Genomic DNA, 72,089 nt, shown 5'->3' on the forward strand with positions numbered 1-72,089 from the left:
GCATAGCACAGGGAGATCAGCTCGGTGCTTTGTGACCACCTAGAGGGGTGGGATAGGGAGGGTGCGAGGGAGGGAGACGCAAGAGGGAAGAGATATGGGAACATATGTATATGTATAACTGATTCACTTTGTTACAAAGCAGAAACTAGCACACCATTGTAAAGCAATTATACTCCAATAAAGATGTAAAAAAATAATTAATTAATTAATAAAGTTCATCCAAAATGTTAAGGTAAAAAATCTAAAACATTTTGAAAGGAAAAAGAAGCTATTATTAAAACACATTAAAAAAAACAAATTTAATTATAACAGCTCATAATTAAGTTCTGGAATAGACAGAAAGTTTTAACCAAGTGGGAAGTCCAGAAATAAATTCAAGTGTATATTGGAATTTAGTGAATGACAAAGTTGACAATTTAAATCAGTAGAGAATAGTGTATTAATTAAGAAATAGTATTTGGACAACTAGCTAGCCATTTAGGGATAAAAAAGGAACAATAAATGCTTCTGGGTTTATTTTACTCCAAAATAACCCCCCTAGATCAAAGATTTAACTGTAAAATTTGAAACCATAAGAGATCTAGAAGAGATCATTAGTTACTTAAAAAAATAATAATTTGTGGTGCTTTGAGTAGAGAAGGCCATCCTAAATATAGACAAAGCCCTAAAACCATGAAGAAAGAAGATTGATAAATTTGGCCACATAAAAACAAAAACCTTTGTGTGGCTAAAGATAGGATAAGCCAAACCAAAGGGCAAACTAAAGGAAATATTTGCCATAGACAAAAATCTTAGTAAATTTGTAAGAATCCTTAAGAAATCAATAAAATAATCAATCCAATAAAAAAAAATGATCAAAGACAGCAGTAAATATCACACAAAAAATGGCAAAAATGGTTAAAAGAAAAAAAACAACAAGCACAGAACTATGCTCAAAGTCAGCCATAACAAAAGAAATGCATCATGGTAATAATGTGATTTTTTGTTTGTTTGCACTTAAAGTTTGATAGTTCCCACTGCTGTTAAGGGTGTGAGGGAATATGCATTCTATACTGTTGATGATATAAGTGCAATTTTTTAAGGCAACTTGCAAAATCTACTGATATTACCCAATAAACATTAAAATGTGCTTATATTCATTGGTAACCATGGAAATACAAATTAAAACAACAATGCGATACTGTTACATGCACCAAAGAATGACTAAAATTAATGACTTTAACAACACAAATCTCTACTAAGATATAAAACAGCAGGAACTCTCTTATACTGTTGGTGAAGAAATACACTGGTACAACCTGTTTGAAAAACTGGCATCATTTTGTCATTTTGAAGATATGCCTGATTTATGACCCTAATTCAACTCCTAATTATCCACACAACCAAAAAACCTGCACACACTGTGTTTAAAACAGCATGATTTGCAATATTCCCAAACTAGAAACCCAAATGTTCATCTGCTGTAGAACAGATAAATTAGTCAAGTGGTATTCATAAAATAGATAACAACAATGACAATGACTCAATTACTGAAGTATACAACTACAATGAAGAATCTATCCAATATAATGTTAAGTGAAAGAAGCCAGATACAAAAGTGATTCCATGTATATAAAGACCGAACAAAATTTAACTTTAAAGTTAGAAGTCAGAAAAGTGGTTACCTTTGGAAAAGAGGAAGGAAAAAAGATGGAAGTAGCAATTGTCAAAGGTCCAAAGGATGTTGTTGGTTTGCTGCCAATTTTGTATTTGTTGACCTGCCTGGTGACTACTCAGATGCTCACTTGTGATCACTCTTTGAACTATATATTTATGTTTTGTGCAAATGATCTGAATGGGTGTTATACTTTACAGTAAAAGGTTTAAAAAACAAGAAAGGGCAGGTTAAAGGGAAAGAATAAAGAGATATTCATAATTTTTAAGGCTCAAAAAAAGCTCTGTAGGTTGCCATAATGGCTCTTAATAATAATAGTAGCTTCTAAGCCAGTAGCTTTAGAAATGTAAATATAGATATAACTGGTTAGTAGACTAATCATCCATTGATTTTAACCTGCTGGTACAATTCTGCCATTAAATATGGAATTATAAAAGTCCCAGAAAATAATACTTTTTTCATACACACAAGTATTCTGCCTTCTTATCCTCATGCTTTAATTAAAAGTATGGGAAAAACTCTGATAAATATAAATAGGCTAAACATTTTGATGGCTAATAAGTTTATGGCTTCTTACAACTTTGTAAATTGGTGGGATTATCTTCATTCTCTGGGAGTTGTTCTAGATCTGAAGAAAATTCCAGGCCTGAGAAGAATAAAGACATTCCGTGCACCCATTTCACCAATTCAATGTTTATTAAACTCCCAGTATATTCTGATTACCATAAGAAATAAGACATAGTTTTTGACCTCATGGACTCAGAGATCAATTTAATAAGAGATGAGCCCACATAAAGATCACTTTGCATACGCTGCATGGCATGGTTACCTTCAGAGTTTTACCTTTCCTTAAAATGAAAAACAGAATTTCAATTTGGAAAAGAGTAAGGTGGCTTTCCTCAAATGGGGGCAATTAGGCCATCATGGCTCCTGTTATGGAAAAGATGCAGTCTTGCTGGGAGAGAGAGGCCCCTGAGCCAGAAAGAACTTGTTTCAAATATAATCACTGACTTTGCAACACGGTGACTTTCCCGAGCCTCAGTAAGGACAGCTTAACGAATGAAAGTATCTCACAATCCTGTGTCCATTCATTGGAGTTATATAGACTGACTGGCCACCTATAGGTGCTTAATAATTTTAGTTACCTTCTCCTGTTTCAACTGTTTGCTATAGTCACTTGACTAGTGTCTTACTTCCCATATTGGTCTGTAAGCTTTTTGAAATTAGGGATCATATCTTATTCTTCTTTATACCCCTTATAGAGCTTGGCATAATGCCATGTGCAGAGCTGAAATTTCACATTTGCTGAAGGAATGAAATTTTTTCAACCACATACTGACTATGAGAAATGAAGATATGTGCCCTTAATTCTGCTGAAGCTAAAGGAGAACCTACTCAATGAACCCAAACCGAATGATGCTTTACTCACATTCACTCTAGAGAAAACTAAATGTGTATTTAACAACTGTCATTGGGAACATGAGGTTGTTATACAAAAAATAAATAAAAAGGGACTATTGCTTTGTGTAAGGAGATGGTAGGAAGAAATAAGTTTCAACTCATTGAAGAAGCTTGCAATACAATGGTTAGCTATAAAGACTGACTTTTTGTTGTCCTTGTAGAATCAAGTTATTACTTTAGAGTCATATTGCTTTTTGCAGATACACGTGATGCTGAATTTTAGAATTTTATATAAAATATAGCCTCTGGGGCTTCCCTGGTGGTGCAGTGGTTGAGAGTCCGATGCAGGGGACACGGGTTTGTGCCCCAGTCCGGGAGGGTCCCACATGCCGCGGGGCGGCTGGGCCCGTGGGCCATGGCCGCTGAGCCTGCGCGTCCGGAGCCTGTGCTCCGCAACGGGAGAGGCCGCAACAGTGAGAGGCCCGCGTACCGCAAAAAAAAAAAAAAAAAAAAAAAAATAGCCTCCCCTGAAATAGCTTAGCTACTTGATGCCAGGATGTAGAAGGAGTAGATAAATTAATGCCAAGGTCCTTTAAAGCCCTACGATTCTTTGACCTATTTGGTTTTCCCTTCTATCTCTCCTCTTAGGAAAGCTCTGAAAACTTTAAACATAAAATTAGACAACTAGCAAAAGAACTCTAAAGCTGTCCAACTATTCCTCTTATACTAGAATGGTACATCATGATGAAGAGTATCAATGTTCTAGGTGACAAAGGTCATATATATATATGATAGGTAATAATCACACCATTGTGTGTTAATAGCACACCTATCCCATCCTACTGTATTTGAACTTTCCATGAAAACAATAGCCTGTGGTGAAACAGCTTGTCGTGGATACTAATGAAAAATTACCCGATGGGATTCCTCCTGCATTCATTCTGCCCCTGAGGTCTGGAAAGTCACTGAACACAAAAGTGAGATTTTCCTCTATCTCTTATATTCTGCCAAAAATTGTACACAAATTCAGAATATCTCAAGTGGCAAAAGTGGGTAATGTGCAGAATGGTTTTTAGAATACAACCACTCATTGATTAATTACAGTGCTGAATGGAAAGAGGACAGGTTGATGGAGGGGGAAAGTCAGTTGTTTTTGACACCAAAGTTATTTCAAGCTTACAAGCAAATAGATGTTCACTTTTGTTTCTAATTTTGTATAGCACCTTGTCAGTGGTGAACTGGGCAGATTCCTACAGAATAAAAACAGGCAAAATGCCTCCCCTATGTAACCTTAATGTTCTCTAAAAATAATAGTGTATTCTCATCACTGAAGCTTTCTGTTTCCAAAGATTCTATACAGTAGGTTTGGAAAAGTAAATGAGGGAATGACTAAGAAATACAAAGACTTTTTGTAAGATAATAAAATAGGATTTGAATATTACCCCATTTTGATTTTTCAACTTTAGAGTCTCTCTCTATATGGGTCAATTTCTAGTGCCTTAATTAGCAAAATAAAAATAACAAAAAATGGCAATTTCCTACACTTTCTCTTAGGTTCTTTTTTTTTTCCCCGATTGCAGCCTGTAGCAATAATTATATTTTACAAATGCAAAATACCTCATTTAAAATGCAAGCTTCCCAGAAGTTGGCCAACTCTTACGTGCTCAAAGTGGCAGAAACAAGTAAATCATTTTCTCTGACATCTTCCCCTGTTAAAACTCCTTTTGGCACATGCACTGAATATGAATCAGCCACCATGTAAATACATTTCTGTGTCAATATTTTTTATTGTAAAATATTTTGCCCATTGGAGTAAAAGAACAGGGTTCACAAATCAGATTACTAGCTGACTAGCACATTTCTAATTTATACCTTGCACAGATAGCCTTTAAGCCACAGGTGACCTCTTATTTTGTGCGTGTGTGTGTACATATATATATATATATATATATATATATATGTATGTATGTATGTATTAGCTGGAAACAATTCATCAAGTAAGTTACCCCCTTTCCTTTCAAATCCACTTGTATTACTAAAAGATTGAGTAAAGACCTCTAGGGACCACGGGCAATTTTTGACATGGGTCTCAACAGATTAAACTATGCGGGGACAATATAGAATACACTGGAGCAATAACATTATCACATCACAGGCTGATTGAGAGGCATTTCCTTGCATTTCTGTCCTTTTACCATAAGCCAATAGTAGCCACAGGCACTTGACTGGAGAGCCTGGAGGATTGACAGGCCTGGCAGTCATTACACGCTGGATTGAATACTAGATTACTCCAAAGTGGCTGAGGGTCAGGGATCAGTGTGTTCCCTTTTGGCACTAAATGACTTTAATATCCTTACTGTATTAGTCAATTACTTTAAAGCTGCTGCTCTCTGAGCTCTCTCTGCCCCCCTGCAGTTTACTGTGGACATCTGAATTGCTCCCATACTTAACCCGCACATCTGCTTTTAGCTGTCAAAAGAACAGTGCTATCAGTGGAGCTATTGACAATATGAAAAGAACTGAGATACTTGCTGGAGGTGTCAAGTGCCTCTTTCTTTTGGCTGCTTAGTTTAAAAAAATAAAAAAACTTAATAACTCAGTTACAAAGGTGGTCTTCAAAGAAAAGGAACTCAGAGTCTTTTAATCTATTGGCATGTAAAGTGACCAATAGGAAAGAAAATGGTGGAGTTGATTTTCTTTTTTACTACTCACTTCCATAAATTATGCATCTTCTATGTAGGTTTTTATGAAGTTTTGTGAACAAACACTTTGAATGTAACTGTGAAAGAGTGTGCACCTGAGTGAGGACCTGTATCAAAGTCTTTATTTCATTTCACGATGGTTCCAGTGATAGTGGAGAATTATACTGCACTTCTCAATTTATTGGTGCAACACAGCGAAGAATTTTATATCATAGCCACTGAATTTTTAAAAGGTCTGGTGTGGCTTGGTGTTAAACCAACATGTTGAAATTAAATATGCGCTAACCTGATTTGAAATTTAAAACTACTTGAAAGTCGTGCCTTCAGTGTTTCAGAAAAAAGTGGTATGATTCCCACACAAGAGTACATCTGTTGAGCGGGCCCTGACTTTCATGTGTTTGCATGTGGGTATAGAGTCTGTTTGCTTGTGAGTGTCAGTGAGAGCATGTGTAAGTCACAGCACTACAATGATAGTAAGGACATCACAAATTTCTAAAAGATTCTTAAGAGCTATTTCACATAGAAGATTTTTTAAATGGACAGATACTTAAAGAAGGGTTAACACATTGCCATTAGCTTACTTATACCATAACCTGGGAAAACCACTGATTTCCTACTTTAAGGCCTCCTTTCAATGAGACTGTCTGATTATTTGAATGAAAAGTCCTCAGCTGTTTTGCTAAGTTTCCATTACTGATTTTGACTTTTGTGTATACTAAAATATATATAGATATAAGCAATTCTTCACAGCATAAAATTTAAGTAAAAGCCTAATTTTTCTAAAATAATGACTAAATAAACACAACAGAAAATTTTTCACTTGTTTCTAAAAATTTGAACTCATAAGCTGTGATTTCAGGAACCATCCATCTCTCTTGCTTAGAAAAGATTCTTCTCAGTTATGAAAACATACCACAAAACACAATGTCAGCAGAAACATAATATAACCAACCCAAGTCAAAAATGGTAAAGAAATTACAAGTTTAGATTGTTATCAAGTCAGTAGAGAAGACAGCTTTTGTCATCAGAGTGGCACTTTTTTTTTTTTTTTTTGCTGTGTGGGGGCCTCTCACTGTTGTGGCCTCTCCCGTTGCGGAGCACAGGCTCCGGACGCTCAGGCTCAGGGGCCATAGCTCATGAGCCCAGCCGCTCCACGGCATGTGGGATCTTCCCGGATCGGGGCACGAACCCGTGTCCCCTGCATTGGCAGGCGGACTCTCAACCACTGCACCACCAGGGAAGCCCCCAGAGTGGCACTTTTAAGGTGATTTAAAGGGAAAATGGCATGAAATTACAAGATTTGAGAACCATTCTGTATTATTTGCTAAATATAAAGATTTTGACTCAATTGTTGAAAATGACATCAGCCTGATCCTAAAGATTTAAAATATACCTTTAATACAGGACAGTTTCCAAATCTTATCATTTCAAGCCATTTTCCTTTAATTAAAATGTTGGGTTTTTTTCATTAGTCTAGTTTTTATGAGTGTAGATCATATAATTAAACATGGAATAAACTATATATACTAGGGACTTTAAAAGCTGATATGATTCCTACCACAGGAAAGACAGACATACCAGAAGACAATATTATATATTTCCTTTCAGTGGACATCTATTAAAAATACAAATATTATTGCCTTGGGAAATTAATTTCAGGATTTTGCTCATTTAAAATTTAGTCAGCAAAGTACCTTTAAAAACTTAATACCTCTTGGCAATCATGCATCATTAGCACTTTCCATTCATTTATATTTTGTTGTGTTTTGGGAATTGAGTATTCTAGGGAAGAAAGGTAGCCTGACAAGAAAGTGATTGAGTCAGCCCCCTTGATAGCTGGGATGACAGAAGGTGAAGAACTGTAGCTGCAGCTGACAACTTCTTTAAAATGAGTCACTTATAAATATTTACAATTCATAATTCAACAATAAGTCTATGGGTAGCACATAAACAGAAGTATCTGATGGTTTGTTTGGAATCCTGATCATTACTATTTTGATAGGAGTGTGTTTCTATTAGGAAGTGGTTTTTTTTTTTTACCAGTTCATATGGAAAAGTCTAGTCTTTCCTCTATGTCTCATCATTATTCCTAATAGATAACTTCCCCTTGCAGTTTACTTACCACATTTTATTTCTGTAAGAAACATACTTTGCATTTAAAAAAGGTTAACTTCCTCTTCCATTCTGTCATGATGTTTAGGTGGATACATTTAAATTATATTTCCTCTAGAATATATATTATAAAGTAAATGGAGTAATTTTTTGCAACACCATACACTAGTTATCTTTTAAACATAAGAATGACTATCATTGCAAAGTCTGCGAAGTAAAATACTGAGTTATCTTATGAAATACAAAAATCTACAACAATCTGTTAGTATAGCATCTACTTTTCATGTTCACAGATTTCATTAATGTTTCCCTAATGTAACAAGGAGGATTTAAGTGACCAATAGGGTTGTCGGGTGTATACTCCTTTCTTTCTGACCTAGTGAGTAACGAGGCAGACAATCCCCCGACCCATTATGCCTTCAAGTGTAGAGTGGGAGTGCAGTTAACTTTCAAAAGATAGAAAAAGGTACTATTGTTTATGACAGTGAAAAAGAAAAGATACAGAATTATAATCTATGTGTTTTAACATCTTTCTCAGTAATTACACAGGAAATTAACGGCCACGGTCTTTGAGTTTCCCCTCAGTTGCAGTACAAAATGTGAATATTTCATATTCACATGTGCAGTAAATCATTCAATATTTTCTGATTTTAGAAAGAACGTTAACAATTTCTGAAACAGAATATAGTCACTAGAGAGTAACTGGTTTTAAGCAGTGACAAGTTTACTTTATAAGTAGCATAAATAAGGGTGAGAGAGGTTTTTGATAATGTGATCTTTTCTTTAACCATGTCTGAATGCTTCCTGATTTTCTTATGAAAATGTGCACACGTGTGTATATGTGTGCATGTTTAGTAATTCTGGTATAAAGAACTGACAGTTGTTTAGGGAAGTATCATTAGAATCATTTAAAATGTCTATTTCCCTTTGAATTGTTTCATACATCAACAATTAACAGAAAACTCTACAGAATCTGCTTGTCATGGTTCATACTTCAGTATGTAAACAACTCCCTGACTGCCTTTGCAGAGAGTAGGGCTCATAATTTTCAGTCTGAAAATGACATATACAAATAAAGGAACTAAAGCATGGAAAGTAACATGTTTTGGTCTTGTGACTAATGGTAACCTCGCGCTATTGAATTACTGAACTGTGTCTGAGAACTAATGAGAAAATTTTCCCAGGGGAATCTTTATCCAGTGCACTTGGAGAGCACCTCAGGGACCTATTCCGAGTCTGTCACCTTCCCCGTCTCATTGACACTCCACTTCTTTACCACCATTACACTGTGCAACCATTTCACTTCACACCTCACGATTAGAATATTAAAAGGAGAGAATACTACACGACTTGTTCCAGATAGCAGAGTTGTTTTTGACACTTAGAATAGAAATTGTCACAAGAATATCAGAAAGACATGAGAGTCTCCAACTGAGTAGAACATTCTAAAGCTTAAAGCTATTTTATTTCGTAGCTAATGAAAACTTTCAAGAAACCTCTTAATGGCACATAATCCATTTACTCAGAGTTATTTAAGGGCTGCATAATTTTAACCAAAAAGGATAACTGAACTTTCAAAGTTACAAAAAATGATTCTGCCATAGAAATATAGCTTGGGTCGTTATTATACTGATCTTTTGTTGGTTACTGCTGTTTGATCGTATATATACTTGGATAGAAGGTATGGCCCTAGATAGAGGGTGGCATTCTTATACTGGTCAGTGGTTAAGATTAGCACTGTTACCACAGAGGTCTTACTGTAGTGAATAAGGACAATGTTATTACTTCTAGAACTAATAGTGACATACCTAACAGGATACTCCTAGTTTCTGACACAAAGGAACAAAGAAGATGGAAAGATAAGACTGTTTAAGAAGGTATTCCACTATTACAATGCTTTATATATGTACATATATTTTTTACATATATAATATAAACATTTATAAGTATCTGTTTTAGCAAGAAATTATTAATTAAGGAATTCTCTTATGAAAACTGGGAACTATTTTTTTTCAGAAGCAAAATCCCTGCCACTAAAAAGACAAAACTGGTGTTGATCTCTTATTTTATCCTTTCTAAAACTGTGAATACTGCCTCTGTGGTTAGGCTTTACTACATCCCTATAGCAGAATAAACATTGTTATTTCCATTGCTGATGTCAGGCTATTAAATTAAGAGCATTACACATTCATGTAAAAGACCATCCCATGCACATTTAGGGTTGGAATTTATTAATTCTCCAATGACCTTAGCAGTTATCTGTATATTTTTCAAAATATACTTTGCACAATAAACTCCCCTTACTAATAATATTATTGCTACGTTTGCATTTGCCTCAAATTAGACAACCTCCACTCTTCTTAACAAATGGTTAAATTCATATGCTCCATGGCCAAATGTAGACAAATATTACTGAAGATAAAATTCTACAGAATAATAAACTTCCACAGCCATTCTCTTTCCATAACGAAGTATCATTTTTATTATATAGCTTTAGATGTTTCATTACTGGAGCTTGTTTGAGCTAGAAAAAAAACATAGTCCTGGTTTGGTCATTTAGGTTTTCACTATGAACATGCATGCTGGGATTTGGTACTTTAAAAATTTTCATTCCTGTATTGACCTGGTATATTGGTATTTCCCTTTCAGAACCTTATTGCAGACCACAGGGGATTAAAGCAAATTTTAAATTTTAAAGCAAATTTCCTTCCAGATACATCCAGAAAGATTTATCACTCTGACAAAAGTAGGATTGAAAAATTTCAAGTTCAGGGGACAGTGGAAAGTTTAAAGGCTTGAAATCCATTTGTAATGGTGGGATTTGGGATGAAATTATCTATGAACTATCCATCTTGAGGTAAGTTTATCAGTCCAATATACTAAGTCCAGGGAAAAGAAAGAGATAAATTAGACGTGAGTCCTGGTGTCACTCATGCTTTCAGTGTTCATTAAGCATCTATGTTTTTACTTCTTCAGATCCATTTTATATCATATGCTAGGATGAGAGCTCATCTTATCCTTCTGTCTCAGGGACCTTTCTACCCATTGTAAAAAGACATAAAAACTAAATTTTGTCTCTTTCCCTCGGATATGAATTCTAAGAAGTTATTCTTTTGATATGTAATGTAGATCTGTTACTGTGTCTGTTAATTTAATGTGATACAAGTCAAGAAAACCAGAAAGCTCTAATTTCTGTTATAATATTTGTATTTAAGTACTCAAGTATTAAAGTGGTATTTGCCCAGCAAGTTGAGTTTGGAATGCTTTTCCACACGGGTATCTTGAGCTTAAGTAGATGAAACCTTGTGACTCTTGAGTGGTAATGATTCAAAATGCAATTCACATGAGGGAGTTAAACACACACTCATAATAAGCCTACATGAGCCATCCCGTTACAAGGGTTTTCTTCATTTTCTAGGCCAGAGTCACAGAATAACTTCAAACTTTGTCCCAGAGATGAAATCAAAAGTCCACCTCACATACATGAAAAGAGCATCTCTATGGATTTAAACCAAGACCCGATTATTATTATTTGGCTTGTGGCTAAGTCAAAGTTTGCTACTTCTGGGCATGTTTGACTATAGGGAACTCACCCTCATTTTCATCCCTTAGCCTGTTCTGAAGGATGTGAAAAACCCACAACTTCGTTTTTACTCATGTGGTTTTGAGTGGGCACTTTAGAAGTGTGAAAAAAAAAATAAGAAAGCTTTGCATGTGCAGGGATTTGGGGATTTATTCTCTTTCTTCTCTTTTCCATTTCTTTTTCCCCTTGATAGAATTTCTGGTCTTTAAGCATCTGTAAGGTCTCTGTTTCATTCTTTCAAACCAATCCCTGATATATGGGTGGGGAGACGGGGGATATGGGAAACAGGAAATGTATTTCTATCCATAGGACAGCTTAGAACCTAGGGGACCACAGGTCACCACCCTGGGCAGAACACTTCAGCAGAAAGTGTTTCAACACAGCTTGGGTCGACATACAATGGCAGCATTCAATGGATGCGTGCTTTTTGATGGCAGTCATCCATCGAGGTACACAACTCCATCCTGGCACATTGCTCTTTCATGCATACGCTCTTAAAGCCTACTGCTTTTCTTTTTAACTTGTTGCACCTGAATCTCCCCCAGTCCATTTACTACTTAAGTTTTTAATTTTGGTATTAAACTAGTCACACAAATGAGACTTTCTGACAACCAACAAAAGAAGAGATGCACTCATCTCACCCAAGACCCAGATCATGTCAGAAAAACCGCTCTCTTCAAAGGGAACAGACTGATAGAAAGCCATTGCTATGGAGCTCAGTAGAATCAATTCGGTATAACTGCAGAATGGTTTCTACAAAGGATAAAAATATGGGCCAGTAGAAAAGGTGCGAGAAAACTTTAAAAACTCTTTTGACCCAGGAGTGAATTCATGCAAAATGAGCCAAATTGAACTTAATTTATCAATCAGTTCAATTCACAGTAAGATAATATCATAAAAAGGGAGGGTCAGGCTTTTCATTGCTAAGTTTCTACTTTAGTATGTTTGGTATTTTATTTTCAGTGTCAAAGAACCTAGCTGACAGTTTGAATCAATTTATTTCAGCAAATATTATAAATTGATACCTGTTTTATATTTCTGTTGTTTTGATAATCCATGGCTGAACTGATTTCCCCACATTATACTCATAACTTTAAAGTGTCATTTGAGAACAGAGGGATTTTATTTTCTCATGATCTTATGCAGTTGAAGAAAAAATTCTTTGAGGTATTTTGGGAGAGATTTCCTTTGGGCTATGTCTATACAGTGTCTAAATAAATAGTGAAAAGTTGAAAAGTTCAGTCAATTCCCTTTGTTATTGGCTCTCTAGACACCAAATAAGAGTGTAGCTCAAAATGATATCTAACTTGTTCAATTAAAGTAACCTGTCATTTCAGTCCAATTAGTCAAAACCTTTGTGCACATTGTGGAAGTCTTTGCTACTCAGAGACTGTAGCAAATTTCCACACAGTTAGAGCCTACGTATGAAATTGAAGCACTACGGCATAGGCCTCAGTGTAGTGTTTTTCCCTGTCTGATTTTTCTAGGAGTTTTCTCCATAAACTCCTAATACAAAATACAAAAAATGCAGAGTAACTGGATATTTTTCTCCACTAGTTCTCCATGGAAGTCTGAATTTTGGGCTCCTTTTTCTATTCAGATCACCAAATATTTCAAAGCTAGCTGCAGAGAAAAGTAGATAAATGAGAGAGAATCTGCTTACAAGGAGCTTTGCATCTGCCTCCAACAGACAACAAATACCTTGTTGAAGGAAATTAAGCCAAACAGAGGTGCAAGCAGTATTCTGAGAAAAGTACAAGGAGAATGAGGAAAAGAGTGTATGGAAGAATGAGCAGTACAGCCCAGATTTAAGGGATGAGACTTGAAATTTAGGGGAAGGGCATTTAGACTAAAGAAACAAGAGTGAAATATTAACTTAGATGAGCAATGAGTGAGTGTGCTTGTGTCCTAGTGTAGACTGTGTGGAGAGATACTGCGAATATTTCAGAGCCTCAAGGGGGACAATGCATAAAATGATTATATCTGAAATTATCTACCATAGGCTCTGAAGCAAGATATTTTGTAATCTTTTATTGTCAACAAGAATTCCAAGTTTAGAGCTAGCAGTGTGTGGCTAGTCGATTTAATTTCACTCTCAGGTATAGTGAAGTATTTGTCTGCTGTACATCACTCACTGGGAAGTCAAACTGATTCAAATGATGGTGAAAAAACTGTTAAGTGCCATAGCTACAAAAAAATACCTGTGCTAAAACTTGGTTGTTTTATACCTAAATAAAAGGGAGAAAAATTTATATTCCACCAAATATAGGTATAGATGCATTACCCATTATTCTTCTTGACAGTAAGGATCAGAAAATGGATTTTAGAGAGGATTTTAAAGAGGACTTTAGAGAGGAATCATTAAAGGTTCTCGTTACTAGCCCCAAAGTGTTTTCCAGCTCTCTGTGGCTCTGCTGGTGTTCTGGGACCATTTTGCTGGACACACTGAAAGCACGCTTCAGCAGTGCAAAGGCACAGTGCTTCCTGAATTCAGCCCATCTTCTGGGATTCAACAAGGAGAACCAAGGCAACTAATTTCAATCTTGGAACATCAGCTAAATTGTGAAGTCTTTGTTTATATGATTCTGGGCATGTAGTCATAGATGGAGATGAAACTGAATCCTTCTCAAAAAGTCCATCAAAGCATTGCTTTCATCTATGTGTGTTGCTTTGTTGAGAAGTTTCCAACCACAAGGATAATACTATAAGCATTCTTTGCCAAAATTTTTCGGGAAGTAGCATCCAGGTCATGGGATTCAATGCTAAATTAATACTGAAGTTCCTCAAATTTATTGTAATTGTTTTTAGGTTTCAAGTTGGCATTCTCTGGAATCCTCAATGAATCAGAGGTCTCTACTGATGGGGTTCCAAAATACACTGTAGAAACATCTCATCCTCCCGAGAGAGTATACAAACTGTCCATGTGATCTGGTGATCCAGTTTTATGATAAGACTGGAAGACAGTGCTACAGCAGGACAGAGAGTTGAATACACCCTCCAGAGAATACCAGAAGTTTATATGTGCTCTCTCATCTTGCAAACCAGGATTTGGAGTGGATCAATTACGAGATGACAATCTAGAAACTTACTGGCAGTCAGATGGCTCCCAGCCTCATTTAGTGAACATCCAATTCAGAAGAAAAACAACAGTGAAGACATTATGTATTTAGGCGGACTACAAATCTGATGAAAGCTATACTCCAAGCAAGATCTCAGTCAGAGTAGGAAATAATTTTCATAATCTTCAAGAAATCCGGCAACTTGAATTGGTGCAACCAAGTGGCTGGATTCACGTTCCCTTAACTGATAATCATAAGAAGCCAACTCGTACATTCATGATGCAGATTGCTGTTCTAGCCAATCATCAGAATGGAAGAGATACCCACATGAGACAAATTAAAATATACACACCCGTGGAAGAGAGCTCCATTGGTAAATTTCCTACATGTACAACTACTGATTTCATGATGTATCGCTCAATAAGGTGACCTTGAAATAGAACAAGTCATTAAACGTATCTTTATCTTGTCAGTAAATATTAAATCTGGTATCTTTATTGAAAAATGCATCAATTATTTTGCAATTTTTTAATGCATTGAAAAGTATTTTATTGTAAGTTTAATAAATAACTTTTGGGTCAAAAAAAGTTTATACGTGCTGGCTCTCACTTTTCCTTTTTTTTTTTTTTAATTTTATGTTTTGTATATGTAATTTTTTTGGTAATGACTTAATTGAGAGCTTGGGTATGCATATAGAACAAACTTGATTTTTAGAAATCCCTTTTCTTAAAAGATATTTAACCATCTGCCCTAAGGAATTTCCCACTTGCCTCTTTCCACAGGCTCCAATCTCCAACCATGGCACTTCCCTCCTCATTTTCTTCTTTGTTTTCTTCACAATTTTTCCTATCTTCTCTCATATCATATATATTCCCTTCAACACTGTCATATTCTTAAATAGAGAAGTCAAAAGAACTTTGTGTTTTGCTGTCCCAATCTAAATAATACTTAAAGTCTTCTTATTCCTTTTTTTTTCCTTTTTTCAGCTTTACTGAGGTGCAATTGACAAAAAATTATATATATTTAAGGTGTACAATGTGATGTACACACACACACATTATTTCACATAGTTAGTTACCTTTTGTTTCCTTTCATTCCCCCACTCTCCTCCCCTCTGACAACCACTTATTTGTTCTCTGTATCTATGGGTCTGTTTCTGTATTGTCATGCTTGTTCATTTGTTGTTGTTGTTTTTTTTTTTTAGATTCCACATACAAGTGATATCATACAGTATTTGCCTTTCTCTCTCTGACTTATTTCACTGAGCATAATGCCCTTTAGGTCCATCTGTGTTGTCACAAATTCTCATTCTCTTCAAATAGGTCCTTCAAACTCCTTTCCTATTAAGACAGACGTCAAATATGTTTTGGTGATTTAGCTCAAAAAGAACTCTAAAAGTATGTACCATTTTGGAAATTTTTAAGTTTTCATTTGAAGCTTCTCATAATTTTAATAAGCTTAAGTAGTTGTAAATTATGCAATTTCTAGCATGTTCTAAACCACACTGTAAATAAAGCTTAAAACAATTTAAACTTAGAATAGAATAATTTATTTTAAAAGTAAATTAAGAGAAGCATGTTGGGAATGGTGGGAAAGGACTTCTGAAAAATCTGCTCTGCCACAGAAGAAATGAGACCACTGGCAAAAATCATCAAAATCAACTTTTTCAGAATCTTGGAAATTTAACCAAAGACTTGCAATAATCCAAGGAGAACTTATCAAGAAAAATGACTGAATCTCAGTATGAACAGTAAGCTTTGTGTCATTTAAATTTCCTCTATTCCTATCCCTCTCTTCCCAGGTCCATAGCATGCTTGAAAACCAATAGCCTCACAACTATGATGGCTATAAAAATTAGCAACCTAGTAGCCACTGGAAGAAACAGATGGGTTTGGAGATCCCCAAAAGTCCCATTCCCAGAGAAATATTGCCATTTGGAAGCTCCCTGAAAAACTCCATTCTTAGGGTTTGCCTTCATTTGATCAAACTCAAAGCTTGCCCTGTGTGAACAGCCATATTCCTAGAGCATTTGTTGAAAATAATCAGTGGCAATTATTCAACATCAAAGCAGCCTGAGGTGGAGTACTAGTCAGTGCTAAATAAGAGGCTGACTAAAAATCTCAAAAGGAATATCTGGGGAATGATACTTCCATAAGTAGTGCTGTAAAGCTCTGATATATTCTTGAGAATCTAGAATGCCAAGCACACATGCAGAACTGTGCACATTTCAAGGAAAAGCTGGAAACACCCCAATCGCCCACCTCTACCAGAACTTGAGGCTCTCCCCAGGCAGGAACAGAAGGCTAAGGCAGGGTTATAGACTGCCTGTTGGAGAGTGATGCATGCCTTCCAATACACAGAGAACCACTTGGCAAAGGCTGGGAGATTTATTAATTCAAGATACGTAAGGTAATCTCTGTCCCATCATTAATTGACCACTAAGCTTAATGAGTTTCCAACGCTTCCACATAACTAAAAATAGACTTTATAAACTTAGTGCAGTTAAGTCACTAAACAACAACAACAAACAAGGATATCAAGCAAATTCAATGAGGAAAGAACAGTCTTTTTAACAACTGGTGCTGAGCAACAGGAAATCTACACACAAAAGGATGAAAATGTACCCCTAATTCACACAATATATAAAAGTTAACTCAAGATATATCACAGATGTAAATGTAAGCACTAAAACTCTAAAATACTTAGAAGAAAACTTAAGAGTAAATCTTTACGAGTTTGACAATGCTTTCTTAGATATGACACCAAAAGCACAGGTGACCAAAAAAAAATTGATTCGATTTCACCAAAATTAAAAACTTCTGTGCTTCATAAGATACCATCAAGAAAATATATATACAGCCCACAGAATGGGAGAACATTTTTTGCACACTTGTACCTAATAAGGGACCTGTATCCAGGACAAATGCTTACAGGTCAACAATAAAAAGACAAATAGCCAAATTAAAAAGTGGCACAGAATTTAAATAGACACCTCTCTAAAGAAGATACACAAATGGTCAATAAGTATATGAAAAGATGCTCAGTATCATTAGTCATTAGGAAAATAAAAATCAAAACCATAATGAAAGATCACTTTATACCCCCTGGGGTAACTAAAATTAAGAACACAGACATTAACAAATTTTGGCAAGGATGTGAAGAAATTGGCACTCTCCTACATTGCTGCTGCGACTGTTAAAGGTGCAACCTCTTTGATAAACATTTCAGCAGCTCCTCAAAATATTAAACATACAACTACTACATAACTCAGGAGTTCCACTCCTGGATACATAGCAAAGAGAACTGAAAGCAAACGTCCACACAAATGTTTGTACATGAATGTGCAAAGCAGCATTATTAATAATAGTCCAAAAAGTGGAAACAACAAATGTCCATCAACTGATGAACAGATAAAGAAAACATGGAAATCCATAAAATGGAACATTTGGCCATAAATATGAATGAAGCTTTGATTCATGATGCAACATGGATGAACCCTGAAAACATGCCAGCTGAAAGAAGCCAATATCAAAGACCAAAATGGATAATTCCATTTATAGGAAATGTCCAGAATAGGCAAACCTGATAAGACAGAAAGTAAATTAGTGGTTCCAAGGGGGAGAAGGAAATGGAGAATGATGATAATAGGCATAATTTTTCTCTTTGGGGTAATGAAAATGTTCTAAAATTAGATAGTGGTTATGGTTGTATAACTCTGTGAACATACTAAAAAGTGGATTGTATACCATGAAAGGAGGAATTTTATGACGTGAATCATGTCTCAATAAAGCCATTACTTAAAAAAGTAAACTAACAGACTTCTTCATTGACAGTCAGAAATCAGCCATTCAATCAGCCTTTTTTGAGGGGGGAGAGAATGCTGTATGATCAGTTTAGTGTTCACTGATTAAAAGTGAGGCTGAATAATTTTATAAGTGTTTATTAGACATTTGCATTTATTTTAATCATCTGTCTAGTGATTTGATTTCTTTTAATATTGCTTACTTTATTATAATTAATATATAAGAATTGTCCACATAATAACATCAGTCATTGATCAAATACATTGAAAATTCTTTCCCAATTTGTGGCTTACCTTGTTTCTAGTACTGATTTATATACAAAACTCCAAATGTCTATTTATTGAAATCCATTCATTTTTCTTTTATGATTTTTTATTTCATTTTTATAAAGACCTTCTTGTTGTGGAATCACATTAATATTTGCTTAATTTTTTTTGCTTTTTTGTAGATTCATATGCTGTATTTAATTCTTTAACCGATCCGGATTATATTTTGAAGTTCTGAAGTATGGCATGTTATTGGGAATGTAATTATGGTTAAAAATAATTGTCCTAGCACTACTTAGAAAATATTTCATCAATTTGCACTGACTTAAAATACCATTTTTATCACATACTAGTGTTTTCACTGATACTTAGGTTTGATGGTTAAGTTTCCTCTTCTGTTCCTTGTACTGATATCTCCCTATTAATTACTATAATTTTACAATGTACTTTAACATTTAAAAGCCAAGTACAACATTAAATAAGCTATATTTTTTATAGAATTATCCTGGCTATTCTCATAGATTTAATCTTACACATGAAATTTAGAATCATTTGATAAAGTTTCCCAACATTTTTAATAGGGATTTTGAGTCATGTTACAAGTATTGAAGTGGGAGGATCTCAAATTGTACAGGCTGAGACAATGTTTAATTCTGTGTCATAAACACTTGACTTCTCAAAACCTGTTTCTTCATCTACAAATAATAATAATCCTAACCAGTAAACTACATAAGTCTTAAAAAAGCATGCATACTTATACATCTATTACTTGACATAATATCTACCCCAGGGTAAAACATTTAAGAAAAGTTACACAATACTACTTTAAAATTTTAATTGGATTTATCATTTATTTAGGGGGATAATTGGTACTCAGATTTAGTATGTTTCTAATTCAGGAAAACAATTATTGAAGTGTTCTTTCTCTTTTCCTTTCCTAATCTTTATAGAGGTTCTTCAACAAGTCTAGAACATATTTTCACCTTAAAATCATTTGTATTACTTATTTTCATTGCTTTGTGAATGAGAATATTTGCCATTATACTGACTAAACTTTCATAGTGATATATTATAAACAAATTGATTTTGTAACTGATTACATTACTAATCTTGCTTGTTAGGGCTAAAATTTTTAATCAATTATTCTGAGTTTTCTAAACAAGTATGTTTTCTAGCAACGATAATTTTATCTTTTTCTTTCCAATATTAACATCTAAATTTTTTCTTCCTTTATTATATTCTCTAGAACTTTCAGAATCATCTTGAATAACAGCAATAATAGACATCCTTATGTTGTTCTGGTTCTTAATTTTAATTAAAATGTATTCAATGTTTCAAAATCAAGTAAAATGCTGATTATTGTTAAAATAAACTTTATCACAGCATTGTTTTATTTTTAGTTTGTGCCAATTTTTTTTAGAAAGGGATATCGCATTTCATCAAGATATTCTTTGAAATATGACAAAATATTTCTTTTTCTGAATTATTATTGATTCAATGACTTACTGAAATTGATCTATTTTGATCCATCCTTGTATTTTGAAGTAAAAATGTTACAACATAAGCACTGAAACCAGATGCCCTGTGTTTCAAAACTGGCTCTGAAACTTATTAACTATGTAATTTAGGGCCTATTAACCTCAGTTTCTTCATCTACAAAATGAGGATAATAAGGTTGCTTTCCTCATGGGATTATCTTGAAGCTTAAAGTGTTAATACATATAATGATGGTTTACTTTTTAATATTCTTTTGGGTTTTCTCTGAATTTATTTTGTAATGTTTGTATCTAGCTTTGGAAGTACACTGTACCATTTATTTTTGTATACTTCACTGGCCAGACTTTGGAACCATTTCAGGAGATTCTTGCATTCTTTCAGATTTTGAAATTATTAGCATTAAATTGTATTTAGTGATCCAACATATTTAATCTCAGCCATACATATTATTTTATAGTTAGCCTTACTTTTAATTCTCCTTATGAGCTTTTCCCTTTCAGTTGTTAGCTATATTAGTTTCCTATTGTCACTGTTACAAATTATCACAAGCTTAGAGTCTTAAAGCAACACAATTATGTAACAACTGTATTGTACATATAAAAACATGATAGTTTTTATAGTTTATTCTATATATTATATGCATATATATGACATATAATTATTTCAGAAGTCTAAAACATGTGCACAGGCTGTGCCCTTTTGGCAAGCTCTTGGGGAGATCCATTTCCCTGCCTTTCCCACTTCAAAAGGATGCTCCTATTCCTTGGCTCATGGCCCCTTCCTCCATTTTCGAAACCAGCAGTGTAACATATTTTCTCCTTCTAACCTCTGTTGAGTCCTTGCAGCTCTCTGACTCTACCTCTACTGCCTCCCCCAGACTAGGAATCTTATGGTTACCTTGGGCACACTGGGATAATTCCGGATTATCTCCCCTTTTCAAGATCCTTAACTTAATCATATATCCGAAGTCATTTTCACCATTTATGATAACCCACTCACAAGTTCCTGGTTAGGATGTGACATCTCTGGGAGGCCTACCAGAGTATTACCAGATTAGCTATATTACAGATTTCATATTTTAGTTTTCTTCAAAGAACATTATCTTGGAGCGATTTGTTTATTTGGGGGTTTTTTAGTTATTTATAAGTTTCTGTTTTCTTCAACTCTGGTTATATTCATTTGTCCAACTGTTTAATACCTATTTATTTTTTCTTATTTTTAAATTTAAGCATTTACATCTCTGAATTCTTGTCAGATTACAGCTTTGGATGCACACCATACACTTTGTTTGGTGATGTTCCCATTGTCATTTTACAACTGGTAATCGCAGGCTTGACATTCTCCTTGATCTTAGCATTATTCAAGAAAGAATTATTTTTATTGCAAGTGACATTTTAAACTTGTCCTTTGTTATTAATTTCTGGTTATGCATTGTATTAAGATAACATCCTAAATACTTTATGCCTTTCGAGATTTTTTTAGGTTGTATTTGTGGCCTAATAAGTAACCAGTTTATATAAATTCAAGTTACTTTTTGATACGATATAGAATGTGATATTAATTAGCATTATTAACTATATTAACTTTATTTTATATCCACTATAGGGTTATTTATCTTTGCCTAATTTGTAGGCTATTACAGTCCATTATACTGCCATGGATTAGGATATATGGTCATACTACAAGAACACTGAGATGATGTTCTCAGAGAAGTTTTTAAAATTTTAGATAAAAATTGTAACAAATATGTAAGTAGAAAAAAATTTAGTATACATTTATTTGTGGACAATAAAAACTAACTGCTTGCCTGCATACTTCATTCATATTTTTGCACAAGTGCCTACCGAAGTACATTTAGGGAAAAGCAAAGCTAAATTTAAAATAGTAAACATATTCTTTTTTTTAAAATGTCAATTTAACGTCTCACTTTCTATCTTCTGATCTTTTGAGAAAGCTTTTGACTTTGCCCATCCATAGTGGAATTAGAAACAGCAAACACTGACATGGCATTATTGTAAAAAAGTATGAGGAACTTACTTTACAATAGGTAACTGCTGTCCCAGCAAAAGCCCAATGTTGGTTTTAGCTAGTTTTTCTTTAACCTTCTGGATTGCAGCAGAGAACTGATACTGAAACCATGTCTCCAAGTTCTAAACTAAATGAGTTTGATGGTGTCAGCTTAACTGGAGCCAAAATAAGCCTACAGTATATGTTTATAGTCTCTGTTTTATACATGTCTGGCACACAGGAACAATTGAAGTTGAATTACTTCTCACCCCTGGAGACTGCAGTCCTTCAGTGTCATGACAAAGGTCACTGACAGGTCATCATGGATAAGACAGCTTCTGGATATCAAAGTACAGTTTCTAAAACTTGTCTGTTTTCTTCACTTTCACAAAAACCAATTGTAAAAATGTTTTCATAAGAAATATATCTGTGCACATTTCCATGTCCAAATTTAAAATACTTATTTTCAATGTGGGTACAGAAAATTGTAAACTGTACCTGAGAACTATGGCTATATTTGGAAGCATTTTTTACTTTGAATTATACAGAATATGACTAGAAATAAGAAAACTTCACTGATGTATCAATGTCAAAAAAAAAAAAAATCATAGCTTTGCCCAGGTTAACAGTGAGCTTCACTGACAGGTGCCAGAAGCTGGTGAACCAAGTATGAAGAATATATTCCCCAGTTCAAAGGAACAGAACATTTTTCAAATCCTTCAGTACACATAAAGAACATTTATTTTTATATAAAGTGGTCACTACTGTAATTTTAAATTTCATTTCTTATTCTGCCCGCCACCCTTTTTGAGCAGAATGATTTTCCAAATGTTGATTTTCTTTAAATGTAAATGTTATAAAGACCAATTACTCAAAGGATATTCTATCCTAATTATGACAAACTTCATTTTAATATTCAAGATGGTGGTATGTATAAATAATAAGTTTGTGATCTAATGGTCCACTTTCAGCATTGATCAACTGATCCATGTGATGTCTTGTTGCTGTCGCTATACTGACCTCTGCAGGCTTCTGAAGTTGGGAACAACTGTTTACTCTGTGTAGCACTGCTGGCTATTGTACAAGAATAAAATGACGGAGTTTATAGTCATAAAGGACTTACACATTTTAAGAGTTACTGATGAGCTAAAATCCCTTTTTATTCTATCTTTCATAAAGAACTTTGTATAGATACGTTTTGAAGAACAATTTCAAAAGCAGTATTGGTCATTTTTTATTACTAAATAACTTTCTTGCCCAACAAACCTGTTTAAGATGAAAAATCTCCCTTTAAAATGAACACTTTAAAAGTCATTTTTAATGATTAATACAGGAAAAGACTCTTGGTCAGTTAGTAGGTGCAATGATTGTAGTTGAAAAAATATTCCTTTGCAAATAAACTATATGTTGACTCTGATTTTATCCCATGTGCAGTTTGGTTCTATTTTTCCATCTGTTACTATGTAATAAGCACTTTCACTTGCAAGTTAGGGAGCCACTTGCAGACTTACTGAAGCTCAAATGAGGCAGACTATGAATTCTAATATAAATATTACAACTAGAAAATAAGTCTTCTGAAATATCTATGTTGAATTCAATTTTATCAGTTAGAATTACGCATTACCTGTAAAGAACTAGTCAGTTCCTCCCAGCTTAAGTCTTCTTACCCCTCTAATAATTTGTCTCTAACATTTGTTCATGTCCAACTATAACTTCCCAATTAGTCTCTTACACTTCATATATGTATATTATATATATATATAATATACATATATATTATATGTATATAATATATATATAATATACATATATATTATATGTATATATAAAATTTGTAACTCATGGTCCAGTCTGGTTGATTTGCAGAGCAGTGCTCCAAACTTTAAGTTAGCAACAAAAGCATGTTGAACTACAGCTCTGTGTATGCCTATTTGTGGTTTAACAAATGACAAAAAATTTGGTACTGGAAATATTTTTGTATGGTTTTCCTTTGCTTCCTATGTTTTCCTTTGCTTTCTTTGCATTTACTGATTTTAGTAATCATTTCACCCATTTCTTATAGCTACCCAAACTATTTTCTTAAACAGATACAGGGGATATTCAAGTAGTTTCTGGCTCTCCGTCAAGTCAAAAAAAATCATTTATTAAATGAACTTTTACTAATGCATCTTTGAAAACTGAATTGTGCTATGTTCTGCCACCTTTCCTCTATCTGTAAAACTACAGGCGATACGGATTCTGTAGTAGTTCATCTCATCCTAGCTGCTGACAACTGAATCCTGTGTCCCAGAATTTAAATAGTCCAAAACTTTCATTATAAGCCACTATCATTTCAAACACTGTATGTTTTAGAATTGATGTTAATAGTACTTTGATTTGTTTAGCCAAGAAATATACTTTTATATGAAATATACAGACAAAGCCAGGCAAAAAAGTGTCCTTAATATATTATCCCTACGAATTTTTGGAAGAATAATTGGGAAAATTTTAACATTGACTAGGTATTGGAGAATCTTAGGGGATTACTATTAATGTTTTATGTGTGTTCCAGTTACGTTTCTAATAAGTCCTTATCATATAGAAATACATGCTGAACTGTTTGCTGATTAAATTATATAACTTCTGGAATTAGCTTCAAAATATTCCAGTGGTATTGCTGGGGTAGGGCAAGTAGTAGTTGGTGAAAATATAGATGAAAAAAACACTGCCTTCAAAAATCTAGGAGGTAAAAACTGGAGGTTCACGATACTATTCTTTGTTTGATTTCCCAACCCCAACTTGAAAATAACAGTAATTATTTCACACCTCTTCCTAATCATTCAACTGAACCAGCATCTCAAACCTGGGTCACTGAAGTTCTCCTTTATCCATATTCTTTTAATACAAAAAGTTACGCACTCTAGATCTGGCCAGTTCCACACCCACCAATAAGCCTACCTGTGCTCTCTTCTACTTTATAATGCAGCATTTGATTTCCTAAATACACTAGTACCACGTTCTATACCATTCTGTTTCATGCCTATACAACTTTGCAGGTATTGTTCCACCCTCTACTCCATGTGTCTACTCTTTCTCTAGTTTCTTCAAAAGTGAGGTCAGATACCACCTCTTCCAAAAACCTGTCTCATTTAGCTAAAACCTCAAAACATTCGCTAGTTATGCATTCAATTCTCTTTCTGTTACAGCTCTACTTTGTACTTTTTTTTTTTTTTTTTTTTTTGTGGTACGCGGGCCTCTCACTGTTGTGGCCTCTCCCGTTGAGGAGCACAGGCTCCGGACGCGCAGGCCCAGCGGCCATGGCTCACGGGCCCAGCAGCTCCGCGGCATGTGGGATCTTCCCGGACCGGGGCACGAACCCATGTCCCCTGCATCGGCAGGCGGACTCTCAATCACTGCGCCACCAGGGAAGCCCTGTACTTTTTAATTATTATACTTAATCGTACATTGCATTTTATCACTTTACACATATCTCACTGAAAGTATTTAAGATTTTATTGCATGTGTATAATGCATGGATGTTATTTCTAATTACATTTTATTTCCCTAGTCCTGTTTATTCTCCCCTTCATCATTCTTACCTGTTTTTTATTCATATTATTTATACTGTTACAATGTATTTTTTAAGGCTGCCTTAAATAATTTTTTGTACATTTGGAGCATACCTAAATGAGCCAACAAATAATCTTCCTTACTAATCGTGAAACTCTTCAGGACACCTAATGTCTCTTGTTGACTTCCGTATACCCAGCAATAAAGCTGTGTTAAACTAAATTGAAAAAACAAAAAAATTCAAAAGAACAGTTAGTAGTGGTTTACTATAGAAGGAGAAGGACAGTGAGGGAAGATTTCTGGAATTATCCAGTTTAGAAAATGCTCTAAAATAAATTTCTAAAACTTTATTTTCCATTTTATATTTTTCTAATGTATGAAGTTGTTACTTTTTATTACATGAAACTGGATGTACATGATTGATCTGGAACCTAATTTTTTTTTTTAATCATTCATTATAATTACATAGTATTCTTTTTGGTGGTGGTGTTGCCTTGCCTTAAGAAAACAACTATTTAATTGTTATAATGGCTAGACCAAAGTACATATTACTCTATAGGTTTGTTTGTTGATAAATCTTAAGTTATCATGAAGATACATTTGTACACATGTTAATTCACGAACATATTTACAAAGCTAAGTAGAGTTTTCATCTCAATTAAGTATCCTTTCATTTACCATGGTGAAATTAATAATCAACATATAAAAAGTAATGGGAAAGCTGAAGACATAATTCTGCTCTTAAGTGTTTTCATATAATTTCAATTCCCTTTAAATAATATTCCTGGATTATGAGCAATTATAACTGTGGGCTATACAATCTAAGCAACTTTATTAAAATTCATAAATTTTCAGAATAGGAGAAGGCCATATGCAAATATTTTTAATATAGTAGATGTTTATGGTAGCATTCAGTCTAAAATTCAGTAGAACTATTAGATCACATTTAGGGTGTTAAACTGTCACATACACACTTGTATAAATACCATTTGGAATAGGCAGAAACTTAGTTGTTTTAGCAAGGAATGGAGATATTACTATAATCCTCCTGCCCATGAAATTTACTTTAATACTAACAGTCTTTAACCTTGATTGTAAATAGAAGCAATAGGTGGGCTTTATCACCAGCAAGATCAAGGCGCCTTAGGACTAATACAGCTGAAGACTAATTCAAACATAGGTGTCCATGAGCTGCCCCTTCCCTCCCTCACCACTACAGTATAGGCACTGTGCTGTGGCTTTCAGATCAGCAATCAAGGGAATCAAAAATTCCAGTATAAGAAATCATTTTGCAAGTTCAAGTTTCTCTCTCAAAGCCTGCTTCCAACTCCTACAACACTGTCATGGAGGTAGTTATGGGTAAGACCAAGAAGGCTCCCCCTGAATGCCCTGCTTCTCTCCTAAACTGGTTAGGAGTGGAATGTAATAAAAGTAATAAAGACAACCATAACATTTATTCCCAGCTTACTGTTGGCAGACACTCTGCTAAGTCCAACTTTCAGTCAGACCCTTGTAATTAATTTGTGTGATTTCAGATTGCAAGGCTTTTATCTGACTCTTTGTCTTTTGACTTACTCATAACTATTGCTTGGATTAAAATCCTGAAGCTGGACAATAAACGAAAAATAATTTGCTTTAATTTTCTTGAACAAAAGACGAGGTAATATTCTTGTTCCACATTACACCTAAAACCTAAGCCAAGATATTTTGAGAGTTAAAGCATTCTTTAATAATTTCTTTAAATTTTTATACCAGAGATGGGGTATGATTTTATAACCACAACTTCAGATGTGCAAAATTTTTATTTCTCTATAACTTAACTTAGCTCATGGCCCTCCATTTTTACATAATCCTGTCATTTTAAGGTACACTCAGCCACTTTCAGTTGAAATTTGCCATTTCAAGATTATATTGCCCTTTCCCAAGTTTCATGCCATCTCTCCATGAGTGATCCACGAGGGAGGCTGGGAGGAGTTAACTTGTCCATCACTATCCTCCAACTTGCTCTAACTTCTACAGTTTGCATAGAGGCATTCATTTTCGGTACCCAATCCTACTGCATCCATGCCCTCCAGTCACCAGGGTCATGAATTCCCTTTTCATTAAATGCTAATCAGAAACCCCTTCAGGTTCACTGGCAAATGGTCAGCTACTTCTGTGGCCCTTCCCCAACTCATGAGAGGTCTAGTACCTTTAATGTGATCTCCAGTGTACTGTATAGAATCCAAGGGATTTTGAATGGCTAGCTATTCAATCTAAAAAAAGTAAAAAGGAACAGGTAAAGTTAATTGATAATACACTGTTTTTAACTCATATATTCAAATAATAATAGAAAATCTACTTTAATTTTGGAAAGAAATTCCAGATCCAATAAGCCTCAAAAAATCCCCAAGAAAGTTTGTTTTTAGTATATCTTTATTCCAGATTTAAGGATGACTTTTACATAGCTTGATAGACTTTTTTTTTTAATTTATTTACTTTATTTATTTTTGGCTGCGTTCAGTCTTCGTTTCTGTGTGCAGGCTTTCTCTAGTTGTGGCGAGTGGCGGCTATTCTTCGTTGCGGTGTGCCAGCTTCTCTTGCGGTGGCTTCTCTTGTTGCGGAGCACGGGCTCTAGGCACGCAGGCTTCAGTAGTTGTGGCACGCATGCTCAGTAGTTGTGGCGCATGGGCTTAGTTGCTCCGCGGCATGTGTGATCTTCCCGGACCAGGGCTCGAACCCGTGTCCCCTGCATTGGCAGGCAGATTCTTAACCACTGCACCACCAGGGAAGCCTGACAGACCTTTGTTTTAATGCAGGATTTGGAGATTCCTTTGAATCCCAATCACCCCTCCCTTCTACCCACGACCCACTTAAAAAAAAGAAAAAAACCCTGTAATGTTTTGATCTCGAGGTGGTATGGGCTACTAACACATGGATGCAGTCAAAATCTCAAGAGAGCATATTCTGAAGTCTTTATAAAGGCAATATGACAGCTAGGGATAAAACTCAGAAGTAATATTTATTAGGATTATAGTAACGTTACTGTGTGATGTTTGTCCAGTATATTTTACCAACTTAAACTTTTTGAAAGTAATTTTTATTTTATAATTGTATTTGTGCAGATTCATTTGATAAATTAAACTTCTTACAATTCTATTTACTCTATTTATGCTAAATCTGAATATCAGTCCACTTCTCAGGCTAGTGCTGGATAACAAGCTAATATTAAGCAAGATACTATTCTATTATAGTTAACTATGACAACAGAAGCAACTTCTCTTTTCCCTTTTATAAAGTATATTTAAATTCATCTTCAATCTGTCTCCACACAAATATGACCACCACTGCTACTATATACACTGTGAACCACCTGTGTTAAAGGATCAGGATCTCAGGTATGCTGTTTATTCTAAATATAATGCACTTCTTTGTCCAATAAGAGATCAGAGCATCATCCTGTTAATTCAACCTTAATGGAGATTTTATCCTACCAACATATGTAACCATTTAATTCTTTACCTTATTTTTACTGGGGTCAGAACAGCTTTACTAAGTGATCAAGTTTCTCTATGCTTTGGTCTACAATGTGGAAAAAAAAAAAAAAAGATGGTCAAATGGCACACATCCAAAGCATTTTTAAATGTTGATAATTATGTTTTATAAACTGGATAATTTTATAAGTGAAAGGTCCTGTATTATTAAAACTTAGAACATATTTATCTAGGGGAGAAACATTTTCTGTTAAACCCATTAGACCGTATAAGTCAGCACAATATGTCTAAGTTTTTCTTAGCTGATCTGAAACAATTCAGCTGTGTCAGATGGAAAGGTCATAAAAGAGTTTCACATTCTGAGTGACTATGTGATTGGTAAATTAAAAGAAAAAAGTGTTAAACTTACATTCACAATATGTTTTCACATTTATATTGTTGCCTTTTCATAACTCTTTTTTTTCCTGTTTCTTGTGTTTTATGATAAAATGCAGAATGGAAGGAAAAATATCCATGAATCACAAGCCATGTGTTCTACCCACACCATTAACTAGTTGTCAAATCTGAGATAAGCCTATTAACTTCCTTGAGCTTCATTTTTCTTTATGTTTCATTTAAAACATTAATAATATGCACACTCCTTTCCTTTCTTTAATATAATGTAATTGACATCTCACAGCTCCTCAATAAAAGGAAAGGACCATATTGAAGGAGTATCCTCCAGGTTTAGATAAATGTTCAGATAGTTTCTGGACCTGGTATCTACATCACAAGAGCAGATAAATAATAACAATAAACCTGATTTAAATGATGAATTCAGTTCAGTAGAATGGTTCCTAACTTATGAAGATAGAACTCGTGTATCCCCAGAAACAATGACGGGATTCAGAAGACACCTGAACATTTACCTTAGATACAGCAAGAAATGGCTGTATCTTAATAAAACACTGTTGCTTCGTATAATAGGGAGAAATTATAAAAGGCATATTTGAAGACAAATAATTTGAGTTACATGGTATTTATACACTGGGCCATTTTTTTCAGCTATAAATCTAGGGAAAAAAATGTATTACCTGTACAAATTTGTGTTTGATTAAACTCTAATCCATCTTGTCTCTCTAACTGTAAAGGGAAACCTCCTCTCCTCTCAGCCAGAATAACATCAAGAAGAAGCAATGTCAAAGGATAGGAGGAACAGCAGTGGAAATATTAGAATATTACTTTTAGCTAAAGCATTATAGTAGAAAACAGTACATCTCAGGTGAGAATTAGATTGGGTAGAGCCTGAGAGAAAAGGATCTGTAAAAGGGCTTACACAGAACTTACTATGTGTCAGGCACCGTTCTAAGCACTTTACATATATTAACTCAATCAACTCTCACACTCAATAAGATAGGTTGGATTACTACCCCCCAGGAGGCACTGAGGCACAGAAGGGTTAAGAACTATGCTTCAAATCACAAAATTTTTAAATTGGTTACTCACCCCAAAACAACTACATCTATCCTTTCACATGTTTTTCATTTTTTTCCTCTTGTATCCCCACAGTATCTGCTTAATTATTTACAATACAAAATTAATTTTTGTAAATCACTGTATTTTAATTTCGCCATATTTTACATATATGTTCTTTATAGAATTTCAGCGCAATTTTCCAGCAAGTCTCGTCATTGTTCTACTGCAATCATATGGATTGGAGTCATTTTAATGAACCTCAATCTCTAACTTCTAAAATGGACACTACTTTTATAAGAATTTATGGAAAGAATCAGACTGGTGTAGAATGCTGTAATTAGGTGTATAATAAGAGCATCACAATTTGCAATGCATCCTACAGAGGAATAGCCGCCTACTACGATTTAACTAGGATTGGGCAAATGTGCAGCCCTCAGCGCCATTTATGAATTAATCAGGTGCACAAGCACCTCTTAGGAGCCTTCATACCGAGTGAGGAAACCTCCTAAGGGACATCATATTAAAACAGCCCTACAAAACTCATTAGTAGAAACTACATCTTCCTATTTTTAATTTAAATATATAATAGAAAAAGAAACAATCTCTTTCAATCTATCACTGGACTTGAATTAGGATCATTGCAATGCAGAAATTACTAAAGTTTTGTGTTTAGTTTCTGAATAAATGCATATTTTATGTCCATGAAATTCCAAAACTAAAAGAAATATGAAAAAAAGCATTCTGATGTAGTTAATAATGTATCTAAAACACATATACCTTACAAAACTTCCAAACAGAGGCACACATAAATGCTTTTTTTTATTTCATCCTGAAGGCAACATAAAATATACGTGGTTAAAATGATCCCCTTGCTTAATTCAAGCCAATGCCAACTTCATATGACTTATCTATAAATGAGCTTTGAAATTGAACCAAAAATTAGGCAAAGTTGTAAAAAGTCACTATTTTCTTCTTTAGCTTAGCTATTACAGAAGTACTTTTTAATGCTTTCAGGCAGAGCAGGTAATATAAAATTTCCAATACTGACTTTAACTTGAGACAAGGATACACTTTAGGAGTTATTAGCACTCTGCAAAGCGTGTTAAGTCTGACATTCATGATGTCTCCGTTATTAAATAGATACTGGTACGTACTGATTTTCTTATAAAACTTAATAATGATAATGACCTTTCCTTTAGGAATTGGGTTTCCACGTTAAAAACACAGGTAGATATATAGAATTTGATACCAGATACAGACTGTAGTAGACTGCTGAGTTTTTATAAAGAGAGAAGTTGAAATGCATTTCTCACCTTGGGCTTTGAATACTGGTGTGCCATCATGGCCATCAAATGTATATATTTCAGTTCATAGTGAATATAATTAGTGTTACACTCAATTAATTACCTGATTCACTGTCCTTATGCCCCACTGCATCATTCTACTGTAGTGATTTGCACATCAGAAAATCCTATTAAAGGAAGAGCAGCTGATGGTACACATTTTTTCCATGTCATTTTGCTCTACTTAAAAAGTAGTATTCAGCCAAATTTTTATGACCACACAGAAGCTAGTAGCTTATAGAGATGATGCTACAATCCTTAACCTTACTCATAATCCAAGATTAAGGTTTATTCCAATATGATGTAATTAGGGATTCAATGATCCAATTAGTATTGTTTTGTTTTCCTCCAAAGTCTGAAATTCTCGTAAACAAAAATTAATCACATTATTAATATTTCATTCAATATTCAAATGTGTGAAATAGCCATTAATGGCTACCATTTTTTTTTTTGGCCCTGAGGCAGTAAGTTGCTTTATGACATGTTAAGTTGTATGTTCGTCAAGGGCCAAAGAAGGGAAATCAATTATAAAATAATGTTTGTACCTATCAAGGATAAAGAAAATTTAACTGTTTGCACTCAAAAACACTTTCTCAGTATTAAAAATTTTAGGTGCTTCTCTAAGCCTGTAATATTGGCTTGCACTATATAACTTGTATTTTACCTTAGCTCCAATCACTTGTACAAGCTGATTTTTATATAATTAGCAATTAGCAATCAACAATAAGACTCCCACACATCAATTGTTTAAGTCTTTTACAAGGGTATGAAAATTCAGCCCAACTAGATTTGAGTCCAACTCAAACTCTGGCTCTTGTTTTAGCTACCCATATTAATTCCCACAATCTTTTGAACCATCCGTTCAAACGTTTTTGAGTCCCATTAGTGTGTTTGTGCAGGCATTCTGCACAGCATGAAATGCTATGCAGATAATAAGCTATAATTTGAATGCCCATTCCTTTTGTAGATGCTAGGATCATTCTCTTATCACTGGTGAAATTCACACTCAAATATATTTTTAACACTGCGTTGACTCAGTCTTAATTAGTTTGCACATGGAGCGCCTTACTCAACTGACAAGAAAATATGAAAGTTAAAAATTATTTTTCTTTTCATATAGGCCATAATGATAGATTGGGATGGAAAGGCATTGAACTGTAGGAATATTGTTAGAAGACATGTCTAAAGTGAGACATTGGGATCACCTGGAAAATAAAGACTAAAATGTGTTTTTATCTTGCCCAGTAAAGGCTCAACCATGTGGGGCTTTGAGAGAGCCATGGGAGTAAGTGAGTGTGCAGTGGACAAGAATCCTTGGTTTTTAGCATTTGCTGAAGACTAATAAGCTGTGTTACCTTGAAAGTGAACCATTACCAACTCTGAGCATCAGTTACCTCATCTGTACAAGAAGGCTTTCATAAAAATCGGGAATTTTTAAACTTTCATCCTTAGAACCTCTGGAGTCTATGGCATAATTCAGAAGCCTCTGAGAGATGTAACCAAATGTAGCATGGGCAAAGATCCAGGCCTTCTGCCCCATTCAATAACATCAATTGTTTTCTATTTTGAGGTTCCCATGATTTCATTTGAAAAAAATTAAAAAGGTGTGGGAGTGGTAATGCTGTTAAAAAATCAAAAGGACTGTTTCTACATGATCTTGAGTTTCATTCAGTTTTAAAATGCCATACATTTTTTAACACTGGAATAATCATCTCTTATCTAAAGAGTTATAAATCCTCTTACCTAGTTATTTATTTACTTAAACACTTAGATGGTGACTTCTATGTGCCTGGTTCGATTCGGACTACCTCATAAATAATAACTCATTTACTCTTGTAAGACAGATATCATATAATGATCCCTATTTTGCAAATGAGGAAAACAAAGGCACAGAGAGGTTATCTCTCCAAGGTCACAGGGATAGCAACTGGTAGAACTAGGACTTGGACACAGGCTGCTGGCTCTAGAATCCATTGGGCTTAATCCCTACATTGCTCTATCTCTCATATATTTCAAATGTATTAGTGATATACTAGTGATACAAATGTGGATTGATTAATATCCTTTAACAAGTCTATAATGATTCAGATATATGAGAGCTTTTTATCTCTTCCCAACAATGTTAAAATTTGACTTTTCCCATGTAAAATAATGTAACATGGCCTTTGTGGGACTGTCAACTACAAGAATATAACCATCATTAAGGTTTGATGCTCTCATGGTCAGATTAACATAAATGAGTAAATATTCATATTATTTATATGAATTACTTTTAGAGAAGATTATATTTTGGAAAATATTGGTATATTGCTTGAAAATAGACCTTGAGGTTTAACACTTTCAAATTCGTTAGTAAATGAAAATAGAAAAACATCTAATTCTACTGTTTTAAAATATACTAGAGATAGACTATAGGAAGCTTATTTTAAGAGGCCCTTTTAAATTGTGAGTCTGAGACATAATATCCTTTAGTGTGCATTGCCAATTATTTTTAACAATAGAGGTATCCTCAATTGTGATATTAATAAATGTTAGGAGAATATATTCACACAGTGTGTCCTTTATCACTTATTTCACAAACTGTTTTAACACACTGTGGCAAAATGTAATCTTAGAAATTTAGGATTAATGAATTTATTACCCATTACTGTTTTTTCACTGAAGCAATCCATAAAATATACTGAGTTTGGTTAAGTGAGGAGAGTACATAAACTTTCACTTAGTTTGCAACTTGGTACAGCAACTCTTGACTATCTAGGATTATCTTCATAGATGGACACAGAGATGTGGAAAGGAAGATGTGAATAACTCTAGTGAGTAAGGTAGAAATATTAAAATGATTGGTTATGACTAGATGTTCACTATTGATGATTTAATTATCCATACTATACCTACTTTGCTATTGCTAAAGAACAGCAAGAATTTTTTATATCATCTATATTGGTGACTATTCATACAGTAATGAAGAGATAGGTGATCTTAGAAGGGAGCATGTTAATACACATTTTGTAATTTTCTTACACTGTTATCGTTAAGTTGTTAAGCTTTACTTAATTATTCTGACACTTCAGAAAACCCTTCTACTTCATCTTCACAAAGAATGTTTTTAAGTTAACACACAACACATTTTAAAAATAACTTAATAAGGAGAACACATACCATCAAAGCATTTGACAATAATATTATATTTTAGAGTCTCTACTAAAAAGATAGCCTCTTATCTCCAGATCTTTCTTCCAGGATTACTTGTTTCAATTATTTACCTATTCATTAATTCATTTCCGTCTTTTCCCCAAGAGGTTTCAAGACTCTTACAAAAAGAATAAATCAAACAAAAATAATATAGTAGAAATAAAAGGAGGAAACCAGGGCTAAAAACAGGAAAGCAAGCATTCCAACATCAAGGATTAATACTGCTGCTGTAATTGAGCATAAAGCCTGCATTAAGTTTCCTGGCAGGCAAGGTAAAAAATACAAAGCAGCAAGTTACAAATCTCTCAGAGAAAAGAAAACATAGCTGCAATTTGCTCCTGAAAAACAAAGTTTTTCCTAGCAGCAAACTTTGAGAAAAATGACTCATGGGAGGCAGTGTTTTGCAAATTGTAGGTCAGCCCATGAAATAATGTCACTGGATCCTGACCAAAATTTAAAATGCAATAGTCAATTTTTGTTATTTACAGTAGTTATATTCTATACAGTATCTGCAAACACTAAATTAGTAAATACTGATTCACTGCCACTGGAGAAATTCAGCATTAAGTACCTGTCTGGCCACATTTTTGTAAACCTATCAATACATAACCTTATTTTATGTTTGTTTCTGTTTAAAAGACACCTTATTTAATACATATTGTTGATTCATTAACATTGAACTCATGGCCAATAGCACTATAACTCATGCTTGAACAAAGTTTATCCAACACACATATTTTCTCAGTAAGGCACACCACGGCCCTCTTGTGCTTAGAAGCACTAGACAGAGCTTCAGCACTATGCTGGGGGCATTTAAAACAGCAAAATCACCAACGAAAAGCACGAAAGTGTGAAAAACTTTTACAGTATGAGAGTTAAACAAGAAAGCAGTGCATTTCACCATGTGTGACCTCAGCTGGTATGTGCCTATCTGGTAACTCAAACTTTTCACCATGCTGCACATACACATAGCTACAAAGGACTGTGAAAGGACTATGAGTGTAGAGTTTGGTCTTAACAAACAAACTTTAGGGTTTAGGCAAATCTGCAAATACAGAATCTACCAATAATGAAGACTGACTCTCTACTGGAAGTGAATGGAGAGGAATAAAATAGGAAAAAAGTATTAGTGCTCATCTCAGGCAGTCAGGATAAATACTATTTCATGAAAGATTTTTCAGAGCTAATATATATATTGATATAGATGTACACATAAAAATCCATATTAATAGATACACCAAATCACAATGAAAAAATCCTTACTATCTTTTTTTTTATGTTTAGAAATCACTGGAATAGAGGATACACAGTGATACAATGAACAATTCAATGGCAAATTTTGAAACTTAATTCATTGACTAGTTATTTCTGGGGAGTTTTTACTTGTAAAGACCCTCTGGAAACACTTCAAGAATCCACAGGAGAATTAATGATGGCCTCTTCTAAGGCAGTAACCGTGAAAATGAAAAGAACAAGGCTGATGTGAGACTACTGATAAAATCGGAGAATTCTTGTTGACTGTGTATAAAGTGGAGGAAGGGCGAAGAAGAAACAGGGATCATTTAGAAAGGGAAACCCAAACTACCTGAGAAGAGCGGTTCCATTTTTGAAGAACGAAAACACATGAGTAAAAGATTTTTTCATTTTTTGTTTGTTTAAGGAAATAATAAAATGAAAAAAATGAAGTAGAGTATTAAGAAAGGATTAAATAATATAGCTAAAATCTTTTGATTTCTTTCACTCTCTCCTAAAAGTGCAAATAAGAACTAATAAATAATGTAACTTCAAAAAATATTCTAAATATTCTAATGGAAAAATTATTGCTATAACATGTCTGGCATGTTGCAAAGACCCAAAGAGATGTGAGCTACCTGTAAAGTCGTGTACTAACCGTGTCAGGTGAGGGTGGAGGGATGCTATATCACAAAAAGAAAAAAAAAATCATGTCAGGATTTAAAAGAAGAAAATAAAAATAGTATTTCTCTTTTTTAGCTCAGAAGTGACGTACCAGAAGAATGGTGAGAAAACTATAGAAGTAAAATGGTAATACATAAGGCAATGAAAATCAGGTTGGCAGTTACATAGGGAAGTACCAATGAATCTCCCATCTGTCCAAGGTCAAATCACACTGCTGCCTTCTTCAGAATATCCCAAGGTGTTTTCCAAGATTTTTAGAAGTTAAGTCTTCAATGTAAGAAGTTCTACCTCAATCAATTCATTTTTCTTCCTTTCTTTTCTTTTTTCATTCCTTCCTTCTTTTCTTCCTTCCTCTAAGACCAATGTGCTAATAGAAAATATTCTAAGGACAACATGTTGCTTTTCAATGTCTAAATACCCTGTATGTGTTATATCATCATCCCATAACACATTATGAATCTGCTACGGCTGACAGGAGTAAAGGTCCTTACTGTTTATTATTTTCCTTCAGTTATTGAGATTTTTGTCTCACTAGGTGTCCCTGGGCTTTTGTGTCTAACTCATGTCAAAAAAGCAAAACACATTCCCTCTGGCCACCAAAACCATATTGATGACAAATATCCAAAAGCTATAATCATAGTTCTCCTGTTAAGACTTCAATACATTTTGAGATGTAAATATCAATCTCATGTAGTTTCAGTTTACAAGGCTCTCAAAATTTGTTACAGTTTTGGTTTCAATAAAACACACCCAAAACATGTTTTGTATAACAGTACTAATATTAATTCTGTGTTTAAAGCTAAATTATGAAGCTGTTATTAATTTAGAGCTAATGAATATAAAAAGGTGCTATGAGGATAATAATTAAGATTTTAAATGTTTTCTCTTGGGATAAAGAATTTTATCAAATAAGGTAAACACACAAAATTTCTAGGCCTTAGTGGGATTCTCTATGCTTGTAAATTTTTGAGTGATTAAAAAGACAGCAATTTGTTCACTAGCTTATGATAATTTAAGAAAACACAGATATAAACTGACTTTAAACATTTCGAAGTCTGCATTTCATGACATATTGAATCATAATAACAATAGCCCTTGTCTTTACCTTTTATAACTTTCATCATTAATCTTCACTGAGTTATTGAAAACAAAAGGTCTTATTTTTGTATGTCTAAAGAAAACCTATTGTTTTAATTCCACAGTAGAAGTATACTCAAATATCATACCTCACTTTGTTGAAAATTCAGTAAAGCAAAAGGGAATTTAAACATAAATAAAACATCCTTCAATACAAAACGGGAATTTTATTTTTCATTTTTTCCTGTGCTCAGTGTCAGTCCTAACCAGTACTCAACTCCCTCCTCGCCCTGACCCCAACCTTCTGCCCTCATCTCTTAGTACCTAAGATTGGCTTTGTCTGTTCTTAAAATTGAAATAGCACCTTAACATTATTAGACAGATTTATTTAATAAAAACCACATTATTTCTAAATGGCATTCACCCTCTCAGAAGTTTAAATAATCTGCCAGAAATTTACCCCAGCACTGACCTTGTTTTCTTTAGTAGAGTACAAGCTTTTAATAAAACACTCTGACAGTCAACAGCAAAAAGCTGTTTGTCTCACCTTAATATATAATAACAAGGATAAGTATCGTGGTTCTTTATATGGACATATTTATATAAGCACACAGACATGGGGGTTATTGGTTAGTACAAAAACGCATATTCCAAACGCTCCTTACATTCAAATCCAGCTAGTTATGGTTTGTTTTGATCTTTGAAAATGTGTTTGAAAGTTTTGTGGGCTTACTTCACGTATTATATCCAGTTAAACTTTAATACAAACTGACTTTTCCCCTCTACATAGCTACTCTCCGACTGCTGTCAGTCAGCAGGAGCTCTGCATACACAGACTCATGTTAACAGTGGCCTCTGGAAGGATGTGATTTCTAACCTATTCAGTCTCCTACAGAAAAGCTCAGATTGTATTTCAAACCAAAATAGAAGTTTCTCTGGAGGTGATTCTTTATTCCCCACCTTTACTACCTACTAGCACAAGTAATCAATCAAAAGGGAAATGGATAGTCAACTTTAGATTTGTAACCAATGTGAATGTTCCAACAAAGAGTATGTATGCTTGTATTCCAGAGAAATATGGGAATAGGTGAGTGGGCACTTATGAAATCTCCTTCAAAGAAATCCTATGAAAGAAAGAGATGGTTTTAACATTTTTCCCTCCAGTGAATGGATTATCTAACATCTAAGTTTATCCTGGGCATATGTTTAGTTCATGAACTTTATTATATTTGATGTCAAGGTGGCTTAAAATGGTTTTGCATTCTTGCCCACTTGCTGAAGGCCTACCAACCTTTCAAGAATCAGCACAAACAACATTTTACTTTGAAACTTTCACTGAACTGACTCCACAAGCACATTTAGGTATTCTTCTGTAATTCTCTGTTTTCAGAGCAGCGTTTCCTTAAATTTCAATATTTAGCTTTGTGCACAGCATCCAGTATCTATCTTTGAATATACTGGGCAAGTAAAAATAGAACTGTTCGCTAATTATTTTAAAATGAAAATCTCCGCTCAGTGAAATCTAAGTTCTATTTTATGCCACCCCTCCTTTAATCTTCCTTAACCACCCAAGCCAAAACAGCTTTTCTTCTGTGAGTTCTGTTACATGTCCAACTCATTGGTTGTCCCCACTAATCTGTATCACATGCAGTTCTCCAGGACCTCATGTTTTCTACCAAAAAGAATGAAAATTTCTGAGAGATAGGGAGAGTCCAGCACAGCCCAGAGTCTAGTCCGTTGCGAGAGTTGTCCAAAATTTCTTAAGTAAATTCTAGCTATCCTGGCCTGACACTAGAAGGCTTTAAATTTTTTCAAACTTATTCCGGTGTCACACTAAAGTCTGTATCATCCTGGAATACTAGTGACCAGCTAAGTTACGTCAATGATCAAAACACCCTTTGTGCAGGTGAAAATCTTCTTTCCCACTCACATCATCTCTAAAAGCTAATAATGTCACTATAGTGTTCTTTCTAATAGGTGCTTCCAATGTGATATCTAAGGTATGCTCTGCTTCTAGACGTCAAAAGTTTAATAAACTAGCCAAAACTTTAAAACAGAATAACAGGAAAATATAGGTTGTGGTTTATTTTGGAGGAATTGCTATTAGCCTGACTACAAGGCTAATCTTCAAACATGACTCTAAAGAAAAGGTCAGCAGCCTGAACTCAAACAGAAATGGTTGTTAATAGATGAATGCAGTGATGAGGGCCCTCGTGGGTGGGTCAGCTCAGTGACTTCTGACCACCTCAGAAGCACAAGCTGTGAAAACACAAGCATTCCTTCATTTCACTTATCATTTGGATCCTAAGCTCCGATTCACTTTTTTCAAAACTTATTTTGGAGCCAACAGCGATTGGTAAGTGAAAGGCTACCTGGGGCCGATTGTCAGCAGCAGCAGGGTCCCGCGTGGAGGAGAATTATCGCTCTTGTTCACAAGAGCATGTTTATAATACATCTGAAATTGCCTGGCAGAGGGTCTTTGAGGAGACTGCAGAGCAAGGGTGGAAAGCGAGAAGAATATGGATTGAAAAAGACACTCCAGTGATTTAGAAAGTTCTTTGGGGAAATGTTTTCCCTCTCTATTCAGTCTTTTTCATACTTTATCAACTCAATTTTATTTAGTATCTGTGTATGATGTTTAATACTTGCTTTCTAATTTTTTTTCTATCCAAATAACTATGTGCAAGGTCTAGATAGTTCCTAGCAGCAGATCACAAACTTTGCATTTAATACTCATTCAGTCACCTAAGAACAACTTGCCTCAGACACCTGGACCTCAGCGGGCAGCCCTCAGGAAGCCACTGTCCAACCAGGCCTGAGGAGTGAAACGGTGTAGTAGGCTCACACAGACCTGGGTTTCTGTTCCTCAACTACTAACTGTGTGATGTTGGAAAGTACACTTACCTTCTACTGAGCTTGAGTGGTAGAACCGGAAAAGGACTTGGGAGGGATGGGTGTGACAGGAAATTAAAATGCAGGTACACGAATTACATTTCAGAACTACTTGTAAAATATTCTCACCAAAGAGCATCTTCACAATAGACAGATTGTCAATTCTTATGATGTGGACACGTACAAATGATTCTGTAGGAAAATCCTGTGGTTTTACTTTAACAAAAGTGAAGATTACATATCATTTAACGTATCATCACAAAGCTCTTTCTATTTGAAGGGGCCAAAGTCTAGACATAACTTGTACCACCACTGAATTCTATGCCTGAGAACAAAGGGTAATTTCGGCTCAGCAATCCTCAGTGGGTATGTAAATGAATGCTGCTGAAATATTCAGAAGCTGATACCAATACAAAGTGAAGTGTAATAATCTAAATGTGCCATTGCTTTCCCCTCCTACTAATTACTTGCTTTAGGCTGTTTTCACCAATATTTTGTCTCCTTGCCTTTTCTCTTCAGACTGAATGGACACCTAACTACGTAGGATCACTACAATTTCTTAACACAACTTTGAAGCATTGTCATTATTTTACTGGCTTTGTTGCTGCTCTGGCCGTGAACACTTAGCAGAGTTGGCTGAAGTGCAAAACGGCCGAAGTCACAATTTGTATGGGCTAAATTACTTTTCGTTCTATGGAAACAGATATCACTTAGACAACAGGGAAAATGTTCATGGGTTAAAAGAAACATCAAAACCAGTGCACCTCAGAAGGTATGGTCAGCTAAAGGCTAACGGGTAACTGCTGATTTCCTAAAAATTTTGAGGACACAAAATAAAATTGAATGGTCTCAAGTCGTCAATGCAATGAAGTTTGGTGGTGTTTTCACTCTGCATGAAATAATTCTTCCCATTGTTAATTTCATCCACTCTACCTCCATCCCAGTTTCCTCAGGACTCAGACTTATGATTAAACTTAAAGGCAAATCCAAAGGATGTTTACCATGCTTATACAGAGGAAGCCTCTCCTTTTGGACACAAAGGCCTTGTGTCTAGCTAAAGCTCACTAGCTAGCTTTCCCTTCCTTCAGAACAAGTTCTGTACTGAGAGGCTCTTCAGGCCCTCTTGAAAATTGGTTCCTTATAGACCCACTCCTCCAACATTAATTTAACAGTCGTAAATCCAGAGGTTGATTCAGCTTATGCTCGAGCCATACCTGGAGCCGCCAATCATTAACCATATGAATAAATGAGAATAAGTTTCCTGTTATTTATTTTATAGGGTTCCAATATGATTTTATATCAAAATAACCTTTTTTTGAATGACTCCCACTCCATAAAAATGATGACAGCAGACGTGGACATGGAGATGCATGAAAAGCCCAGAGCTGCCACCCCAACTCATCCTTCCCATCACAACCACGTCCCCTTTGATTCAAGGAAAACAACTAAAAACTGGACTACATCATTCTACTCATAGAGTCTCACTCTCTAAATTATGCATGATGGCAGGAATTATGAAAAGTAAAAGAATAAATGAAATTTGGGGAAGTACCTAAATATTATTAATTTATAATTCGTATTATTAATGAAGCAATATGGAATAAGAGAATTTTACAAATATCATTAATAAATATTGTACCTTGAACACCTACTATGTTTGCAACTGTGCTAAGTACATTCCATACTTTTTCTCCTTTAATTCTCGCAACTAATAATTGATAGGTGCTATTATTATCTTCATTTTATAGCAGAGAAAAGTGAGTCTCGGTAAGGTTAAATAATTAACCCAAAGTCAACCAAATAGTGAATGGAATAGCTAGAACTTGGATACAAGTCTCTATCCAACTCCAAAGATTCTTACTCTATTCTTTATTGCCATTTTCATTCATTCCTTTATTCCTTCAAAATATGTTTACTGAACATCACCTAGGTGAAGGGTTTTGGAGTTGATGTTATGATATATCTCAGAAACTATAATGACAGCTCTTATCTTTAAAGAATTTATAGTTACTTACAGTGCGTACGGTCTTCAAAGGACTCAGGATATAAGAGGTGTATCTAAATAATTATATAGTTATCCTGGGTTGCATAATAACTTAATTTTTCTGTACTTTCTACATATGAACACATTGGAAGAGATCTGGAAGGACTGACAGAGACCCCCACCCCCAAAATTATCATTCTGAACATAGGTGTAAAGGGCAAGCAGTGGGGGATTGATCCAGAACCAAATTGTGCGTGCCTTGAGTGGCTGGAGAAGTGCTCAATAATTTACGGAGCAGACTCAATTTCTGAGAGAGGGAACTCACTATTTAATAACTCTAGCTAAAATATAAAATAATTCAGACTTAGTCTATTCTATCTTTGTGAAAACATTTGTGGGAATGATCTAGAAGACAGGATGGTATCAGAGAAAGAACATAAACTGTGGAATCAAGAAAAATCTGTGTTTGAATCCTGGCTGATCCATGTTCTAGACAAAATACTTAAATTCTCTGAAGCTGTTCTCACATCAGTAAACTAGAGATGATAATAATGGCATCCATCTTAAAGGATTGTTGTAAAACAATCAAGAAACACTTTACATGAGGGAGATACCCCAGTATGTGTTACGGCTTTTAGCACTGCTCAATCTTATGTCCTTTTATTTCCAGGAATATTGTATATGTAGGTAGGTGTCCTTGTCTTCCCTCCCTACTGTAGATGAATTCCTCCTAAAACTACATACTTGGTCAATGAAAGAACTTTTTCATGATAAAAATAAAACAATTAAACAATTAATTATAGTATAAATTAGGTATTATTCTCACCTGATAGACTATTCAAACTCAAATTCAACTCCAAAACACTGGATTATCACTTTCAGAAAATAGCCTTTCTTATCTTTTCTTCTTCTATTTTTTAAAACCAAGCTTATTGAGGTATAATTTAACATACAGTAGGATTTGTCTTTTTTTAGTGTAAGTTCTATGACTTTTGACAAACACATATAGTCATATAACCACCAAAATCAAAATACAAACTGTGTCATCACCCCGAAATTTCCTCATGCCTATTTGTGGTCCATCTCTCACAATGCCTAAAGCTCCTGGCAATTCTGATTTGGTGCCTATAGTTCTACCTTCTCAGAATGTCAAAACAGAACGATTACATATTACGAAGTAGTCTTCCGAATTTGGCTTCTTTCACTACGCATAATGCATTGAGATTCATCCATTCACTGCATGTACCAGTAGTTGTTCTCTTTTTATTTTATGGTATTTCACTGTATGAATGCATCAGAGTTTGTCTTGTTGAAGGACATTTTGATTTTTACACTTTGGGGCAATTATGAATAAAGCCACCACAAACTCTGCCAAACTGCTTTCTATAGTAGCTGTACAATTTTGCATTTGCACCAGTAATGTATGAGAATTTCAGTTGTGTCACATCTTCAACAGCACTTTTTAAAAACAGGCATTCTAATAGGTGCATAGTGGTATCTCATGATGGTTTTAACTTGTATTTCACAAATGACACTCAATTTAAGTTTGAATGGTCAGCAACCCTGCCTTACCTGTTGTTTAATGTTTTTCATAACACAACTTTATGCTGCAGACAAAAGGCACTTCAGTAAACAAAGAACGCTGCTGCCATCAAGCCCTCAGCCACTGCAGCCACCCCCAACAGTGCACCCTGAGGGGAATCAGGATGCAGAAAAGCAGGATACTGGCCCTAGGTAGTTAAGGTGCACATCAACAGAATGATTTCTATAAACCCAGACTTGTATTCTTCCCATACACAGAAAAGCACTAAAATCATTAACTTGAGATGTTTTTTGTGATTAGCAGTAATCTTTTGATGTTTGACTACATTTTGTGTTTTGGGGGGGTTTGTTTGTTTTTTGGGGTGTTTGTTTCTTGGGGGGGTCTTTTTTTTTTCAGCACAAACTCCTACATATCTTGGTTCCTCCCTTACCATTTTGGAACAGTCCCTCAGAGCTATCTGAGAGGTTGCCATTCTGGGTTATAGTCCTTAATAAGGTCCCTGAATAAAACATTATTCTCATCTTTCAGGCTGTGCTTTTTTTTTTTTTCAGTTGACAATGCCTTCCCATAATTTAAGGTAATGGGAAATATATTAAGATAATGTAAACCTTTGTGAGATAAACAATATCCCACTGCGGTACTCAGCTACTCAACTGCACCTCAACAGTTGTATGTACAGCTTGTACCCTAAAATTTTACATTTCTATACTGTTCTGTAGTTTTCCTCTGATTTTTTTAAATCTGGGAACATTGTATTTATCAACTAGACTTGAGTCTTCACTAAGACAGTGAGTTAATCATCTCTGTCCTAACATTATTTTTTTTTAATATGGAACACTTCACAGATTTGTGTGTCACCTTGCTCAGGGGCCATGCTAACCTCTCTACGGTTCGAATTTTAGTATATGTGCCACTGAAGTAAGCACTATCTTAAACTTACATTATACTAAGAGCCTTATTCCACAAAGGCTTGTGGAGTGAATTGAGAGCATTTAAGTCATAATTTTGTCCTGCCCTTCTCCAAGTTAAATGTCATCAGTTGCTGAGGGTCGACACTGAACAGAAGACAGAGAAGGAAGTGTTAAGAGCATGAGAACATTTGAGAGCTTAAGTGGGGATTGGTTAGCGCTCTAAAGAAAGCTGAAGAGAAAATGCAAAGTGAAGTATTATACAATGTAAATAAAGAAGCACAGGCAAAAGTAAGAAGAAAATAAGCAAAGGGAATATTGAAAATATAAGTAAAGGAAATAATTCACCATATAAGAGGGTAGGACTGAAGATCAGGAATATGCCAAAAATTATTATACATGAATACATCTATTTTATTGATAATATTGATTCTCTTGATCTATAAGTTAAATCAAGCCTCCTGACAGATGTAGGATGAAGGATGAGTGATATATTAGTTGCTATATTTCTGGGGATAATGCTTAAACAGGTTTTTTTTCTATTAACAAATCTCCTGAACTTTTATTAAAATTGAAAATACTAATACAGACTCAAAACAGTCAAGATACTAGCATGTGAGTGAGACTGGGGAGAAGATGCGGGAGACTCAGCATCCCCCTGATGACCATCATCCTAATACTGTATCTTTAAATGCTACCGAACACTGACAACAGCCCAACCACTACACTGAACTCTGTGTATTCAACTGCTCGCTCAGTATCTCCCTTTGAATTTGAAAATTTTTTCAAATTTCTCATGGTCAAAGTTTTTCATGGTCAAAACAGAATTATTTATGCGTTCTTCATATGTGCCCCAGTTCCAGTTTCCTCCAACTCAGTAAATGGCAACTCTAGTCTTCCACTTGCCAAAACCTTAGTCATTCTTCACTTTTTCTAACATGCCACTCCAATCCATCAGCAAATCCAAATAGCTGCATCTTCAAAATACACCCAGAATCCTACCACTTCTTATCACAATATAGTCAAAGCTACCATCCTTTCAACAGAATTATTGCCACAGCCTCCTAACTGGTCTCCCTGTTTCCACCCTGGTTTCTCTGGGCTTATCTCTTACCAGTCCCCGCCTGGCTCATCCTTTTCTAGCCATACTGCCTTCCTTTCTCTCCTTGGAACATGCCAAGCAAGCTCCCCCCATAAGCCCTTGGTACTTTTTCTTCACTCTCTCTGAACCGTCTCCCCCCAAGATATATACATGCTTCTTCCTGTTCTTTTCAATCCCTGCTCAAAGGATATCTTCATTCTCAAAAAGGCTTTTCCTGACCATTCTGCAGAAACAGCACCCTCTTCCTGTTTTCCTCCATCCAAATTATTCTGATTTACTTTTCTCAAGAGCACTTGCCACCACCTACCATTTTATATATTTGTTCATTTACTATCTATTTCATCATCATCTGGGTCCCCCACAGGAACCTAAGTTCCATGAGGGATTTAGCCTACTTTGTTCACTATTGAATTCCCAGTGCCTAGAAGAATGAGTGGCTCACAGAATGTGGCAACATGGATTTGTTAAATGAACGAATGAATGATTTATCAGCCTGAAGTAAGGTCACGCCAAGTGATAGAGTGTGCATATGAACCCAGCACCTTGATTCCTGATCAGTGCTCTTAACCACACTGCTTGTTCTACTCATCCTGAGACAGCTATTGTAAGGACTGAAAGACATAATTTAGGTCAATTTTCCATCATCGCATTTGATACACAGTTATTACTGAATGTATGACAAACATCTTTTTATTTCCAGGGCTTTCTCAACTTCAATCCCCTCAAAGGTTGGTAACAGATGAAATCTGTCAAGTCTTGGTATTTGGCATAGTAGAGAATAATTGATGTGACTGTCCCCCAAATTTTAGTAAAGGGAGGCCTCTACCAGTCATTTTCCAAAACATATATAGTGTCCCTCCCTTCCTGACTCTGAGGCCAACTTGACTTCCTTTTCAAAATTCTGAATAAAAAAAGAGGGCAGAGTATGAGGGAATAAAATGTATAGAATACATCAAGATAGACATAGATAAAAAGAAAATCCTATGTATCCCTCACATAGACAGAATTTACCAAGCATAGGTTGCTATCATTTGAACAAACAAACTTCAGATTCCCTGGGGCTGACTTGAAGGTTAAACAAAACTATACACCCAGAGCCAGGGTGATGTTGTCTTCAGTTCTGCCCCCTTCCTCAGTGCCCCCTCCTTTCCTCATCCACACTATTGAGCGTTTAGTGGGGTCTGGTCAAGGCCAGCAGCAGATGGACATCTGGTACTTTGCACAAATATTAACAATATGTAAGTTTTAATATGCAAGGAATTTTTCAAACTTTTTTATTGAAGTATAGTTGATTTACAATGTTGTGTTAGTTTCCGGTACAGAGCAAAGTGATTTTATATATATATATATATATATATATATATATATATGTGTGTATATATATATATATATAAAAATATATATATACACACACACACATATAGTCTCTCTTCCATATTCTGTTCCATTATGGTTTATTACAGACTACTGAATATAGTTCCCTGTGCTATACAGTAGGGTCTTGTTGTTTATTTTATATATAGTAGTTTGTATCTGTTAACTCCAAACTCCTAATTTCCCCTTTGGTAACCATAAATTTGTTTTCTGTGTCTATGAGTCCATTTCTGCTTTGCAAATAAGTTCATTTGTATCACATTTTAGATTCCACAATAAGTGATATCATACAGTATCAATATTTGTCTTTCTCTTTCTGACTTACTTCACTCAGTATGATATTCTCTAAGTCCATCCATGTTGCTGCAACTGGCAATATTTCATTCTTTTTTATGGCTGAATAATATTTCATTTTATATATATATATATATATACACACACCCCACATCTTTATCCATTCATCTGTGGATAGACACTTAGGTTGCTTCCTTGTCTTGGCTATTGTAAATAGTGCTGCTATGAATACTGGGATGCATGTATCTTTTCAAATTAGAGTTTTCATCTTTTCCAGATGTATGCCCAGGAGTGGGACTGCTGGGTCATATAGCAACTCTATTTTTAGTTTTTTAAGGAAACTCCATGCTGTGTTCCATAGTGGCTGCACCAATTTACATTCCCACTAACAGTGTAAGAGGGTTTCCTTTTCTCCACACCCTCTTCATCATTTGTTATTTGTAGACTTTTTTTTTTTTTTGCAGTACGCGGGCCTCTCACTGTTGTGGCCTCTCCCGTTGCGGAGCACAGGCTCCGGACGCGCAGGCTCAGCGGCCATGGCTCACGGGCCCAGCCGCTCCGCAGCATGTGGGATCCTCCCGGACCGGGGCACGAACCCGTGTCCCCTGCATCGGCAGGTGGACTCTCAACCACTGCGCCACCAGGGAAGCCCTGTTATTTGCAGACTTTTTAATGATGGCCCTTCTGACTGGTGTGCGGTGGTGCCTCATTGCAGTTTTGATTTGCATTTCTCTAATAATTAGTGATGCTGAGCATCTTTTCATATGCCTCTTCACCTCCTTCCTCTTGTGCAGATAACAGCAATACAAAGAGCAATATTTGTTCTTTTGTTACAGGCAAATCTCTGACCTGATGTTGCCACATTTGGGTCTGTTTTAAAACTTTCGTCATTTCAATTCACATAAAGCAAAGAATAAAAGAGGAAGTTTGCCATTTCTCATTTGATCAGCTATCCAAGAACAAAGTGAATTTCTTCAATATTGTAAGGTTCACATGGTGAACACTAAGAGATCTTTTCAGGAAAACGAAGTGTTGGTTAAGTCCTTTGTTATGAGCACATTTTAAAATAATAAAAATGATCTTTAATCCTGATTTAACATAATTTCTAATAAATTCAAACATATATTTGTTCCTCACGGAATTTTAATGTCAGTATTTTGTAAATGAAATGTCAGTATTTTTCTAATTGGTTCTCAGCTGATTTTTTTTTTTCAGTCATCAACCCTGTGATACATTTTGGGAGTTCAGTGTAGGGAGTACACACACACTGCTTTCTGTCAGGGTTTTTTTTAAGTCTTCCTTAATGAATTCTTAATTACATTATTCAAAAGATCTATTATTCAGCATTCATCTCACTGCTAAATGAAAGTCTTTACCTGACATGTGAATGAAATGAGTCTAAATGCTTTCCACGCCACCTAGGGAGTCTGAATAGACTTTTAGCTTCATGGCAGCAAGAGGCTTCATTTCTGTTTTAAATTTGTATGGATTGTTTTTAGAGATGGGTAACTATGCAATAGTACACCAATCTGAGCAGCACTTGACTTCCAGTGTGCTCTCAGACTTACTTAGGGCCAGAAAAATGCAAACAAGGTCAGATGATAGCTGAAAGTGGAAGAATTCCATACAAGATTTGATAACCTGTACAAAGATTTCAGATGAATACAAGCATCACCTAAAACATGGACTAATTTCAGATGAGGAGAGTGAACCTTCCTGAGAGCTCCTTATAAATGTCCCTCCTGTCATTTCTTTATCAGGGAAAAAAAACAGTGCTAAGTTGTAGCAAGAGAAATTCAGAGACCCTTCATAAGATAACAAGACTTTTTTTTAAACATACTTTTCGTTGTTTTCAACGAACTAATGCATAATAATAAGGAATAGTCTCAGGCTTTATATGCCCCTCTTATAGTCATATCTAAAACTGAGCCAGTTACTATCTAATTATCAAGCAGTTCCCACATCTTCAAATGATACTCCAAGAAGGTATCTACGAAGAAGGTAAACTGGAGTATGAAATAGTTCTAACTGAGCTCTAGAACTCCCTCTGGTTCTACAGAATATAAACAAACCTGCTGGAGACTGTAAATTTAGTGAAAGCAAAGTTCATGTTCTAAAGAACTGAAAGCAACAACTTCAGAATCTTGGCCCTCCCTAACCCAGCTTCAGAAAAGAAAAAAAAAAAAACCAAAATTAGCAAGAGCACCTAACAAGACAAGTTTACTTTCGTTTCGCTAGGCTTGGTTTTATTCTGGGTTTTCTAGTGTAAGAAACCTGGCTGAAAACACTGTTACTTGCTTTGCTAGGTTCAGGGTATGTCTGTGTGCAAAAGTGTGTAAGAACCAGCCCTATGCCACATTCAGCTATGCAGAGCTGATTGAATAAATGACTTCATAGGCTTGCATCTTATATTGAGTTGACAAAAACAATGAAATCTTTTGGATCACCAGGTTCATCTAAGCATATTCTTAGAGAAAGCGTAAGTTGATAGTTAAGATTCAGGACTCTCTTTGAAGATAGGAGGAAATATGTCTGGGCAGAAAAGCAAGAAATTTTTCTTCCGTGATTGTTTTTATAATAACTGCCATTGTAGCCAAAATTGGAGAACCACTTGTTCTGCAATTGTTGCGGAGAGTGGAGAAGGTATATAGAGGAGAAATTTCAATATGAAATTACGCCGAACACAGGAGCGTCGCTATATCTTCAGGGGAAGATATATTTAAATGTTTCCATATTATTAACTAAATATCTTGAAAATCAATGATAAATATACACATTTTAAAATTCAGTGTCTACACATTGTTAAAGAATACAGAGAAAAATGGCAGTCCATAATAAAAGAACATGATGTGTCAGAGAAATGGAACATCATTAATTCAGTAGAAACCACAAATGGAGATTTCTTTCTTTCCAATTTTTGATTTAAATCAAAATTTAAGATTTTAAGATAATCAAAGTTTAAGATTATTCCAACAACGGAGGATCCAATCTTAAAATATATTTCTCATGGGCCAGAGGTGACGCTAAAGGTGTGGCCTTGAAGATGCTCAGGCTGTAATCCCTAACTGATTGGAAACAGAGAAAAGGTTAAGATCTTCAGAATCAGCCTCACTATGTGTACTTCTTGCTAGAAAAGAATGCCCACTTTAAACTGGTCAGGTATTACTTAATGAAACACCTGGCATTTTCCAGCAGCAAAGCAATACTCCCTGGCTTTAAAAAAGAAAAAAAAAAAGTATCCTTTAGAATACATAGGAATATTAGCGGAAAGCCCACATTAATCCTCTCCTGTGTGGGCAACTCCTAAGGACTGCAGTCCCCCATTCTCACTCAATGGGTTCTACCAGTTAAGCATCCTCTGCTGAGGCCCCCGGTCCACTCTAGCTCCTGGGATTAGGAACCCTCAGGGCAAAAGGCTAAGTCAATGGAAGACTTCTGGTGTGACATAAGCTAGAGATTTTGAAAATTAATCAAATGAGTCTAAACATAAACAAATTTATATAAGGATGAAACCAGTAGGTAACTTAATGGAGCATCTGGGTACTCTCAGCTCCTGAGATCAGCACAAATTCTGTTTTCAAAGTAGGTGCTGCATTTGTTAGGAAATAAGTTCCATGGTAAAAGATATGATTCTCTGTCATGAGAGCCTCTTTCATTTTACAGAAGAAAACATAGATCAGACTTCTCTCCCACGGAGGGTTTGTACCCACAGCCTGGCTAGACTGTTTTATGTCTTGCTGCCCCCATTTCAATGCAGGTGGAAAAATAGACCTTAAAATAAAAGAAGCAGACAAAGAACTTGCCAAGCTTTAGCCCACAACCCATGCACATTTGTAGAAAATAAAAGGTGTATTTAGGGGGAAAAATCAAGACTGTTTAAGTTAAGCGTGCTGAGGGAATGAGTAACCCTGTCTTGGTGTCTGGCACTTGACAAGGTTCTCCACAATTATTTTTTCATCTGTAGTGTAAAAATCCATATTTATCTCTGCTACTGCCAGGAAAAAATATCCTAGTGAAGCTTATGAATAATATTTAAAAGTGAAATAAGCAACAACTATTTAATTATCTTGTTACTTATAGTTATAAAAAGCAATGTTACTTAAAATCCCAAAAGCTCCTTTCCTCACAGCCATTGTAAACATCAACTATTGTTTACCAGATGTAACTTATTACTTCGGAAATGTCATTCTATTATACTTAAACAAGGTAATTTGCAATTCCCTGTACCATTCATAGGTGTCTCTTTCTGAATCCCTTTAAAAAGGAAATTCATGAAATAATAATACAAGTGTTTTTTATGTGACAATTTCATTTATTTTTAACCAATCTATTTTGCACTTTAACCTTCTGATTGTTTACCTTTTAAGTATCTATTAGATAGAGTGACTGCACTGTAGAATATTTTAACTCTGTACTGATAATGATAAGCAGGATTAAGAAAGAAAATGCGACTCCTTTGATGAAGGGCATTTCTTCACAATATGATTAATTCTTTTTCCCGTGTTAAAAATAACAGCAATTTCCTGTTTGTCCCTTTTCATTTCAATTAAACAATCCTTAGTGTTTCATATGGGGAAAGGTTTCTTTTCTTTCTTTTTTTTTTTTTTTTTTTTGCCACAAGCGAACATTTGAACTTCCTTCTGATATGATAATACTGGCCTACAACAGGCTAGAGTACAGCAAAGTAACATCGAAGACTGCTTCTTATTTTGGGTGACAATTATTCCAAATTAACAATTCTTAGGGCAGTTAAAAATTATTTCAAACAGGCTAAATATGTTTAATTAAATGATTTTCTAGATTGTTTTTGAACCCCAGTCCCACCACTCTGTGTAGCACCAGGAGTATTTACAATCCCTTAAAAATGTCTGCTCTTTATTCTGAATTTTGTATGAAATCATTAAGAGTGTGAGTTTCTCACAGTCATTAATGTGTTAAAGGAGACGTACATGAGAGGCAATCCTTAAAGTTAGAATTATTGATAGCTATAAAAGCACTAGCTCAAAACCACGTAACCTTCTTAGCTGGTCAAAAGAGTATAATCCTCTCAGTTATTAGAAGACCTCTGAAGTGAAACACAGAAACTCAGCCCTTCTGCCTGTTTTTTAAAAAAATTCTCCTAGACTATAGACTAAATCACAGGGCAGTGTGGGCTCAGCCCCATCTGCGTGGCAAGCAGCGAATTACTTTACTTGAACTTTGCTCCAGTCAGGACATTTCAGGGCTTATAAATCTTGAATCCATCTAAGTTCACCTTAAATTAGCCTTGCAAAAACACACTCTAAACTCCAGTTGTCAGCCTGGTGGCTTTTGGCCAGATGCCACTCAGCAGCTGAAACACTGTCATCTTCTCTTTCACTTTTTTTTGTATTAGACACAATTTTTAAGGGAAAAAAAAAGAATATGCAAGCTAATATGATGTGGAGAACAACTATAGCTGAATAATGGTACTGTTAGCAGGTACATTTTACAGTTAAAATATACGTGATGAAAACAGTGGTCAAGGCAGTCTAGCTGTGCGTACAATAATGCCATATACGGCACAAGGAATCTGGGACTGGGCCAGGGGCTTGGCTAAGCCATGCCAAGATACAACAGATTTTTCAATTTTCCAGCAAATAGAAACAAAATACTAGTTTCAGAAGGTGTACTCAACAAACACTTCCCAATGTGTTTCTGATTTGCGGTCAGAATGTTTTTACTGTTGGTGCCCTGCACTTTTGAGACATTTATTTCCTAAAAGAAAGATTCCTTTCTATAAAACTCAACTGTCTGTTTTTCAAAGCAATTTAGAATCAAACACACAAATAAAATTCTTAACATATGGAAACCTTCATATAGGGCCTTACGTATCCAGAGTTAAAATTGTTTTATAAACTGTAATGCTTTGCAGATGAAAATACAGAAAGGATGACTGTTTTTAGCACTAATGCTTTTTGACAGCGTTAAACCTTGTTTTAGTAATTGACATCAAAATGTTTGGTGGTTTTAAATGGACCATTAATAAAAATGGCATGTTTTAAGTTTTTTAGAAATTGTGCTTAATACTGTGAAGTGGGATAAAATTGCAAATGTAATACTGTATTTTTATTATTTAAAAAAATTCTTATAACAAAACAACCCTCATTCCACCCCATGTCTCCAGAGGAACTTCTGAAGCTCAAAGGGAGAAAATATTTCCTCAGCATCTCTATAGAAATGGACCTTTTGCCAGTTCCCAGTTTGGAAAAAGACAAAATAACAAAACAAAAACAAAATTGGCATGTTCTGCCACTAGGACTCTAGAAGGCTGCTGAATCAAGCTGGATCCCACAGAACCATGAAAATATAAACAAAGGTGTCTACATGAACTAGGAAGTATACATCAGAAGACATGAGTTTTAGTACTACCTCTGTCAGAAATGTTGCATCCAGAAAACCACATAAAATTCTGAGCCTCAACAAACTTATCTGCAAAATGAGAATAGTAATATTTACATTACCAAAGTAGAAAGACAATTGGGACAGCTCATAAAATACCATATGTAAAAAATCTTTGTAGTAGGAGGCAAAATTATTCAGTTCCATTTAATTAAACAAGCATTCTACTTAGCACCTATTAGCTCTTATCCACAATGAATGGGAGAGAAGAAATGGATATAAAAGTTATAGATCTTATCCTTGTGGAAACTGTAAAGAATGAATTGGATGAAAGCAGAAAATGGGATGAAGTTGGGGCTAGAGAGCCATTTGGTTCAGAGAGAACAATCTGAGAAACAAAATGAGGGCAGGAAACAGCACAGCATGATTCTGGAACTTCAAATGATCCAGCATTGCAATATGAGGATCGACTGGAAAACAGGAACAAATATGTTTGGGCTAATAGTATGTAAAGGAACCCTGTAAAAGGCTGTCATTCATTTGTTCATTCAATATTTTTTGAGTGTCTGTCATGAGACAGGACCTATACTAGTCACTCAGTTACACAGAGGTGAAATAGAGAGACCTATATATAGGACAGGCCCTAACTTCACTGTACTCATACTCTCCAGTTAGAGACTTTGGACCTAACTAAGCTAGAAACTGGCAAGTTGTAATTTACATCTTATGGAGACAGTTGTGCCATCAGTGTAGGAGGAGGGTTCCAAGGAAGAAATTTATGTAAGTGCACCTGCATTTCTTTCTGCTGCCTCTGGGTCCCTCCCAGCCTCCTTCCTACCTAGTTCTTAAGGCCTTTGATTATGTTAATGAGAATAATGAGGAGACAGATCTACCATAGTGGATGTGATAAAGGCAACAAAAAAGATTTACTTTGGAAATGAGTAGAACTACTAGGTAGTTCTACAGGAAGGAGAGGAGAAGCAAAGGTGTTAAGAACTGCTAGGTTTTATTTTGAGAAGTTTATGTTAGTAATTGAGATTTGGGAAGGAAGAAATTTGGGGATGAATAGCTGCCATCCATGTAAAGACTACTGAGAACAGAAAAGATGAAAATAAATATTTAAATGGTATGAAGAAATGCAAACAGTAGCCCTGATTATTCCTGAAATTTTACCAGAAAAACAAAGCAACATGCTAGAAGCAATGCAGAGATTGGAACTGTGATTTGGGGGTAGGGGGTATATGGCTCAGGAATTGGTGTTTCAGGCTGAGACCCAGAAATATGTGTTCACTAAAATGAAAAGAAGTATAAAAAATGTCCTCAGGAGTTTACAGCAGTCAGCAAACACTGAGATCCTTTAGAGACACACAGACTCTATTCTCAAGGAGCCTACATTTCAATAGGACTGACAAATGTAACAGTTTGTAAAAATAAAAAATAATTTCAAGTACTATTAAGTAAACAAAACAAAAATATGGAGTCTCCTCTAGCTGAAGTAGTTGGAGAAGACTTCTCTGAAGACATGCTTTCTGAACAGAATGGTGAATTATGAGGAGATTAACAGTAAAACATCCCACACAGAGGAGCAGAAGGACACAGGGCTGGGACAGGAAAATCTTGGGCTATTGAATATTTGAGGAACACAAGACAGATTGTGTGGCCAGAATGTACTGAATAAGAGAAAACAGTAGAAAGTGAGGTCAAAAACATAGGCAACAGCCAGATAGTACAATCTCAGAGGCCACAGAAAAGAGCCTGGATTTCCTTCTGGCTATAATGAGAATCATTAAAGGGTTTAGGCGAGAAATGACACCTATTTTACGTTTTAGAAAGATAAATCTGGCTGCTCTGTGGATAAGCCTTTGGTGCTGGCGGTGGCTGGAGTGGAGGGCAAGGGTTGCGGAAACAGAGCACATTGTCAGGAGGCCATTCAGTCAATACAAGCTGCTGGTGCTCAGGGAAGGAGCATGTGTTTGATGGGGGAGGAGACATGTGAAGTAGGGAATCAAGAGTTTCGTGTTGGCCATGATAAATCAATATGCCTTCTGGACATTCATATGAGGCGATCACAACCAGAGGGAAAGGACTGGAGAGAGATATAAATTCGAACACCATCTGCACAGTGATGTTATCTGAAGCCAAGACTACACAAAAAGAAAGAAGGTGAAGAACCCTGGGCAATTCTAACGTTTAGAGGCTGGTATAGAGAAAGAAACAAGGAAAGGAAATTGAGATAAATCCACCTTGAATAGAAAATGTATTAAGAGTAAAGGAGAAGTCAAATAGTATACTGGCAAGAGGCCAATAAAAATAAAAACAAAAAAAATTATCATTAGTTTGGCAAGATGAAGAAAATTGGTGACTTTGATAAAAGTCATTTAATACTGTGATGGGGATGACTGAAAAGGGCTGAGTGAGTGGCAGAAGTAATGACGGTGAATATAAGCTCCTTGACTGACATTCTCTAATTACACGGGGTTTTACTCCATTCTAAAGGAAATCCCTCTACTCATATGTCCCCTGGATGGCATTCCCTCTCATCTTCGCTTGGACTTTGCTCCTATAATGTTCCCCCTCCACTCCTGGGACGTCTCGTTATTATAACTAAACTTCTCACTGATGCAATTAAACCTTCCTATCAGCAGTATGTGGCTTAATTTTCACCAATCTTAAGACATTTCCCTTAGTCCTACCTCCCTATTCCAGCCACTGCCCAAATTTTCTGCTTTCCTTCATATACAAATTATAAGTTTAAAAATGCTTTTCTTAATCAACATCAAAGTTATGAAGAAATCAGTTATCCTTAGAAGGAAGGCAGAGATCCAGGATCCCCTGGAGACTTAGTATCCACCGTGGGAGCCAGGCAGGCTGCAGAACGACTGGCACGGATTAACTGTTAGCATAAACATGGGATCAGGAATTCAGAAGGATCGCCATGCCAGAGGTCAGAGAAAAAACAATATACTTACTGACTAGAACATACTGCTGAAATTCTGTAGGAATGGTAGGCATCAGAGACAGAGGAATGCTGGCACCTGAAGCAAGCATCCAAGAGACCCAGCAGTGGAGACTATTCGGACTCAAGTCCTCTAGAATCTCCATTATGATGGCAGACTGTCCTGTGCTAACTAAGTCAGGGCAGAGAATGTCTGTAACTCCCGTGTTAAATTCCTAACTATGCACCAACCAACAAGAAAAATGTTTCACCTTTTAAAATCAGTTTTGAAAGACAACCACTGTGGTCCACACACCAGGGAATTAGAAGAGTCTGGAGCAGGCCATTCTGTGAGGATCTGTAGTAAAAAACTGAACAGCCTTGTCTTTCATTTTAAAGCTGAGCAATCCCTAGTTTTTTCGCTCCTGGTAAAGTTCATTAATCAGAATTATAGAGGAAAAAAAAAAAGACAACCACAGCTGCCCTCAAGAATGGAAATGAACTCCATGGAGAGCTGCAGATATGCTTCAGCCTCCTGAAATAAGCCCCTCAGCAGCAGAGTTTGTAGGAGGTATAAGTAGTCAGGTGTCTTAGTCCTTTCCAGCTGCTACAGCAAAGTACTATCAACTGAGTGGGCTCATAAGCAACAGAAATTTATTTCTCACAGTCCTGGAGGCTAAAAGTCTAGGATCAGAGTGCCAGCATGGTCGGGTTCTGCTGAGAACCCTCTTCCAAACTGCAGATTGCTAAGCGCTCCTCGTATCCTCACATGGTAGGAAGAGAGTAAGAGAGCTCTCTGAATTCCTTTTATAAGGGCACTCAACCCATTCATGAGTGCTCCATTCTCACGACCTAATTATCTCCCAAAGGCCCCACCTCCTAATACCACCATTGGGGCTTAAGATTTCAACACAGGAATCTGGGGAGGACACAAACATTCAGTCCACTGCGTCAGATTTTCCATTCTCTGCCAGGAAAATTCCCCAAACCAAACTAAACCAAGTTTGGAAAAGAAGCCTAGCAATTTTCTTCAAGTGTGGCAGGGTAGGTCACAAGCAGGATGGCAATGACCACAAGTCTAACCCTGGCTCTGCCCAGACATCAGAAGGCCCATAGAGGTGGCTCATATTTATATTAGCTGTGGAAGAGGCACACTGCATGGCTAACTGAACCCGTAGGAAAAAAAATAACTCAGTGAATGAGTCATCATCTTATCCCAGGCAGAGACCTTTTAAATCAAAACACTGGCATATTAGCTGACCAGTGTACTAACAGGAATTTGGAAGAACACAACAAAGTAGATTTAAGCAGTTCCTCCACAGATACCAAAAGTAGTGCCATCCGACCTAACAGAAGGGAGTAGGCAAGATGTGTGTGGGGAATGACAGGATGCTGAGAGTTACGGGATGAAAGGAGCTTCCAAACAGAAGGAATAGGCGTGTGGCTCTTCATCAGTTCTCTAGAGGAAAATGTATGAGTCTTAACAAACTAACGCTTTGTTGCTCTGCTCTACTTCCCTGATTTCTCCTTTTCCTCTAATTTCTAAGGAAGAGTCTATGTTTTCTTACATAGCATCAAGGCCTAGTAAAAGACAATCAGGATAACTGGGAAAAGGATTGTCTCAATAAAAGAAGTGAGAGTATTTAAAAGATTTATATTGGAAAAAGGAGAAATCACAAGCAGGAGAAAGATATAGTAGAGCTGAGCTTTGTGAAGGGGTACAGTGGGAGGAACAGCTGTTGTCCACATGGAGGGTGGAGCAAAGAGGCAGAGATGGGGTGGGGAGGCTTAAAGAACAATCACTATTAGTACTGCACTTCCTCCCTATGGGTATTTTCTAAGAGAAAGATTATAAATTAGAATTCTGATTCTAGTTTTCCTTTCCACTTTTGTTTCTTCAAATATGATTCAAATTTTCCAAGGACTGTTAGGTAAGGAAGTAAGTATCAAGACGTAACCCAGTGATTATCCTGAGTTCTAAACATTAGTCCCTGTTCTTCTATTCTGGAACAGCAACCTTATTTCCTCTTGTTAACTGTGATAATTCACCCAGGGCACTATTGTGATCTTCACCTTCTCTACCTGATGGTTCAGCAGCATGAGAAATTCAAAATATCCAGAGAATAGTCTGAGCTTCCAATTTATTGGAAACATGATGATGTTTCCTTGTGAAGTATGCTTCTCTTAGGCACTGTGACCTTCAATCTCATTGAACCATACTCTTGGGGGCAGGAAGCAAAAATTCTTCTACTGTATTAAGAGTAATTGCAAGAGGGGCCACTTGCATTTCCATGCCTTAACTCTCAGATCTATACATTCCATCTAGGGAGCCTACACTGGCATTGACTACTGATTTAAGAAAGACATCTCATCCTATAGGAATATCACTCCCCTCTCACAAGGTGTTTTCTCCTTGTTTGCACTATAGCTGAGGCTTCAGAAGGCCATTTCAATGTTTTGTCAAGCCAGCTACTTCTGGACGAGGCATGTGGTAAAAACTAGTGAGTTCTGACGTTGTGGGCCCACTGTCAAGAAATGTGGCCCTAGTCACACAAGATATATATGGAAGAAAATGAGAGCTGATAAGTCATTCTACAAATTCATGAATAATGCTGCTTGTGGAAGCACTGCAGACACTGAAGACAAATTCCTAACCAGAACCAGCCTTGGCAGAAAATCCATGCCTCTATCCCTGATGCTATAGTCACTGTATACATGATACAATGAGCAAGCACTGAGTATCTAAAGAAAGATAACTGTTATCTACTGGGCAGGTCATCTTACCTAGTTATCTATTGAGAACCTCTTCAGTAATGGATTACCTCTGCCGAGCATTACACAAAATACAAATAGTGCCACACTCTGTACCTTTCCAGAATTGCCATCACACATATCCAACCCCCAAATCTTTTTCAATTTTTCAATTTTCCATTAAAAAAAGTTTTCTTTCCAAGTCCCTGACAAGCCAAGTAACTTGTTAGCCACTACCAACACTACCAGTGTAGATCTGTTTCTCAAGTCAGCTCTCCTTCCACGTGCAGTGGAAAAATAGACAAATATACTAGGATGTTCTCTCTGCACCTTGAGTGGGACTGTAGTAAAATATCTATCCATTTCCTTCCATTCTTGCGCTGAAAAATGGTGTTTCTGTGCATCAGAACAAGCAGGACTGCCCATCACCCAGTCACTAGAGATTCAAAGTAAAATATTAAAACATTAGAATATTCTAAGCCAGTCATGGAATTGTGTTTTCCTTACCAGGATAAGTAATGAAATTTTAATTAATGAGACTTAAGAGAATTACGTTAGGGACTTCCTGGAAATGAATCCTTCTCCTAAAAAGTTATATGTAAAAAGAAAAGACCTTTTTTTGCCTCTGAATACTGTTGTATGCATGTGACATCTGAGTCTAAAGCAAATATCTTCAGAAACTAAAGGACACTAGCTTAAGACTACAAGCTAACAAACTGAAGATCGAACAGTGGAAAGACGGAAAGAACCTGGTTCCTAGATAATGTCCTTGAGCCACTGAATGATCCATTCTTGGAATGGCTAAATGTAAGAGTAACTCTAGACTCTTTGCTGCCACCGTGACACTGGCATCATCTGGGATTTTATTAGAACTACAGAATCTCAAGCTCCACCCAGTTCTACTTAACCAGAATCTGCATTTTAATAAGATTCCCAAGTGATTCATAAGCATATTAAATTTGAGAAATATTTTCCAAGACAAAATTTTTAGATGTAGTTACTAGCACATGGAATTGACCAGAAGAAAACAGACTGAAAGATTATTAAATTCTTAAGGGAATTGTATTCCCATTAGGTTCTCTATTACTTGCTACTCACTGATAAGGAGGGATAGCTTTTGAATGAAAGAGGCTTAAACATATTTATGATCTCTTTTTTCTTTTTTGGTGTAGTAAATGTATTTGGATTATACAGTATGAAAACTATAAGCATTAGTGTTCAAACTTTGAGCACTGTAATTCTTAAGATGAGGAAACACATGTAGAGGCTTTGGAACATACAATGTTTAAATAACTGCTTAAGAAGGCAATAAATATCACATGAAAGGGGGCATGATTAACAAATGAAAGCAATTCAGTGTCATTCAGGTACTACATAGGTAGTACTAGGGATAAAAATATGAATGACATAACCCTTGCCTTAAGGAAACACACAGTCTAAAACAACTGTAAGCCAGGTCACAGATCAAAATAAGTAGGACCAAACGAAGGATATGCTTTTGATAGTATTTGGCATATACATCCCCCAACAATAAGCAGAAGCATCACGGTGGGCTTTTTTTTTTTTTTTGACTTTCCAGCATACTTTCCCCTTCTGCTAACAGCACCCCAAATTTCCTTTGAGGTGCCAACTCTCCCCCATTTTCCATGCATGCGGTTCAAGTTAAGCTACACCACTGCTCCAGGCAAGAAGAGAGAGATACAGGCCTGGCCAATCAGAGCTCCTATAAAAGATTACAGTATTGTTTCCAGCCAACATCTCCACCCTACTCCCAACTCCCACAAGAACAGTATATGTATATGCCTTTGCCATAGTATTGACAGCTGAGGTGTTGCCCTGTAAGTGGAATACACTGGAGTGGAATAAATCACTATCCAGAGTTTTAAATCTGGGAAACCAGAAAAATGATTCCATTCGTAGTGATAGAGATGTCAGTAAATGAAGAGCATTTGGAAAGGAAGATGAAGAATTCAATTTTGGATAATGAGATTTAATTTAAAATAATACTTATTATTTTTTTTGATTATAAAAGTAATGCTTGGTTTTGTAGATAATTCTGAATATCAGGGAAAATGGAAAGAAGGCATTTAAAATAACCTGTTAACATTTTGATATATTTCCTTCCAAACACATTTTCCCCCTCATACATAAATATATAAAACCAAAGTGGAATTCCATTTTACACACATTCTTGTATCCTGCTGTTTTCATTTGACCTTGTGAATATCCCAATGTAAAAAACAAACAAAAAAACAACTTGACTATGTAACTCTTCACTTAATGACAGGTTTCTTCTATTTTTACAAGTACAAATATAACAATAATAAGAATATTTATATTGAAACCTGAATATATAACTAATTTCTTAAGACAAAAGTCTAGAAATTAAATGATCAGGCCACAACAAGTATGAACTACTCTAAGGCAATGTAGATATGCACAGTGATTTCTCGAGGTCTTTGAGGTAAAATGTCTCCAAGAATATAGGTATGTAACACCTTTTTCTCTCACAGTAAATATTTTCTCAAAAAGGACATATATACACAGACATAGACACTCATGTGTGTATCGGGGCAACTCCATTAAAGAGTCTTTAACACAATAGTATAAGGGTAAGCTTTCCATCAGGATACAGAAGCCGAAAGTCAGCATAAGTTTTCTTTCTGGACCAGGTGGTCATTATAGGCAGAAGGCCAGCACAGTGAGGTTTTGTACCATGTAAGCAAAGAAACATTACTCAACACATGTAGAGAAAATGCAGCCAGAAAAGAGGACATTTCTTTTAAGACAAGAGTAAACTTCTTTCAGGAAAAAAATAAGTTACTCTAAAAAACTAAGAGATTAACTAAATACTCTTATGCATTTCTCAAAAGGATACTGCATCTATAAAACTATAGCACGTAGTTATAAAAAACAAAGAACCTGCGCGTCTGGAGCCTGTGCTCCGCAACCGGAGAGGCCACAACAGTAAGAGACCCGCGTACCGCAAAAAAAAAAAAAAAAGAACCAGGGGGCTTCCCTGGTGGCGCAGTGGTTGAGAGTCCGCCTGCCGATACAGGCAGTCCGGGAAGATCCCACATGCCACAGAGCAGCTAGGCCCGTGAGCCACGGCCGCTGAGCCTGCGCGTCCGGAGCCTGTGCTCCGCAATGAGAGAGGCCACAACAGTAAGAGGCCCACGTACCGTAAAAAAAAAAAAAAAACAGCAATTTCGTACGGACAAAGAACTGAAAACCGAGAAAATAAGTATTAAGACCAACTCACCAAAGGTGTCGCGTGCGGTACCAACTCTCAGGTTCCACGGAGTCCGAGCCTGTGCCGCGGTGTATGCTGGGCCGGCAGTGGGCGGGGCCTAGGCTCCCATCACGCCTGTGCCCGTAGGCTTTTAGTTTCTGACTCTGGGCTTCCCGGCGTATCTGTGCAGCTGCTGTCTACAGAGACCAAGCGGGCAAGTTTGGAGACAGCGGTATTTGGGGAAGCTCAAGTTTGCCGTCTTGGAATTTTTCCTGGATCTAAAATGTTGGTTTTAGCCACAGAGAAGAACGAAGTTGCAGCGTTGATTTCTCAGACTGGGTAGATAATCTGGTGCTATGTTGATAAGGGCACCCCAGAGAGGACTCTGGACGCCATGCTGCTCCAAGAACTGGATGCAATCACTGGATTGGATGGAGGCCGAATCCCGCGTTGTTGGGAGGCTAAAATTGGGGGCCCGAAGTGGGAGATTATCTTGGACAATGGCAGTTTCTAGGCAGTTGGGCTGGTGGGTCTGCAGGAGTCAGTGAGGTCCCTTGCAGTTCTGAAGACCACTCTTGCCCACCATCACCTCTTTGGTGGGCACTTAAAGTAACCGAAAAAAGAAAGAGAGGGAAACAGGGAAGGGGAAAGAGAGAAATATTAGAGTTACAGAGAACAGAGCTAGATGATTCAATATTTATATAATAGGAATCTTCGATATCAATAAACCAACAAAACAGACTCTCTGAATCAAGAGAGTTCACTGGGAACCAGAAAAACCTTTACTAAACAGGATAGTTAAATGCATGGCATGAGCCCGGATTGGATATTGAATTAGAAAAGTTATAAAGGACATTTTTTTAAAATTAGCATTTGAAACAAATATTAGATAATATTATTGTATCAATATTAAATTGTCTGCATTTGATAATTGTATTATGGGGATGTGAGAAGTCCTTGATCTTAGTAGACATGTACTGACATATTTAGGAGTGAAAGGTCATGACGTCTGTAACTTTCAAATGGTTCAGCAAAAAATAAACAACTGAGAGAAAGAACCTGCAAATATGGCAATATATCAATTGATGAATTTAGGTGAAAGGTATAGAGTTGTTTATTGTATTCTTGCAACTTTTCTCTAGGCTAAAACATTTTAATATAAAATTTAAAAACATGAAAAAAATTGAAAGATAATGCTGGGATACCAAGTGAAAAGCTTAAAAGATTAAAAAAGAAGGTTCTGTAAATATCTAGGAAGAAAACAAGCAAACAGAAGAAAACTCACAGTGATTAACATCTGCCATATACAAGGAGAAAAAAATTGGAGCATCATATCAAATGAGCATACAGAAGCTTAGAAAAAAATATCCTTCCTCAGATGGGGGTGGGAGAATGTCTCCAGCCAACTGAGAAGTAAATGATTACAAAATAATTCAAGTTTGAGAGTCAAAGAATGGGGAAAAATACTTTTAACAGAAAAGATAACATATAAAACACTGTCTAAGAATCTGTTGGTCTTGTCTGATTTTCTAATTCAGCTGGGTTCAGTATAATTAATTAACATTTCCTGAAAACTACCTTTCTTTCCACATTTTAAATTATTTTGCTTAGAAACCACATCTGGTGTGTATCCCTCAAAGCATCCTCATTTTTTATGTTTGGATTTTGTGTCTTTATTTGGTTTGTGAAAGACTGCTTAATTCTTAGCTTTTTCAGATACTCCTATCTCCTGAATAAAAGTGGTGATAGTGGGCGCTGTTATCTTTTTCTGAACATCAAACGTAATGCTGCAAGATTGGCACATTAAATATAGCATTTAACAAAGTTATTTTCCATACCAGCTCACTAAAACAGCCAAGACAACTTCTCAAAATATGCAGTATTTTAAGTTGTTTTCAGAGGAATAGTTAATGAGATTATACATTTCTTATTTTGTGGTTGTAGATACTTTAAAATTTTTGAATTATTTTGTGTAAAATGTATGTATATGACAACATTCTGAAATAGTTTGCTTAGTACTGTTGCTATATTTTATAACTTTTCCATGAAAATAAGACATTTAGTTTGAAGAAAATAAGACATTTAGTTTGAAGAAAATAAGAAAAATTCAGAAAATTATCATCTAAATAATGATAGACTTTTTTGGATCATTGTGATTGATTGATGATTCCAATGACTTGTTAGCTTTAAACAAAAAGTCCATTGTAATAGAAAAATAAATATTGTTGGAAAAAATTTCTAAGCCCAAGATGGAGCTGCTCTTGCTCAGGGTGCCACATCAACCAAGTGAAAGATAACTTTCATGTCCCTGTAAATACTCCACTTGATCATAAGTGCAGTATACTCAGTCAGCCAATCCCCAAATACGAAGCTAACTCTGGGCCTTCTCACCCCAAACAATGTTAACTATGTGACCCCAGCCAATCAGATATTCTCTATTTATCTCTTCCTCATTCTTTATTACCTATGCTATAAAAGTTTTTTTCCTTCTGCCCCGTTTCGCAGTCTCCCAAAAGGTGACTATCTGCTTCATATATAAAGTTTGTTTGTATCACCTAAATTGCTTTCTTTAATCATTTTTTAACAATACCTATATAAAAAATTTTTTATGAGAAACGTAGGCCTTAAGACTTCAGAAAATAAGATTTTTTTTAAAATAGTTGAGGCTGTTTTTAAGACTGATGACATGCTTAATATTAAAAAGAAAATGTTTAAAGTTAAAAAATATAAGATGCAGAAAGTGAAATAGAAAATATTGAAATATTAATTTTTATTTAAGATTAACATTCAGAAAGTGATAAAATATTCATATTAATTACTCATGTATGAGAAAATACTTTGAGAAATTGATATTCTAATACTATGTAAATCTAATATTTTGTGATTGAATAAATTCCAACCTTACCAGATAGAGCATAGCAGATGAAATAGAATAGAATAGTGTCTAATCTGCAAATGCCATGAGTAATACCTCACACTTCCAAGTTGTAGTATCAGGATCTTTAAGATCAGAAGCACTTTTTATGGCATAAAATAAAATCTTAAAATAAGATAAAAACAGTGAAAACAAACTGACCAGCATTAACTGTAAACTTTTCCTGGAATAGAGTTTGTACATTTCTTAAATATTCCTGTGATAGGTAGAATAATTTTCCCTCAAAGATGCCTACATCCTAATCTATAGAACCTGTGACTATGTTAGGTTACAAGGCAAAGATGAATTAAGATTAGAATGGAATTAAGGTTTTTAATCAACTGACCTCTAAAATGGGAGATTGTCCTGGATTATCTGAGTGGAGCCATTGGAAATATTGAGGTTCTGAAAACATGGAAGAAGTCAGAAAAGGGACCAGAGTCAGAGAAAGACTTGATGATGCTATGCTGTTGGCTTTGAAGATGGAGAAAGGGGCCAGAAGCTAAGGAATGTGGTGACCTCTAGAATCTGGAAAAGGGAAGATAATGGATCTTCCTTATAGCCTCCAGAAGGAATGCACCCTGCTGACATCTATATTTTAGCCCAGTGATACCCATTTCAGACTTCTGACTTCCCCAACTATGTAATAAATTTGTTTTCTTTAAGCCACGAAGTGTGTGATAAATTGACACAGCAGCAATGGGAAACTGATATAACTCAACTTCTTTAAATGTATTAAGATATCCTGCAAAGACCAGCTAATGTTATAATTAAAGACATTTCAAACTGGTAAATTTGTATATAATGGAGGCATCAACTTTCTGCATTCAAATCAAATTTACTTGGTTAGATATTGTTTTCAAGTTTGCTTCATAAATTACTACCTATGCTCTCTTTCCATATGAAAATCTAGTCAAGAAAATAATATTTTTTTCAGGCTACTTCTCATGGGAACATCTTAAATGGGTTACTGCTGGTTAAATTGGACATTAGCCCTTTAAAAGAAGGTAAGAAGAGTGCATCTAAAGAGCTATAATTTTGGGATTTCACCATGAAAATTTGTCATTAACCAAGGAGTCAAATAATATATTTTTTAAATAAATTTATTTATTTATTTTTGGCTGTGTTGGGTCTTCGTAGCTGAGCGCGGGCTTTCTCTAGCTGCAGCGAGCGGGGGCTACTCTTCATTGTGGCGCATGGGCTTCTCATTGCGGTGGCTTCTCTTGTTGGGGATCATGGGCACTAGGTGCACAGGCTTCAGTAGTTGTGGCTCGCAGGCTCAGTAGTTGTGGCTCGTGGGCTCTAGAGTGCAGGCTCAATAGTTGTGGCACACGGGCTTAGTTGCTCCACGGCATGTGGGATCTTCCTGGACCAGGGCTTGAACCTGTGTCCCCTGCATTGGCAGGCAGACTGTTAACCACTGTGCCACCAGGGAAGTCTCAATACTTTTTAAAAAAATAAAAAATTTCACTTAGTTTAAAATTTCTGAACCAGAGACTTCACTATTCTACTAGGTTAATACTTCTGAGAATTCAATAAATTATTTTAGGAAAGAGTAAAATAGTCAAAATTATGTTTTAGAAAAATAAGAAAGCAATATAGGAAACAGTTTGGACTTCCAGACAAGATGATTCTGTAAGTTCATGCTTTTGGGTAACTCCATGGTTCCAACCACAAAAAGATGATGTATAAAGTTAAAAAAAATAAATAAAGATTCAACCTGGCACAGAAATAAGATACTCTTCCCAACTGACCACACAAACAAAGCAAAGAGTAGGCAGAAGCAATTAGCCCACTGAAGTCAAATTCCAGAGAAAGCAAAGGTAGCTGGGATTCAGCTTATGCAGGGAACTGGGATTAAAATGCTTCACATTTGCTAGGAAGATTTCTTGAAAACAGAGGATATTGTGGATTCCAAGATGTTGATGATACAGAGACTGGAACTGTGCTTTACATACAACTTCAACCTTTGAGAGGCAGCTGAAAATACACACAGTATCACAAGAAAACTGGAAAAAATTGTTTGGGGACTGGAATGCAAGGACCCCAATAGAAACTTGGTGCAGAAGGCATTTCAGGATTTGGTATCACAGGAAATGAAAAACCATTAGATAGGGGTGAGGAGAGAAATTGTGAGAGTGAAAGCAAGAGCAAGAGAGTGAGAGCAAGAGTGAGCAAGAGAGTGAGAGCAAGAGTGAGCAAGAGAGGAGGAGGAAGAGGAAGGGAGGGGAGGGAGAAGGGGATGGGGGGGAGGGAGGAGGAGGAAAAAATGAAAGAGAGAGAAGAGGAAGAAAGGAAGAGAGTACACATTAAAAAGATACCCAAAAGTATACTACCAGAAGTCAATTCACTGAGATTAAAATAATGACTAGAATAGTATGAAAAAAGTGTTTTTTTTAAATAAGTTGAGGATGCTAAAAATCTCATAATGTCCATACAAAAATAATTAGCATAAGTATACAAAAAGAACAAACCTTAAATTTTACACGAAAAAGAGTTATAAAGATACAAAAGTCTATACCTAGAATAAACTTCATATTGAACTCAGAGGAAAAACAATAGGTGTTTTTCCTATTGAAAGGTGAAACAAAAGGCTTCTGAGGGGTTAACTCAGAATAACACCCAGAGAAATAACACCCAGAGAAAAAGAAGAAAAGATATTTTTAGAAAAGAGAGAGGAAAAAATATCGCAAGACATGGAGGATAATCAAGAGCCTCCAATAAATAACTAATAGGTATTCCAGAGATAAAAAGTGGTCCTGGACTGATGGTGCCCTCAGATGGCTATCAAGAGCAAGTTCAATTTGTTCTGGAAAAGTTGATTTCTATCTCCATTCTTATTGAATCACCACAGATAAAAGTTACAAGAAAAGTAAGCTACATGGAAAAGACTCTGACAAGTACAGGTTTCTGGTAACTGTACTGCTGAACTGAATGAATAAGCATTTTCAGAACTTTAATGGAAAACTGATGATTTCATAAAAGTGCTAACAAAAGATCAAGATGAAAAAAAATTAATTACATGGGACTGATTGAACTGATGAGGATGATTATAATTTTTGTGACTTTCTGTTTGAATTTTAAAAAAAAGAAAAGAAAAGTAAGCTAAATCTTTAATGTGAGCCCTGTAAAAATATCCATGAGGGCTTCCCTGGTGGTACAGTGGTTGAGAGTCCACCTGCCGATGCAGGGGACGCGGGTTCATGCCCCGGTCCAGGAAGATCCCACATGCCACGGAGTGTCTGGGCCCGTGAGCCATGGCCGCTGAGCCTGCGCGTCTGGAGCCTGTGCTCCACAACAGGAGAGGCCAAAACAGTGAGAGGCCCGTGTACTGCAAAAAAAAAAAAAAAACCCAAAAAAAACTATGACTTTTTTTATGGAACTAGAACCAATAATCCTAAGATTTATATGGAACCACAAAAGACCAAGAATTGCCAAAGCAATCCTGAGAAAAAAGAGAAAATCTGGAGGTATAACCTTCCCAGACTTTAGACAATACTACAAAGCTACAGTAATCAAACAGCATGGTATTGGCACAAAAACAGACATCTGGAACAGAATAGAGAGCTCAGAAATAAACCCATACACCTTCGGTCAATTAATCTATGACAAAGGAGACAAGAATATAAAATGGAGAAAAGACAGTCTCTTCAGCAAGTGGTGCTAGGAAAGCTGGACAGCCTCATGTAAATCAATAAAATTAGAACACTCTCTCACACCATATACAAAAATAACCTCATATACAAAAATAACCTCAAAATGGTTTAAAGACCTAAATATAAGACATGACACCATAAGACTCCTAGGAGAAAACATATGCAAAACATTTTCAGACATAAATTGCAGCAATATTTTCTTAGATCAGTCTCCCAAGGCAAAAAGAAATAAAAGCAAAAACAAACAAATGGGACCTAATAGAACTTAAAAACTTTTGCACAAAGGAAACCATCAACAAAGAGACAACCTACAGAATGGGAGAAAATATTTTCAAATGATGCGACCGACAGTGATTTAATTTCCAAAATATACAAGCAGCTCATATAGCTCAATGTCAGAAAACAAACAACCCCATCAAAAAATGGGCAGAAGATCTAAAAAGATGTGTCTCCAAAGAAGACATACAGAGGGCCAACAGGCGCATTAAAAAATGTTCAACATCACTAATTATTAGAGAAATGTAAATTGAAACTACAATAAGGTATCACCTCACACCAGTCAGAATGACTATCATCAAAAAGTCTACAAATAATAAATGCTGGAGAGGGTGTGGAGAAAAGGGAACCCTCCTACACTTTTGGTTGAAATGTAAATTGGTATAGCCGCTATGGAGAACAGTATGAAGGTTCCTTAAAAAGCTGAACATAGAGCTCCAGAAATCCCACTCCTGGGCATATACCCAGCAAAGACAAAAACTGTAATTTGAAAAGATATCAATACATGCGCCCCAATGTTCATAGCAGCTCTATTTACAATAGCCAAGACATGGAAACAACCCAAATACCCATCAATGGATAATTGGTTTAAGATGTGGTGTGTGTATATATATATATATATATATATCTCATTACTTAGCCATAAAAAAGAATGAAATATTGCCATTTGCAACAACATGAATGGACCTGGAGAATATCATACTAAGTGAAGTAAGTCAGACAGAGAAAGACAAATACTATATGTTATTACTTATTTGTGGAATCTAAAAATAATACAAATGAATCTATATACAAAACAGAAACAGACTCACAGATAGAAAACAAACTTAGGGGATAAATTAGGAGTATGGGATTAACAGATACAAACTACCATATGTAAAGTAGATAAGCAATAAGGATTTACTGTGTAACACAGGGAATAATATTCAATATCTTGTAATAGCCTGTAATGGAAAATAATCTTAAATATATATGTGTATATGAATCACTTTGCTGTACACCTAAAGCACAATATTGTAAATCAACTATACTTCAATAAAAAAAAAAACAAGCTTTCAGTCAAAATCTATAAAACAAACAAGGAAATAAGATACCATGAGCAAAATAGAACAGAAACAAAGAGGCAGCTAAATAAAATTCCAAGCCTTCAGAAATAAGAGTAACCAGAAAACAAAGTACAAGCATATATAAAAGGTATTAGACACATGGCTGAAATCAAGAAAAAAGAAAATTATCTGGCAAAGAAATGAATAGAACTTCTAAAGAGGAAAAAAATACAATTATTTGAATGAAAAATTTAATGGGCAGGAATAGCATTTTAGCAATAGATTGATAAAAAGAAAATTAGCAAATGGAAGATACAGATGAAGAAATTACCCAGAATGTGGCAGAGAAAGACAGAAGTAGAAAATATTAAAGAGTGGTTGAGAGACATGAAGGATGAAGTGAGAAATATATAGGTTTATATATTGGCATATATATGTTATATATATATACTCAAATATATATATACATATATATACAAATATGTGTATATATATTTATATTTATACCAATTTAGGGAAGCAGATAGCCCAACAAATTCCAAGGAGAGTAAATTGAAAAAACTACAAATTATAATTCATCATAGTGAAATGGCAGAAACTAATGGCACATAAAAATCACCTAGACGGGGCTTCCCTGGTGGCACAGTGGTTGAGAGTCTGCCTGCCGATGCAGGGACGTGGGTTCGTGCCCCGGTCCCGGAAGATCCCACATACCACGGAGCGGCTGGGCCC

At 35.7% G+C, this 72,089-nt stretch overlaps 1 non-coding gene and 1 pseudogene across 1 annotated transcript; one reads left to right on the top strand and one right to left on the bottom strand.

The window, feature by feature from the left end:
• The first annotated feature begins 13,768 nt into the window (after positions 1-13,768).
• LOC132430525 (anaphase-promoting complex subunit 10 pseudogene) lies at positions 13,769-14,940 on the top strand (annotated as a pseudogene).
• Positions 14,941-45,332: 30,392 nt separating this feature from the next.
• LOC132431443 (U6 spliceosomal RNA) lies at positions 45,333-45,435 on the bottom strand. Its single transcript, XR_009520746.1, has one exon. It is a non-coding gene; the product is annotated as a U6 spliceosomal RNA (small nuclear RNA).
• Between the last annotated feature and the right edge of the window lie 26,654 nt (positions 45,436-72,089).

The sequence above is a fragment of the Delphinus delphis genome, chromosome 9 (genome assembly GCF_949987515.2).
Source record: "Delphinus delphis chromosome 9, mDelDel1.2, whole genome shotgun sequence".
Classification (NCBI taxonomy): Eukaryota; Metazoa; Chordata; class Mammalia; order Artiodactyla; family Delphinidae; genus Delphinus; species Delphinus delphis.